Source organism: Phragmites australis, chromosome 15 (assembly GCF_958298935.1).
Source record: "Phragmites australis chromosome 15, lpPhrAust1.1, whole genome shotgun sequence".
Taxonomy (NCBI): domain Eukaryota; kingdom Viridiplantae; phylum Streptophyta; class Magnoliopsida; order Poales; family Poaceae; genus Phragmites; species Phragmites australis.
Genome location: NC_084935.1, coordinates 15,529,826 through 15,600,315, shown reverse-complemented (window position 1 = coordinate 15,600,315; position 70,490 = coordinate 15,529,826). Strand labels below are relative to the sequence as shown.

Genomic DNA, 70,490 nt, shown 5'->3' with positions numbered 1-70,490 from the left:
TCTTTCAATTTCTCATAAATAAACTATGATAGCTCCACCCTAATCAAACATGCTAGAATTATTCACACTTTCTTCTCTATGCATAACACAATTGACAATCAGTTCATACATGATATGGCCATCCCTCCAAACATTTCTTTAGATTTTTTTAACTCACATAATGTTTAAGGAGCTCAACAAGGATCCATAGAATACAAGATTTAATATGTTCTAGATGTAGCATGTCAGCTGGCCTCGATAGCTTGACAATTGTACAATTGCTCTGTGACAGTTTGTTACGCTCAGTAATACGCAATTTGATAGCTCACAATAAATATATTTATCAAAATCCTATCCTCTTACAATTAGATGTACCGTAGGTAACAAGGCTAATGAACTCATTAACCCAAACTGCAATTACCTATACATCACAAGATAGCCACCTGACAGTTCTGGCTTGTTGCTTTCGGCGTTCTTCTTGCCCTTCTCCTTCCTGGCCTCTCGGTCGTTCTAGAGCTTCTCGAGCTGCTGCTCGGCGGCGGTGGGCAGCAGGTGAGGGTGCATGAGCAGAATCTAAGAGACGAACTACCCTATCGCTGACTCTATCCAGAGCGACGTGATCAACGAGGATGACGGCAGCAACTCTAAGGGGGACCAGGACACCCTTACCACATTGCTTCACCTCCTAGAGGTGAGCTGCTGTCGACCGAGACCCTGATGTTAGCATCCGTCACAAGAACACACATAAGGAGACCAATCCATTTCCACGCTCAAACGAATTTAAACATCAACAACTGAATCTTTAGAAGAACTAAAATGGACAAATGGCGGGATAATCACACCAAGAACCAACATGCCAAACAATTGAAATAATTCAATCCTCAAATAGTTAAACTAGGATAAAAAAAACCAGGAAATAGATAAGCACCCTAAAAAGAAAGTAGAGGTAAGATCCAAACTCTTTTTCCTAACACAACCACACACTCCCCAGACCACAAGCTATAGCCACAAGAGACAACCAGAAGCCCCTCCCTACCTTGATGGAGCCAAACGTGATGTTGCGCCTTTGATCGAAGGGGAGTGAGCTCGCACCCAGGGCCATGCCTCCTTCCTTTGTCATAACTCATAGGACCACACAAGATCACGAAACAACCTACTCCATCTCGACACATAGAAAAATGAACAAAATAGCATAACATATCAACATGCCCTACAAATGTCAAATCTACAAGTCACAACATCCTATCAAGGGGTAATTGACCAAGAGAAACTTACAATTCGGTGAAGTTATATGTTGAACCCCCCGATCCCGAGAGCACGTGTGATCCAATTAAGATCTTATGTCCCCTCTTCACCACCCCTGACGCAGCTGATCCCAGACTGAGACTGGGGGCATCCGGGGAAGAGCAGGGTCACGGCTGCCACGATGGAGACGGGTGCAAGGAGGCAGCGACGGCACGGCCTCATGGCTTATCGTATGAAGGGGAGGTAGGTGGATGGCACCGGCCTTGCATGGAGGAGCCAGAGAAGTGGGGCAGGTGGAGGAAGAGGACGAGCGGGCAAACTGCAATTGAACGGGTACGAGCAGATCTGGGTGGCCTTGAGCCACTGAAGATCGACGACTGGAGGTGTGGATGGGGCGACGGACATGACGACCAATGATGTGGAGGCATTGATGTAGGTGTGGTCGTCTGGCGGTGCAGAGGAGTGAGTAGAGGCCATGTAAAGCGTGCGGCAGACGGAGGCTGTGGCGAGTAGCAGACGCTGGAGGATGTCGACAGTAGGGGGATAGGGGCGGTGGAGCTGCGAATTGTAGGGTGAGGGTGGATTAAAGGGTGGTGTAGGGGACGGAGAAGGCTGCGATGGGAGGGATCTTGGGGGTGAGGGGCGGAGTGGAGTAGAACATGAGTAGGAAGGCGAGGAGTGGAATACAGTTTCAGGCGAAACCAGGGGTGGAGCGAAACGCGCTGACGAGGGAAACCTGCAGGCGAGCGGAGGCGTGATTGGACGGACGATGCATGCGGGGCGGACGAAGGGTGGGAGCAGAACAAAGGTTGACGATACATGTATTAGAGATTTTTTTAAATAGGAGAGATAATTTTACTAAAATAAAAAAATAACCCGCACAAAAATGAACACCTACAACGGTAGAACCTTTGAGTCACCAACATCTGCGTCATCTCTGTTTGTTCATTCACCGTCGTCGCCGGACACCTCCTCCAGCGACCTCCCCTTTGGCTCCGGCAGCAAGCAGGTGAATAGTATCCCCAGCACATTGGACGCGCCGAGCACCAACAGCGAAGCGCGCACGCCAATGCCAGACGGGTACCCTGTCTCGGTTGCCTCGCTGCCGTCCGCCTTCTGTGCGGCGTACATGAACCCGAACGTCCCGACGATCGCGCCGACCTTCCCCGCCGCTGCCGATATCCCATGACATGTCGTGCGCAGGTGCGCGGGGAAGATCTCCGCCGGCACGATGAAGGTGGTGCTGTTGGGCCCGAAGTTTGTGAAGAAGAAGGTGAATGTGTACATGACCACCAGCCATATCCGCCGGCTGGGGCTTGTCAGGTTGTCGTACAATGCGGCGATGAAGAGCATGAACCCCGTCATCATGGCGAAGCCGAGGAACTGGATAGCCTTCCGACCAACGACGTCGATGAAGGCGATGGTGAACCAGTAGCCTGGCAGAGTGCCGCAGAGCGCTATGATGGCTTGCGCGCGGCTGACGCGGTAGGCCTCCTCGAGTGCGCTCATGGTGCGGGCCTTGGGAATCCACTTGACGTCGCTGAAGATCTCCTCCTGTAGGATGTTTTGGGAGTAGAAGACGACGTCGAGCACGAACCAGCACGCGACGGCGCCGAGAAGGTGGAGGCCGTGGCGGCGGGCGAAGCGGCGGGAGAACACGCCGTAGTCCCTGTCCTTGGTAGTGATGCTATCCTCCTTGTCCGGCTCGCAGGTGATATCGACCTTGAGCACCTTGGACATGTCATGCGCGGCCTTCTCGGCATCGCGAGCTACCAGCGCTGTGTAGCGCGCCGTCTCCGGCATCTTCATCCGCCAGTGGTAGGTGAAGACGGCCGGGATGGCACCGACCATGAGGATGATCCGCCACACGTAGTCGGCCTGTGGTGGGGTGGATGCGGCAGGGTCTTCCTCGTACGCCGGCGCGTTGAAGCGCGCCTGGAACGTCGCCGAGGCGACCAAGGTGACAATGCAGCCGGCAAGAACGCCGAAGCCTTCCATAGCGAACACGGCGGCGACGAAGCTCCCCCTCGTCCTCTTGTTGGAGTACTCCGACATGATCGTCGCAGAGAGTGGGTAGTCCCCGCCAATACCGATGCCGAGCCAGAACCGGAAAAAGCAGAGCGTGGCCATGACGCCATCGGCCGTGTTGCCGAAGGACAGGCCCGAGAGGAAGGAGCCCATGATCATGAGCATGATGGTCTTGCCGTAGAACTTCTTCCGGCCGACCTTGTCGCCGAGCCAGCCGAAGAGGAGCTGCCCAACGATCATGCCGCAAAACGTGACGCCGTTGATCGCCGCCTCGAGCCTGGGCGGGAGCCTCCCGGGCTCCACCCGCCCCGGGACGTGGTAGTAGATGCGGCCCAGGAGCTTGGTGACCAGGGCGATGCAGAAGAGGTCGTAGGCATCGGCGAAGAAGCCCATGCCGGCGATCACCACCGCGCGGACGTGGTACCGCTGCGTCTCCGCCACGTCCAGCGCGTGCAGCACCTGCAGCTTCTCCAGCGCCATCGCCGCCGCCTCACCACACGCGGACAGAACGTACGTCCCTGGCCGGTGCAAGGCAAGAACGTGCGTATATTTTTGCTATCCCAATTAACTAGTAGGAGCCAAGTGAGCACAAGCGAATCAACCAGGGCACGAGACGGCTCATATAAGCAGGCGCGTTCTTGGCGCGATGAATGGGACAACGGCAAGATACGAAGGGCCAGGGGCGTGATAGCTGTTCCATCGGCCGCCTCTGTAACTATAACCTTGTAGTATATAAGCAAATTTTATAGGATCAAAGACTTTTACGTGATTTTATTCATATCATTTGTTTTGTGATTTAATAACTGAATTGAAAGAAGAAAGAGTGTAAATACATGTCATCACAAATAAGAACGTCTTTCATAAGACTAGTTACTACAAAATTTACTTCCTTATAGCATGCATGGCCGGCCAAGAACTTGTAACAGACAGGGACGCTGACGGCTTGTGTTGTTACGCGGATGGAGACTCCGAGGCGCCGGTTTGATGGACGCACGGCGGTGGCAGACAGGATCCGGTGCGATGCAAAGAGCTGTGGAATGTCGTTTGTGACTAGAATATCCCAAAAAGCGCGGGTGAATAAACCTTTTTGGGGTGGTGTTGGTGGCCAGCAACTACTTACGGAGATATTAGAGAAATATGAAGCAGTAATCAGCATACACATTCAGCATAATGTTATGAATTTGTGTTAACAAGTGACTAGATTTGTACACTTTCAGTTGTTAGGCAACTGGGGAGCTAGTCACCTGTGCTTAGCTGAAAGACTTGCTCATGTGCCGTGTGGAACGCGGGGATTTTATAGGGTTTCGGCAAAAGTTATACTGATTCCTATAAAATTCTTAAGAATTCTTCGTGAAGTTCATGCCTTCTAAACGGTCCTCATTGAGTGCTCCGAACTATTAGTGAAAGCTACAATTGATACAAATTCCACATCAACATCATCAATTTTACCTTTTTAGGAGAAATGAAGTGCAATTTTTTTGGGGTGGGGGGGGGGGGTATCTCCAAAACAAACAAAACCTTGATAATCACGAAGTCTAAAATTCGACCCCCATTGCACCAAGATCAATCGATAAAGTTGCCATGGCAGGATTGAAATGTTCAAAATCATTTCATTGGCAATGGAAGAGGTTAATTACAATAATTTGACCTGTTCTGGTTTTCAGTTTCGACATGTCGGTTGATCGATTGGTTTCCCAAGCCCGAATTAATAATCAGTGCAATGGTAACAGAAAGCGAACTGTTGACAAATCGTTCCAGTTCAAGGCAGCTCGATCGCATAACAAGTAGAGACTTCAGAAACATCTTGTGAAAATCAATGCATATAAGTGTCATTGCAATCGAAAGCAAAGATTGATGATCTTCTATATTGGCTTACCTTTGAGGTCATTACCAACCTGAAAATTGAGGCAAAGCATATGGTGCAGCGAGCTAGAAATTACAAGATTGTTAGGGCTGATCTGTACAAGATGCAAGTTTGTGCAACGATGCTTCATTACATATCCCAGGCTGAAGGGAAAGATTTGCTTAAAGAGATACACAAAGGGCAGTGTGGCTCGCACATCAGCACTCGGGCGCTTGTCGAAAAAGCATTCAGACAAGGGTTCTATTGGCCGAAGGCCATTTCTGATGTAGAGACATTTGTGCAAAGCTGTGTGAAATGCCAATATATCGCTAAGGGCTCAAATAGGCCCTCGTCAGCAATACAACTCATCCCACCAGTTTGTCCCTTATCTCGCTAGGGGATTGACATCGTTGGACAGTTGTCGGCTGCTCTGGGAAACCTTCGCTACTTTATAGTGGCTATTGAATACTTCTCCTAATGGGTGGAGGCAATTTTGCTGGTGAAGATAACATCAAAATATGTACAAAAATTCTTGTGGCAAAACATCATCTGTTGCTTCGGTGTTCCTCATGAAGTAAAAATTGATAATGGACACAATTTGACACCGAAGGATTTAAACAATTTTGCGAAGACATGAGAATTGAAGTATGCTTTGCTTCAGTAAACCATCCTCAGTCGAATGGAGCTATGGAAGGAACGAACGGCATCATCTTGACTAATGTGGCAAGATGCCTACAAGGTTTGTCGAAGAGAAAGTGGGTCGAAAAGTTGCCAAAGGTCCTATGGTCCATTAGAACAACAACAACTAGGCTAACGGATTTCACGCCATTTCGCTTTCGTTTTGACGAATAGGCAATGACTCCAGATGAGCCTAAAAACAACTCATTCCAAGTAACAGCTAAGATAGCTCAAGGTGAAGAGCTTGTAGCTAAAGATGCACTAGAAGAAATCAAAACGCAAGCCATTGAAACTTTGGCAAAGTACCAAGAGGAAACAAAAAATAGAGGAACAAGAACATATCTCCAAAGAAGTTCGCTCTAGGGGACTTTGTGCTCCGAAGTTTGCCCAATTCTTCGACTATAGGAAAGCTACGGAGCAAGCGGGATGGGCCTTTATTGGTAAAGAGTTTGAAGAGGCCTGGGTTATACCACTTGGCTACTCTCGAAGGAGAAGAAATTCCGCATACTTGGAATGCTGACAGCCTTCGCAAGTATTACGTGTAATCAAAGATGTTAGGAGGGACCTTCGTAGTAATAGGCAAAGCCCTTGTAATAGATTTACTTTCATGCACTTTGAGTTTCAGCATTTCAATTCGTGTACAGGTGTTGTACTCTTTTCCTCACACGGGGAGCCCCTTGTCAGTGTGTGGGGTTTTTAACGAGGTAGTCACATTTTGACTATTGTTAATTACCAATGAAGTACTCGAGCTGGGGTTCCACAAACTGAATATGCGGCAAAACTATCTAACAGAATATCTAAGCAAAACCTGAGCCTAGACTACGACGACTACTGTATATATATAGATGAGACATGATGAGGTCGATCTAGGGTTGTACAGCAGTGGAAAAATGCGTACACAACCTGGACTTCAACCCCGATACGCTTACAAGGCTGTCTAAGTTGTGGGGTTTTGTGTCAATTCTTCTTTCAAGGGTTTGGGTCTTCGCCTTATATAGGCTCTAGCACTGTCTTGAATCTTATCGTAATCGATGAGGAGTCTTACATCTTGTCGACCAGGCAAGACAGCCGAATTCAGCTTGAATACTAGTCGTACTCGAGTCGGTTAACCCTATCGAGACCTTCCTAGCATGAGTTTTCGTGATCTCCGAGTATACCGAGTCCCGTAGATTTAGATCCGTAATATCCGGAGTCGTTAAAGATACGAACAAGATATCCTGTCCATATATGATGTACCCCTTATACGTATATGGGTTAGTTAGATATTCAGCAAGAATGATGTAGGTCAACAGTTCATCACAATAAATTCTTTTTTCTTCTTTTTGATTCATACCGTTTTCCTAAAAAAAATATTAGACCATAACAAAATATAATACTCGCAAAAGTTCACTAATGTAAGTACTCTATTATGCTTACATAAAATATAATCTCCTATTTGCATTTCTTATTAGTTGGTTTCAAACCATCCATCTCCTACAGTTCCTACGTTTCTCTATTGTCTGTTTTTCACCTTAGCCATCCAGCGTCAAAAAAAAAACCCTAAATCTAAACAGTGTCTTGCAGATGTAACGGCTCAGAATCCGGCCCAGCAAGCAGAAGCGACCGGCCCACAAAGTATACAACAGCGGTAATCGTTCGGCATATATATATATATATATATATATATATATATATATATATATATATATATATATATATATTTCGCGTCAGTAGAGATAGGGAACCTAAAACCCTGCCCTCCCGATGGCGGCGGGGAACGGCGGCGGCGGCGGCTCGCGGCGCGCGCTGCCGAACGTGCTGGTGACGGGGACGCCAGGGACGGGGAAGACGACGACGTGCTCCCTCCTCGCCGACGCCGCCGGCCTCCGCCACATCAACATCGGCGACCTCGTCAACGAGAAGGGCCTACACGACGGCTGGGACGAGGACCTCCAGTGCCACGTCATCAACGAGGACCTGGTAAGCATGGGCTCCGCCCGCGCACGCCCTCCTCCCGATCCTGATCCCTCTATCCATCGTGTCGTATGCATCTTGACCATGATTTCGTCGTTTGCACTGTCGATTAGATTACTGGCGTTTTGCACTGTTAATAAAAATCAACAGTAGGGCTCTACCCTGCTGTTTTTCCGTTAAAAAAAAAGATTACTGGCGTGACCTTGGTTTGGATTGAGAACATAGCTCTGATTTCTTGTCCTTGCAGACCTAAAATTGAAATTTATTTTGCAGGAGATATGCGCGGCGCAGTGTATTCTTTCGATGGCTTCCGTTTATAATTTTTATTTTCACCTTGTAATGGGTTGCCATGTTCGGGGGCCATGCCACGGGACAGATTGCATCTTTAGCTAGAGGCCGTTAAGGAAACATGGCATGGTTGATGGCGAGTTGACCGTTCACTGAAGGTGTGAAAAAAGAAAGAAAATTCCCATTTAACAATGCCTGCTTTTTTAATGTTATGGATCAACTGGCACAATATCAATACGATTCAACACCCATTCTCTGTACTACCACAACAAAGGGATTCACACGTTGATTGATGCATGTACTGGATTGATAGGTTGGTAGTTTGACATATCATAGGCTGACCCAGGTGGCAAGGTCTCTTACAGCATTGAACATTTGATCCATATGGTTAGGCTTGTTTAAGGACAACTGATTGCACTTGGCGCCAGGCAAGCACGGTCGCACAAGAACAACAAATTGCCATATATGCCAGCCTGAATTATTTTAGGGATTAAGATGATTAGTTTTGGTGTTTTTCGTTCTAGTCTTTTCTATCCTCCATCCCATCACAAAATATATGAGAAGTAATTGTCTCGGTCACCTAACAGCTTCAGTCATGCGCAGTTAATGTTTAAGCTGAACTTTATTAAAAAAAACTTGTTATGACTATTCTAGCGATGCTATTTCAATTTTATCTAACCAAATATATAAAAAAATAGTAATCAACGCTTGAGTAGTGCAAAGTCAAAATAATAGTTATTTCTTAAGTGAGGTATAACTACCTACAAAGGGATTAACTAATGAACTTACAGCAAATTGTTTTGTTTTTCGATGATGGTCGTTGTAGACCTAGGATGTCTGTCCATGCCTCGACTAATGCCAGTGTTGAGGAAGAAGAATTAATCCACTAGTGAAATGTTCCACACAAAATTGCCCCATTCTCCTTGTGGATGGTGCTCTTCTGTTGGACTAAATTTTCTTCCTTGAGATTAGCATCAGCTTGCTTTATGGACCTACACCCTAGGTCTATAATAATCATCACCCGAGACTGGAGTGATCTGTTGTAAGTTTTCTGGATAATTCCATCGAAAGTTGGTTATAATCTATAGCTAGTAACTATCACACAACAAAAATAATTAGTCGGCTTAGTTCTACATATTACCCACTACCCTAGATATGATCTAGTTATAGGTGTTTAATAATATCAAATACTTCTATTGAAAATTCTAACAATACAATCTTCATTTTACATAACTATGCATTTTAAAAGTTGTTACTAGTTTAAGTTTGTATAGTGAAAGTCAAAGGTGAATGTTAACCAATGAATTTGCAACAAAGTGCTCTATTATTTGATGATGATTGTTGTAGACCTGGGATGTCTGTCCATGGCTCAATTGATGCTAGTGTTGAGGAAGAAGACACAATCAAATAGTTCAACATTTCCACATAAAACTTTTTTTGTGACTAGCATCACTTTGCTTTGTGGACCTACATCCTAGCTCTACAACAATCATCACCTGAGATTGGAGTCATCTATTGTGAGTTCTCTAGATAATTTCATCTATAGGTAGTTGTAATCTATAGCTAGTAACTATTATGTGAGATGGATGATTAGCTTACTTGTTCTTCAAAATTACCACACTACAGTAGATAGTAAATAGTTATAAATGTGTAATATTATTAGAGTACTTTATTGAAAGTTCCAACAATACCATCTTCATTTGCATAACTAAATTAAGTTTGAACACTAATAGTCAAAAGTGATAGTTATGAATTGGATTAACTTACGAATTTGCAGCAAAGCGCTTTTTTCATCGATGATGGTCGTTGTAGACCTAGGATGTCTTTCCATAGCCCGACTAACGCCAGTGTTGAGGAAGGATATAAAATCAGTATTCCTTGCTGATGGTGCTCTTTTGTTGAACTGAATTTTCTTCCTTGAGACTAGCATCGGTTTAGTTTGTGGACCTACAGCCTAGCTCTACAGCTAGCAATCATCACCTGCGAATGGAACACTTTGCTGTATGTTCTTGATGATTCCATCTATAGGTAGTTCTAATGTGTGGTACTGCTTTTAACACAGCTCATTCGTCTACTTTGTTATATACATTGCATGCTGCTATGGGTACAAATCATAGTTCATATGTTGCTCTAGATATATTTCTTTATATATTCATGTGTGCTTCTTGTGCGGTTGTCGTTTATTGCCACATTACGGTTAGGGATGTCAGATGGTATGATTATGGAGATGCTTTCATGTGCCACATTATCATTATGATGATGTTTATGTTATGTGCCATATTGCTGCATATTTTGCACACTGTTTAGTTGCGTACTGGTATATGCATCAAATGCTTGCACTGTAATTTATCAAGTTAATGGAGTATTATATTGCATTGAATTGCTTTTGTTAATGGGTTGGTGTCTTGTCCAAAGTATTTTTCAGTGTAAGCTCCCGTGAACTACAATTGAAACATTTCGAAGATATTTTGGAAGAAAATATATGGTGTTTGTCGTGTTCTGTAGCATACATAATTTTGTAAACTCTTTCTGTATTGAGAAAGTAAAAATACAAATGAAGCAAAATATTGAACATTAATAGTTCTGTTACGTCTGCTGAATCTCTTTTGTCTGCTGAATCTCTTTTCTTGCTTATCCGTTTACAAAGATTTGGATCATGAAACTTGACCTAAACATAGAATAAGTCAAATATTATGTCTGTTTCTTTTCTGAAAGTTTTACAGAATAGTCTTCTTGATGTACAGTTTACCCCCTTTCTGTGGTAGTGTTCGCAGCATTACAAAATAAGCTAGCTTAGTAACTCGTGCAACGATTTAGATATATCGATTTTTTTTCAATTACCCCTACCCTTCTCTGGTAAAGTAGATACCTTCGATATTCGTGGCGTTTGGCTTGATTGATTGTATGTAAACAACCAGGTTTTTGTTTGGTGTCTGCATTTGTGGATCCAGTTATTTTAAACAGGCAAACTTCATTGGTGCCTGCGTACTGGTCCCCACATCCCTATTTGCGAGTTGATGAAGTTCACTGAGAGACTGTCACTATATCTTATTTCTGCTCCTGGAGAGAATTGCACTTAATGGTTGCTATACTTGTGATTGCAGGTCTGTGACGAGCTTGAGGACATGATGGAAGATGGTGGTATACTAGTAGATTATCATGGATGTGATTTCTTTCCGGAACGTTGGTTTGACCTAGTAGTTGTGCTCCAGACTGACAACTCAATTCTGCATGATCGCTTGACGACCAGGTAATCAAAAGTGGATTCTCACAATAAACCATCCTTTCAGACAGTATACGCCATGCATACTATTTCTGTTATATTTTGTTCGCAGAGGTTATATGGGTGCCAAGCTTACGAACAACATAGAGTGTGAGATCTTCCAAGTGCTCCTGGAGGAGGCAATGGAGAGCTACAAAGAGGACATAGTGATGCCCTTGCGAAGCGACAATGTGGAGGATATTAGTAGAAACGTGGGTACTTTGACAGAGTGGATAAACAACTGGAGACCATCCCAATGATAGTTGACCTGTTAAACTTGTAGGGTGTCATGTGGGGATATTGCCGACTCCCCGAAAAAATTGTTCTTATTTCCTTAGATTGTATGCTCTGTGTATTGATTTAGATTATATGTGGTCGAGATGTGACTTCTTTAGAAAAGTGTATGGGCGTCCTCGATCTTGGTAATACGATTTTGTTTGTGAGAAGGTTTGTATGGTGGGGGCATGGTGAGTTTGAAATCTGCTTTTAAGTAATACTATTGTTGCACGTAGCATACCAGAAGGCGTAGTTGTAGGAGCAAATTCCTCGAAAAAGCATATACTTGACCGAAGTACTGAACCATCGCAAAACTACAGATTTGACAAAATTTTAATTGTAAACTACATACTTTTTTTTCCCGAATGAATTGTAAACTATATACTTTGCGATATATTTTGCTAAAGTTGTCGTTCTCTCTCCTGAAACTTTTTTAATACATTTTTAATCCATAGTTTTGCAGTAGTTTGTTGTTTTGTAAAATCCACTCCTTTAATTTCTTTTAGTTGCCTAAAATGTTCATGGGTTATCTAATAGAATATTCAAAAGCCAAATGCTGAACCCATTCCGAATTTCCGATAGATGCACACGTGAAAAAGAGAGGCTTTACAGTCTTGACAGACTATTGCAGTAGAAAAGTATCTAACAGCAGAGACAGAGATCAAGATAGTAAGAAGCATGAAACTCTTGTATTTATTGATCATAGTGTTTGTATATTTATACATGGTGAAAAGACATGATAAAAGGACATGTCTATCTCTTCTCAATAGACACAACTCTTGGTAATTGATCACATGATTATATTAAAAGTGTATATTTATAACACTCCTCTTGATCAATTATCTTGAATATAAATTTCTTGTTAGAACTCCTCCAAAAATCCTGTTGAAAAAATATAAGGAGAAAATAATATATTGATATGCCATTAAAATTCCTTTAAAACTCAATGAACAAATATAAGGAGAAAAAAATATTGCATATATTAGTTATTGGCTTATTGTAAGCTCATATGAGAAATCTAAATAGAAAAAACTAATTTTGGTGAGTTTAGAGAACAATAATTATAATCTATGGGTTATATTAAAACCTTCGAAACCTCTTGATATAATAGGAGGAATACTAGTGATATGCTGTTAAAACTCCTTTAAAACCCAATGAAAAAATAAGAAGAAAATGGTACAGCATATATTGATTATTGTCCTTTTGTAAACTCATATGAGAAAACCTTTAAAAGAAAAAACCCATAAATGAGTTTAGAGAACAATAGATATGTCTTTGATACCTCTTTTAAAAACCTCGAAAGGAAAGATAAGGGATATGACATATGATCTCGTGTAGATATTATCTCATTAAAACCTTATATAATAAACCGTATAGGAAAACTCATAAAGGAAAAGAGTGCAATATATGAACAGGTTATTTTTTAGGATAACCCCCCCCCCCCTGAACTTTGAAAATCTCGCAATCGTCGCATACCAATTCCGTGAACACATTTTTGAAATGTAGAAGTTGGTAAGGACTTAGTGAATAAATTAGCGAGATTATGACATGACTTAGTTTGCAAGATTTCTATCTTCCCATTATGAGGATAGAACAATTTAGGAGCAGTATATTTGGTTATACTACTCTTTATGTAACCTGTTTGCATTTGAGCAAATGCGTGTAGAATTATCTTTATAGATAACTATTGATGATTTAATGGAATCAATACCATACAATAGTTGTATGTAGTTTATCATTCTGCAAGATCATACACATATGTGTGATGTGTCAGAATGATAGGTGGAAGTAGCCTCTGAAATCTGTTTTGATGCCTCCAATGAGAAGGCTATATCACCATAAAATCATTCTATAATCTGGCGTTATGGGGACCTGTTATATAGCCAGTGCCTGGATATCCACTATAGTCATATCTTAATTTTCTGATAGAAAAATCTAGATCTTTGGTGCCATAAAGATATCTTTGGATATCATCTTTGACTCCCACCTAATTATGTTGTTGGAGTTGCGCTATTTAAGCTGACAAGTTATCTGCAAATGCAATATCAGATCTATTGCGATTTGCAAGATACATGAGCGCTTTGATGGCGCTAAGATATAGAACTTTAGGTTCAATATTTTTTTATTGTCAACCCAATGTATGAATGGATCTTGATTCATATTTAGGGATTGAATGACCCTAAGTATTTTGATGGATATGATTGTCCAATATCATTTGGATATTTGTAGGTTGATGGATAAATATTTCTGAAGGAATATGCTCAAGTTGTAGACTTAAGCAAAATTTAGTTTTAACCAAATCATTCATCTCAATTTCCGTCATAAGATGATACATACTTTGTCATGTGTGGTTTGGATATGATACAAAATCCAATTGAGATTTCATTATGAACACATATGCAATCGTTGGAGTAGCCCTTCTGTGGAAGGAACTCATTTAGTCAGTTATACAACAATTAACTTAATTGTTTGAAGTCATGGAGTGACTTTAAGTTGTATACAATATATATTGTGATTTGTATTTAGATTCATAATGCGAAGTCCATTATGGACCTATATGTCCGAATCTATCCAATTCATTTTATTCTGCCAATAATATTGAATATGAGAACATAATTTTTACACATACCATGGGGTATGTAATATCGTAATGATGTCGGGCCTCTGCGTGAACCCTTGTGCTACTAGTCTCGCTATTTCACGACCTTATGGAATAAAAATCCATTTTGCTTCCGTAGGGAAGATATTGGAGGTGTAGATATTACTTCTGTGAATACCTCTCTTTTTGTAAGTGAGAGCAATTCTACCGCAATTGCTTTCTTCTGTTTGGTCCAGTTCGAGTGCTTTAGGCACCCTGCCATGGTCATGGACTTTGGCCTGGATCCAATTGAAGATCTTTTGCAATTTTCGAGGAGAAACATTTGTTGATAATTTGCAGTCTTTGGTATTGATTGATTCTGTTGAATCAATATAGTTTGTGAAAATATTATCCCATTTAACTCCATGTATTTCCTAAAATAATGGAGTTAGGGTGTTCCCATGACCTAACGCCTGAATTTATGTACACATTTGTGCTGGACATTTTGGATGTTGAACATCCATAGGCTTTTGGATAGTGAATATCCATAAGGTGTCAATCAACTTGATGTTAATTTGTATTTACTGTCGTGGAGGAGAGATTCCTCTGTTTCTGCAGTAGCTTGCAAAAAGTGTTATCCTTTTGTGACCGTACTTCTTCCCCTCTTATTTTGATTTGGGAGTTGAGTAGTTTTGTTTGGTACCTCCACTCTTTCCGGCACATTTTTAGCAGGAATGTAGGATTTGGTGACACCTTTGTGATGAGTAAACACATCTGGTAGATTATTTGCAATACGTTGTAAATACAAAATATTTTGAATAAGGATTCAGATCTCAAGTACGTGGATATGAGGACTGAATATAAATGTGTGTGACATTCTCTTATGATTTATGGCATTCTTTGTGGTAGAAATCTCCCCCTAATGCCGGGAATTATCCTCAAAATTTTATGAGCATATAGGCAATGAATATGCCCCATGTGAGGGACTAAAGATATTATATGATTGCCAGATAATTATACCTTATATGGATCCTCAATGCCATTTGATGTATGCTGTACGGTGGTAATATCGGTATGTGTATAACGTAACCAATTTGCAGATGAAAAATACTTGGTTGGGGCTAAATTTCTACATACTAACTACAACGGAGGGAGCCGTATTACTGCAGTTGGATGAATGTGGATTAATGATGCGGTGTGTAAAGCCGCATGTCACCAACAAGATGTTGGTAAATTACAATTATATGGTTGGTCATGCAAATGAATTGATTCTCTTGATGAGATATTCAGCTAAACCATTATGAATATGCACACATGATATTTAATACAGTAGTTCCCAAAAACCATACAATAATTGAATGCACGTTAAGAAACGGTATTATCCATGTAAATGGATTTGATCCTGCGTCCAAGATTATTTGCTTTAATTTTGATAATTTGAGCAATTAGTTTGGCATAAGTGTGATGCCTTATGTATAAAGGACACATATGGGACTATTTTGTAGATGCATCAATCAGCACTATATAGTACCTAGATGGTCCATAAAATTACTGAAATAGAGCCACATGTATGTTCTTGAATGCATTCAAGAAATTGGGTAGCGCATTGTGAATTTTAAGGTAAGAAGGCTTTAAAATTAATATTCCCCATGACACATGTGGTGTACACTAATATGAAAATTTTGAGAATATTATGACCAATAGAATTGTTAATAATTTTTCTCATCATCTTTAAGGTAGAGTGACCAAGGCAATAATGCCAAAGTCTTGATTTGATCAAGATAGAAAAATTATTTTGTACGCAATATATGGTACGGGTTGAATCGAGATACTATAGAGCATCAACGATTATGACTTATGTACCCATAGAGAGAGTAATTATGGCATAACTAGAGCCAACAATCACTACATCGTGTCCAGCGATTGTCAAAATATTTTCTTGTCTCTTGGTAAAAGTTTGAAAGTATTTTGGTTTCCCTAAGTATAGAATTTGTGGTGTAACTATCCACATGTCACATTTCCTCCATCAGATTGACTCCCGTAGAATTTTATATATAAAATTGAAAAATTTGATATGAAATTCTTATCAGATATATAGAATACATATAAACTTTATTGTAGTATTATAGTGCTGATACAATATTGTATTAAAATATTTAATGGGACGTATATAACATAGTATCTAAGAATTTGAGAGACTAGATAAGGTCTCCAAACATATCATGCGAAGCAAATTCGACGAACATGTTTTCTGTGCTCATGGTATCTTCTGGTTGCAGAAGAGTCTGGTTGTTACTTGATTCTTGTAGAACTTATTGTAAACAACTAGCCTCCTTGGTGGAGTCAGTTTGAAGATTGAAGTGTGCTTCAAATCTTTGTTCTTGAGTAGGTCGGATATGTCTCACAGATTGTAATTACAGATCAACTTAATGTCTCAAGGTGTAGCATTTTTATTTGCGACAAACATTAGATTTGTCAAGTTTGAAAATACCTTGACCCTGATCCGGTGTATATGGCTTCAACTTTTTGTTGCGTTTGCATTTACCATTGAAGTTCATTGGAGGTGTTTTAATGGAGCCATCGAACTTATTGCTATTCTGAACATTATGATGTATTTCAGGTAAAGGAACAACGTCTATAGGGTGTTAATGATGATTCCTTAGAAGGAGTTCATCATACTTTTTGACCTAAAGTAATACATATATTGAGTCAGAATAAACTTGGTATTTTCTTGCACGATATTGTTGCTGTAAGATCCTGTCTGCGGGAAGTAAAGTAGATAAAGTTTTCTCTATCTTTCCCGTATTTGTAGGTTCTTTTTCGTTAAATGCAATTTTGAGCAGATTTTATGAAAAACATGATTATAATTTCCGACGAACTTAAAGTCTTGGAGTCGGACATGTGTTCATTCATGACTTGCATCGGGTAGAATGACTGCCTTTTGCTGTTCATATCTGCTTTTAAGAGCTAGCCACAAAGTGCTCAATTTTTTTTTATCAGATACTCAAATTTAAGATCCAGATGGATATGATGCCTTATATATAATGCACCATATTTAACATGATCTTGTAGCGATGGTTCTCCCTCTTAGGGAGGTAGTAGTGCCGCTATTATTCCGCGGGACACAAGACTAATCTTGATGTCTATTGTCCATATTGGATAATTGTGACCGTGAAGCATGAGTTCATCAAACTCTTGGTCGGTCATTATATCCTATATGGATGTGATCATAGATTTGATTAATTTATTATAGGTAAATTAAAAATCATCATAGTAATATTGTAATAATAATGCAAAAGTGGTAAAGTCAAGTTGAGACTTGAATTATATAGTGTAGACCTCAAATTATGTAGCTAACACATTGAAGATAATCATCAAATATGGTGTAGATCTTGCAGTAGTAGGAGGCATAATCTAACATTTGTCAGTAGATGCCTATGTTCTTATTACCTTGTATTACGCAAATCTTGTGTAACACTTTAAAATTAATCACCAAAATGGTGTAGACCTTTATTTAATTCATATTCAAATTGGGTATGCATGTTGAGGATAGTCACTATGTGCTAAACATAGTGTAGATCCCATAGTAGTACTTAGGTACTATCTTGTGTATAGCCAATATGAGATATGAATTAAGGTAATCATCTGAAAAAGTGTAGACATTTGTTCCAAATTTGACATTAGGTACGCACTTTAAGGATAGTCACCATGCGTTAGACATAGTGTAGATCTCGTAGTAGTATTAGAGTACTACCTAATGTATGGCCAATATCCAAAGGTTTGGAACATTGTGTTATATCAAGTGGAAGAGGTAATCACTTATTTTGTATTAATAATGCAAGAAAATAAATATTAATTGCAAAATTATAAACTTAATTGCATGTTATAGGGATTGTATGAAGCAAACGCATTGAACATGACACAAATTCTAGAAAAATAGGGTTTGGAATGCATATTTACATGATGTAAATATAATACAGTGCAATACATTTAACACCAGAGGGTTTAAATATCAAAATACAATGCACAATATATTTTATGACGCAATTTCACAAAAATATGGGACCTTTTCTGTAAAATAGCAATTGGCCTCTTGATTGCCGACCGAATGGGCCAAAGCAATCTGGGCTGAGGCCCATCAGGCCTTTCGAACCATTCGGCCCATTCGGGCTCCCTCTTCCCCGCACACGTATAAGAGAGGAGGAAGCCACCGACGGTTAACCCTAACCGCCCCAGTGTCGCCGCCACCACCAGAGCTAGGCCGGAGCCGAGCCGACCAGGATGGAAGCAGGGCCGCCAAGAGCCGATGCTGCCATTGGGCAGGCCGATGCATCGAGTGCCAGTGGCCATTGCTCGTCGTCGATTGGTAGGCCACTGTTGGGAGGGCGCCGCCTTGGTAACGGTGTGGGGCCGCCTTCACCAGAGAGCCGGCGAGCCGAAAGAGATACGACCGATTGGGCGGCAAGATCGGGCATCGCATGAGGCCATCGATGGAGCGGCCTGTCTCCACTGGCGGAGTAGGCGCCGTCTTCACCGCTAGGGGGGTCCGCGTACGCCGTTTGACTTGTCGGAGCCATGCGAGAGCACCGTCAACCGTCTCTTGGTGAAGATGGAGCAACTGTTGAGGACCGACATGAAGCCGACATGGATCTGATGCTCTGAGTAGTCGAATTCATCGCCGTTGTCAGTGGCGAAGGCGAAGGAGGATGGCCCGAGGTGGAGGTCTTGTTGGAGGAGCACTCGTGGTGGTCGCGGAAGTGTCCTCGGAGGTCCCCATTTTGCCGGTGGGGTCGTCGATCATGGGGTGCTCCAGCCCCACCCTCTCTCGCGTGCGCACGAAGAAGCTCGAAGGACCTCTGCCTCATTCATGCACACGCACGGGTGCTCTTAGGTGCCAACGGAGGGGATGCCTTCAGCCGCTGCTGGATCTCGGAGGAGACAGTGTGGGGCAGCCCATCTGAAGAGTGCATGACGGCATTCGTGGTGAAGGTGTTAGTGTGGTTGTGAAATACCACGCCTTGGTCGGTGAGGACCAGATAGAGGAAGAACGAGACACCATTCTTCTCCGGCGCCATTATCAAGGTATGATGGACATCTTGGATCAGAAGATGCCTTGATGCTTACCATGTGTTGATGCCTGTGATCGGAGGTCTTCGTGCCTCTTGAATTATGTGTAGAGGTCGTCGAGTCACTGGAGATCTTTCGCAGTGTGTCCGTGTGTCAAGGCCTTATAGCTTATGTTCTTGATTGCTTCTGGCCGATCAGTGGTCGTTCTCGCGTGCGTCCGTCTGTGCAGAGGCCTTAGTGCCTTTGTATTGATGTTGTTTCGACGATGGAGAACAGTGTGCATCGTGCGCTTTCATGGCCGTGAAGACGAAGACGTGTGTCGATGAGTCTCCCATGGTGTTCATCCTTCTAGGAGAGGCCTTCGTGCCACTTTGTTAGCTAGATTGTTGAGGCCAATTAGCGTAGTCGTGATGTTGGGCACTGTTCATCCCTCCGTGCTTCTTGCTGTGCTCTTCGGAGGTGAGGCCGATTAGCGATTTTGGAGAGCAAAATGACTGATAACGTATTGCAGTAGAAAAGTATCGAATAGTAGAGACAAAGAGATCAAGGTAGCGTTTGGTTCATGGAACGGGGTGGGACGAAGCGGATCTATTCTGTTTTTAGCTGTTTGGTTAGAATTCAGTGGGATGAGATGGTTTTGAATCAGGGAATATTCTTCAAAATTTCAGGATGAAGTCGTTCTAAAAAAGCCGAACGCAGCCATTCCACTTCGATTGTGACGCTGACGGTGGGCCCGAGTACTAAAATAGACTCATTCCATCCCACCTACCAAACAAGCATTTGATTCCGGACCATCCCATCCCATCCATAAATACATAATAAAATCATCCCATCCCACCTTACTCTACAACCAAACACTACCCAAGATATAAAGAAGAATTAAACTCTTGTATTCATTGATCATGTTGTTTACATATTTATACATGGTAAAAAGATATGATAAGAGAACATGTCTATTAGAATTATATCTCTTCTCAATAGACACAACTCTTAGCAATTGATCATATGATTATATGTAAAAGTGTTTATCATAAGACCGTCTCCAACAGAGGTCGTTTCCACGCCGCAAACTACTGTAGCGTCAGTTTTACGGAGCGAAGTCGGCCGCAAGAGACTCCAACAGACGCGGTATCGACTGCAACAGGGATGCGGGGTGACGCGCGGTGTCGGCAAAGATACGGAGCGATGCGATGTCCTCAACCCTGTGCGCGAGCGGAGTGGAGAAGTGGCGGTTGCTCCCGTGGAGCGGCGGAAGTGGAGCTGGCGAGCCCGTGCAGCGGCGAGTCGGGCGGCTTCGAACTCCAGCGGAAGCGAGGACCATCCGGGTACCCCGGAGACTCCGCATCGTCCCCCGCGGTGGACAACTGGTGCAACGCAGATCCGACGACGGCGCTTTAATCTTCCCCACCGTCCGTGTGCTCGGCGGCAGTACCCGGAGCGAGGTCGTCAGCAAGGTTGTGGTACGTACTCCGGTCTCAGATCCATGGATGGGTGTGGCCGACGGCCGGAGCGTGGGTTGCTCGGCGGCGGGACTGATTAAGGGATTGGTTGCTATGTGAGCTGGTCACCGGCCGGATTGCATATTTAGTGATTTGCATCATAGATCCATGTAGTTTGTAGTGTATGCCCAAATGTCTGTTCCGGCCTCAAGAACCAGAGATTGAGATTTCGATTTGATAGGAATCGGCCTTATTAATTTGGTAGATCTACCATTATCAGTGCATGATGCTTGTTGAATATGCAATCTTTGAGCTAAAATATAGTTCTTCTGAGTGCAGCTTGTATCAGTGCATGATGCTTGTTGAATATGCAATCGGTGGGTTGTCAAATGGATTGTCAATTAGTGTGGAGTTGGGGTTCGAAGGGATGTGATGAACTAGTTGACAGAATTGTGCCAATGTGATTGTATGAGCTTATAGTCCATCTGAGTGCAGCTTGTAGGTCTGCAAAACATGCAAAAAACTATGACTGAATGCTGTTACTTTGCCCTAGGTGCATAGAGTTTGATAACAGGAATGTAGGCATGAACTTTGCTGAGGCCTGTAGGTACTGAACAATCTACTATCGAATTGAATGTATGTGTATATGAACAATGTGTTTCATTGCAGCAAATGTTCAGATAGTTGGCATGGCTATGGTCTTTGTATGCCTATATTTTCAGGTGATGCATCTCTATCCAACAGAGTGTAGGATTCTTTTGTGGCACGGTTGTTTTGATAGGATTGTTGTATGCCACTTCGACTGAATCAATGAACCTAGATGTCCATGATCAATGTATTCAAATCGTGCTGCAGTGTTTGTTCAGTTTGTAGGAATTGCAATTGACCTTTGTATGGTTGTAATTGAGCTATGGTCTTTGTATGGTTGGTAGGATTGCTTGTTGGCAAAGGTTAGGTCCATAGGAAAGTTGTGGTCCTAGGAGGGAAAATGTGCCAGTTGTTGTAATGTAGATGTGTGTACACGGTTTGGTTCCTCTACATGATAGGAAGCTGTAATGCATTGGAAGATCAATATATTTGCCACATTGTGTTAGGTCATGAACTGGATGCCCTTAATTCTGTATATGTAGAGGAAGCAACATGGTTCCTTCTTCCTAGGATGATAAACTGTCGTGTTTACCTGGTACCTATAGTGGGAGCTCGGGTTTTTGCAAATAAAGCCGGCAATTTAGTTGCTCATCAACCTGTACTGATCTTTGACAACGACATGTACATAACATATCCTTGGTTTCTAGTGAATATTAGTTTCTCAGTTTAGGCATCCCTGTCGTTGGTTGTAGATGGACACTGCTTCGCTTGCCGCTCTTGTCTCAAAAATGCAGGACCATGTCCAACAAATGGCAGCCGAGTTGAAGAACGTGGTGAAGGACAATTTGAGTACGGAGAACACCCCCGCTGATGTCGACCTGAATCGAGCTCTGCTTCAGGTAGACAACATTGCGGGGGACTTGGAGCAGCTCGTCTTCCAAGTTGAAGATGCGTTGCGGACCGGAGGCGAGGGAAAATAAGTCTTGCAGGGCTGTAATGTAGAAGATGAAGGGTCCGGTTCACAGGACGTTGACGACGATGACGTTGTTCTTGTGGATTGGAGCCCCGATGACCTGTTGTGCAGAGATTCAGTGGAGTCCATGTCCGTAGAATCCGATAGATCTTGGTGTCTTCAGTGAAGTGCATCATGTATTCTATTGTAAGGTATGTGGTAAAGCTTTGTGGAGTGTAGTGGCCGAACTAGTTGGTGGTTTGTACTCTGATAATCGAATCTACTGTTGGTTAACTTTGAATGGGTACTGTCTTTGTCAACTAATGGGCCGGGTTCTTGTATTTCATCGCGTTTGTCACGCATTGCAGGGACACTATGGAGTACGCCCTATTTCTTCGTGGTGACGAAGATGAGATTCCTTGGGATGATGTTATGTCGCCTACCCAGGACGACATCTTCGGGACCCAGCCTCCTTTGGCACAAGAGCAGCAACTGGAAGGACAGGGAGATTTACCAGCTGTAGGTGGTCATGGAAGCAGTTACACCATCCAGGAGGACCTTCATCTTGTGAAGGCGTGGCTAAACGTGAGTATGGATCCCGTGGTGGGGAGCAACCAAAGTATGGGGGCTTTCTGGTAGAGGATCGAGACATTTTTCGACGAGCACAAGGACTTCCATAGCACACGCAACAAGAAGTCTCTACAGGGAAGGTGGACCTTCATCAACGGCATGGTGCAGCGGTTCTGCGGCCACTATGCTAAGGCCCTCCGTAATAGGAGGAGTGGGATGACGGAGCCAGACACGGTAAGCAACATTAATGTGCTTCGTGTACCTGCAGTGAATGCGTCGAATAACTACGGACTTGTTCCCTTTTCAGATTGTGGCGGGATGTCAGATGTTCCAATCAGTGGAAAAGAAGGAGTTCATATTACTGCCTTGCTAGGTGGAGTTACGTCATCATCCGAAATGGCAATTAGAGGCGTCTCACAAGAAGCAGAAGACGGCGTTAGTGGCAAGCCCGGCATCTACGCAGCACGGGGAGTCTTCTCCCGGCGTCAACGAAGGGGACGAGCCTACTGCCACTCCTACCAGTGCTAGCACACGGCAGAAGCGGCCAGCAGGCTGCAACAAGGCCAAGGAGCTCGCTCGCGGTTTGTCTTCGTCGAACTCGACCTCAACACCCGTGATAGAGATGTTTGACAGACAAATTGCAATGAAGGAGAAACTTGAGAAGGAACGAGCTGAGCGATTTGCAGAGATGCTTCGAATTGAGCAGCAGAGGTTACGCCTTGAGGAGGATCGTGTGCAGCTGGAAAAGGTCAAGGAGGAGAGGGAAAAGATCAAGGAGGAGAGGGAAATAATGAACATGGACATTTCGCAGATGGATGAGGACCAACAAGCATATTACAAGAGCCTGCGCCAAAGCATTATTGCTGCTCGCCGTGCTGCATCTACCCCTTGAGGCTTGCCGGCCAATATCAAGACATGTTTCATTAAGTACTTTAATATGCAGGTTCCTGTATTCGTTGAGTTCATAAAATTTTCAGCTATGTGATACATTTTCTTCATTTCCATAGTACCTTTGAACTTCAAGTAATTGAACTGCAGTCATGGTTCATACATTTTCTTCATTTCCATAGTACCTTTGAACTTCAAGTAATTGAACTGCAGTCATGTTTCATACATTTTCTTTGGTTCCACCGCATACAGGTGAGTATTGTCAATGTTGTCCTGCTGTATAAAGTACACCTTTGTATGGTTTCTACAACTATCAGCATTTCTCTTGCCATTTCGTTCTGCATCTGTTTCTGGAACTGGGTGAAGATGCAGCCTTGTGTTCGGCATGCTGTGCAGGGCTGATGCGCCTGCATGCTGTCTGGATGAGGCCTTGGATGGTTGCCTGTATGATGCCCTGGATGCTTGCCTGGATGATGCCTTGGATGGTTGCCTGGATGTTACCTTGGATGCCTCGATGATGCTGCAATGACTTGGTGTGCAGGGCTGCTTGCCTGGATGGTTGCCTGTATGATGTTGTTTCACATGGTGGGCAGATGCGTCTAGATGTTGCCATTTCAATTTGATACATGCCATTAGGAATTCAAATAGAACATTTTCATTAGGACCACCGATTGTGGATTTTTAATACAACTGATAGAAATTTAGCAACAAGCATCTACGGAAGTACGAAATGTGAAAAGATAACTATGTCCAAACATAATACATTTATTTCGTCAAAGTACTCGAGGTGTGGCCTACTCTCCTCTGTAGAGCTGCCAAAGATGCTCAACTATGTCGTCCCGGAGTTGATGATGAGCCGGTTGGCTTCTAATTCGCCCATACCTTTGCATAAATGCTTCAAGTGGGGGGGGGGGGTTGGTTCGTGGGACGGCACCGCGTCCTCGCCCAAACCCTCGTACACATATTTGACTTCCCCTTCCGGTCTCTCATCTTTGATTATCATGTTGTGCATGATAATGCAGGCCGTCATTATGTCATTCAGGGTCTCCTGATCCCAGAACCTCGCAGCTCCACGGACTATGGGAAATCGAGACTGCAATACTCCAAATGCCTGTTCAACATCCTTTCGTGCAGCCGCCTGCTGCACCACGAAGTGTTGCCGCTTCCTGCCAACTGGAGCTTGTATGGGCTTCACAAACGTCGCCCACTCCGGATAGATGCCGTCTGCAAGATAGTACCCCATTGTGTAATAGTGTCCATTAATGGAGTAGTGTACCTTGGGTGCTACACCGGCAGCAAGGTTGTCGAGGAGATGTGACCGGTGGAGCACATTGATGTCGTTCAATGAACCTGGCATTCCGAAGAAGGCATGCTAAATCCATAGGTCCTACGACGCCACAACCTCTAGAATGATAGTCGGTGCATTGACATGGCCCCTGAAAGAACCGGACCACGCCGTGGGACAGTTCTTCCACCTCCAATATATGCAATCAATGCTTCCAAGCATCCCGGGGAACCCTCGACGCTGGTTCATATCCAGCAATCGAGCAGTGTCCTCCTCGTTCGGAGCACGGAGGTACTCGTCACCGAACACTTCGACAATAGCACGCACGAACCGCCTCATGCTCTTAATGATGGTGCTCTCCCCTAGCCAGAGGCACTCGTCCAGAGAATCTGCACGAGCATCGTACGTACGTACCACTTTGAAACGGATACCCCAATGTACAATGTTACCTGCGATGAAAAATGTAGTCGAGGTACACTGAGGAGTCTGCAAAGTAGTCGTTGTACAACCGATTGTGGCCCTCCATCCGATTCCTGTGTATGCGCCGGTGCCTGGGGACGGACCTGCCCCACGGCCCTCTGCGAGAAGCTTCGACGTCCGCATGCCATGCGGTAAGAGTCGCTAGGACCAAATCATCTTCCTTATCGGAAGAATTATTGGAGAAACATAGCTCTCTCAGATACTGCTTCCAGGCTGCACGAGGCTCCATTTTGTGGCTTGCAAATGAGAGGTCCTCTTCATCCTATATATAGTGCCTGCTCGAACCTTCCAAGGGAAGACACTGCTTAGCCTTCCCCTACAAGCCACTACTTCGGAGGCTTCACCCGCAAGCTGGTTTCTTCCTTGCTTTGGAAGCTTCCTTCTAGTGCAAGATACCACAATTGAATGTCAGCGTAGGGCTATTTTACAGGTCTAAAATAGTAAACACCGAAAAAATACCGACCACATTTACATGTACAACTTGACTAATTAAATTATTTCGTAGCAATAACGTTAGACCGTAGTAGAACCAGTGAAACGTGAAGCTGCGACGGCGGTTATGTCGGTTGGACGTAAAATATTATAATATAGGAAAGAGAATATAGATAATGAAATAAGGAGATTCTGTTAGAGATAAAGAGAATAAAAGATGCTGTAATAGTGATAAATAATGCTGTAATAGTATTTTAGAAGATAAAATTTTAAACACTGTTGGAGATATCCTAACAAAATATCATAGCGCACCTCGGCCCCGGAGTCCTGAACAGTGCAATCCGCCCTCCTCGCGGGTCATCGTCCGGCCTGCTAGGAAGGAAGCGGCTGTCGGGAGGAGAGAGGAGAGCAGGAGCAGCACCGGCGGACGGAATGGCGGCGCCGCCGAAGGCGTGGAAGGCGGAGTACGCCAAGTCCGGGCGGTCCTCGTGCAAGTCATGCAGATCCCCCATCGCCAAGGACCAGCTCCGCCTCGGCAAGATGGTCCAGGCCACCCAGTTCGACGGATTCATGCCCGTCCGTAACTTCTCTCCATGCTCCCCACCCTCTCCGCCGCCAATCTTTCTTTGATCGATTGATGAATCTTTTTTTTAATCGATTGATGAGGGGTTCGGGTCATTGGGAGGGTAGGGTTTTGGTGGGGCTTGGCGTTGTTGATAGTTTTTGCTGGTTGGTTCTTAGACTCTAGAGGTGCTTGTAATGCGGGCTAGTTGTATTGATAGTGCCGGATTTGGGGCCATTCGGTGTGTAAAATCTGCGGGGTCTGATGTGTGATAGGGATTTATGTTTATTTGTGATTCCTTGTTCATGGTGGTAATTTCGCGTGATTTTGGTGCGTTGGACCAAACTTAATTCCTTTTGGAATGTGGTGCTCGTGGTGCATTGGGTTGATATTGTATCCATTTATCTGATTAACTTTCGCATTGAGAAATGTTTGATTATTTTGGGGAAAATTAGGTGACCGTTAGATATTTTCTGGGCTGGATGCCACCTTCATATGTTCATGTTCTTTAACACGAATAGTTCACTTGGTATTATGTTCTCCCTGCTGTTTAGAGTTATATAATTAAGTGTGCAGTGCACTATCTATCTCTTGTTGATGTTTTGATAAACCAGATTTTTTTCTTCTTTCCAGAGCAGTAAGTCCAAAGTGTAATAGATTTTGCTTTTGGTGACGGTAGAGTTATATGATGCTTCTATCAACTATCTTCAAAGAAATATTATTATATTCCTGTTTCCCCTTTTCCAGATGTGGAACCATGCTAGTTGCATCTTCAGTAAGAAGAACCAGATAAAATCGTAAGTCATTTCATTGTCTAGTCGTCCTCGATTTAAGGATTTGGTCTTTAAAATTATTCAATTTCCTTTTATCTTATGAGCATAGGCCATTGAAATTTTGACCTTGATTCGTAATGTGCAATCAGTGTTGATGATGTTGAAGGAATAGATGCGCTTAGATGGGATGACCAGGAGAGGATAAGAAACTATGTTGGAAGTGCCTCAGCTGCTACAAGTTCCACAGCTGCTGTTCCCGATAAATGTACTATTGTGGTTGCTCAATCTGCTCGTGCTTCATGCAGACAATGCAGTGAAAAGATTACAAAAGGAACGGTCCGTAAATATTGATTAAGTAACTTTTGTATCTTCAGTTTTTTGAAGTATCATTGTTATCAAGCAATATGCATGCTGTGATCACGCCATGAATTCTATATTTATTGCTGGATTTGTTTTTGTGTCCAAAATATGATAATGAAAAGAATCCTCCTTTCAATGATTAGCAGTCTTAAGGTAGGGTTTAGACTTGCTAGCGGTTATAAAGGCAGGAATTTCACCTTCTTGATTTTTGAACTTAATGCAATTGCATACAGTTGGCATCCCTATAAATTGAACCGATTTCCATTTTATTAAACTTACAACTGTGTGATATGTGGCTTTGCAACACACGAACATGATACACTGTTTTCTGTACCCTAATCTCGTACTACCCGCATCACATTGCTGATAGAACTGAAGTTTTTGTTATTCTGTTGTGCTGGAATCAGAAATAACTGTAAATGTCTGTCAGTATCCTACATCAGGCTATGTGAATTGTTGCTAAGGTGGCCTATGAAAGTAGTGAAATAGAATGCGAAAAAGTAGGAACAGGTAGCTAAGTTAATTATTGTTGATTTTTTCTTCTTATTTGTGTGGCTTTCCTAGTTGTGCGCTCTAATGAATGATGCTCAATCCTGTGATACATTCTGGACAGAAAAGTATTGAATGGTCTAGAATTGAATATTTGATATGTAATCATACAGTAATACTTAATACTGTGTAGCAACTTATGCTGTAAAACACCTTTGCCTTGACTCTAAATTTTTATACTCAATTTTTATTAGTAACAGTTTTATATGTATGACTAGGTTCGTGTTTCAGCTAAGCTTGAGGGTCAAGGTTCCAAGGGTCTACCATGGTACCATGTCAACTGTTTCTTCGAGATATCCCCAACTGCAACTGTTGAGAAATTCTCAGGCTGGGAGACTTTGTCTGACGAGGATAAAGGAATTGTTCTTGATCTTGTTAACAAAGATGTTGGCAAAAAAGGTAACAAATCATGGAAATCAGACACCCCCGCCCCGCTTTCTTTTACGTCCCTTAGTAATCTGACTTGGTTTATTTGGTCATCAAGAACAAACTAAGGGTTCCAAGCGCAAGAAAGGCGAAAACGATGTGCATGACTGCAAAGCACCCAAGTTAATTGGAAGTATATCAGAAGGCACAATGAGAAACAAGGGAAAACTTGTTGACCCATGTGATTCCAATGCTGTTTCTGCTGATCTCCAACAAAAGCTTAAAGAGCAAAGTGACACGCTTTGGAAGTTAAAGGACGAGCTTAAAAAGCATGTATCAACTGCTGAGCTAAGAGATATGCTTGAAGCTAATGAGCAAGATTCATCTGGACCAGAGAGGCAGCTATTGGATTGTTGGTAATGTTGCATTTTGTTTCTTCCTTTTCCCATATAGAATCTGTTTCTTTGGCTTATATTAATAAAAGCTAAAGATTAATTGACATATAATGTTGATTCTGTTATTTCAATAGCATATTGCTCTTTGTGGACCTTTATTTACTTCAAGTCTTTGATATGCACATGAAATCAGACAGTACTTTCAAGTCTGTTCTGGAGAGCTTTTCATCGTCCAAATGTTGGCTTCTCAATGGAGCTCGGGGACTGGGGCTTTAGCTTCAGTACACAAGAGGCTCTAGCTTACCTTGGAAGCCACTTTATCTGCGCCATTTCCTAGAGAGTTTAGCATTCGTTCTAGCTTTGATTTGCAGTTGAAGCTCCCTGGAACGCTCTGTATGGTTTTTATGCCCTGTGTGCCCCATGAATTGTCTAAAACCAAGACAAATGACTTATCTACATGCCTACATGTGTGCATTTGTTCGTTGTCAGTTCTAACCTCAGCTTGTTATGTGCAATTGGATTAAAGGCAGTTATTACTTGTTTGATTCAGTAGTATATGCATGGATTTATAGAATGTGTTGTGGATTACATAGACCTGCCTGGGGCATTGCTCTATTGTATTTGTTGCACGGAATTCAGATGCTCTACTCTGTATAACTTTTCGTATGTGTACCTAACTTTGATGCTTTCTTTTGTATCCTGGCAGTGCTGATGGAATGCTATTTGGAGCGTTGGGTCCTTGTCCAGTCTGTTCTAACTGCCTGCACTATTATAATGGTCAATATCAGTGCAGTGGTGATGTATCAGAGTGGTCCAAGTGTACATACTCTACAACAGAACCTGTACGCATTAAAAAAAAGTGGCAAATTCCTGATGGAACAAAGAATGATTATCTATTGAAGGTATGCCTAGTAAAAGATAGCTTTATCTTAATGCTTCTTTTCTGCAGTTAATGGTTGACAAATAGGTATACCTTGCAGTGGTTCAAGTCTCAAAAGGTAAAAAAAACTGAGAGAGTTCTTCCCCCAATCTCACCTGAGAAATCTGGAAGTAAAGCAACTCAGCGAACCTGGTTACTCTCTTCTGAAGGATTGGATAAATTAAGATTTTCTATAGTAGGACAATCTAAAGAAGTGGTAGTAAGTAATCTCCATTAACTTATTTTTGTTGCAGTTGTTATCCTTTAGGATCTTTGGTTATTTTCTGTGTTGATTTCTTTTTTCTTTTATCCAATTTAAAAGTATTGATAGGTTTGTGTATATTCATTGCATTATATTTTGATGTGAGAGCTAAAATGTACTCGACTGATCTTTGGCATTGCAAAGCTCAAATCTTATGTTTTTTTTTTCTCTCGAACCAATAGGAGACCTGCCTGTCATTATATTAAGGAGGAACCAAAGTACATCGCTAAAACATGATGCACACCCAAAAAAAGGAAAGAAAAATGCGAAAATGGGGAACTCAATTGATTCACTAAGTTCATGAACAACTTCAACTTTCAAAAGTTAGAACAATCCATGGAATATGCATGATGACTTTGTTTAGAGTGCAAAATGAGCAAATGGAGGAAGGGGGCTAAATATTCTTATCAATATAGTCACTTTTCTTCATGTCAAGTTCCTTCCCTCTGTCAGATGGTGAGGTCGAATTGACTTATGTGATCTGGCTCTGTATGCAAATATTTAGAGTGATTGAAACTGTTTTTTTTTATTCTTCTAAATTTGATATGGTTCTGGTTTCTCTGTTGCAGGATGAATGGATTCAGAAGCTCAAACTTGCTGGTGCCAATTTCCAAGCCAGGGTTACCAAAGGTTTATTTCTATTCCCTTTTCTGTCTGGAACTAACTTTTCTTGTAGCTCAGGCATAAAACTTCTTTTCTTGTTTGATTTGTATGACATTGGAGCCTAATAGATTGCTTTATGAAATAGATATGGGTGACTTAGTTAGGTCATTGTTACTTAGAATAAAGGAAAAATTGCAAATCCCCTAGAAGGCACTTCAGGTTACCATATACCCCCCTACAAGTTTATTAGTTGCATTTACCACACCACTACTCTGACCCTAGTGCAACGTCCTCCCTGAGGGTGCTTAGGCGATGCCATGTTAACAAATTTTCCGTGATATGTCTTTGGATGCTCCAAGTAGGTTGGCAGTGTTTTTAAAAAATGAGGGGGCTTTATGCTTATAGGGAATACTTGCATTGCAGATATCAATTGTTTAGTTTCATGCGGTGAGCTTGACAATGAGAATGCTGAAGTCAGGAAAGCAAGGTCTCTCACATTGTTTACTTTGTTCATCTTCTTTCAATTATTAATTTTATGTATTCTTATATCCATTTGTTGGGGTTTGAATCCTTTGATTGTTTGCAGGAGGCTGAAGATACCGATTGTGAGGGAAGGTTACATTGGAGAATGCGTTAGAAAAAATAGAATGCTTCCATTTGATTTATATAAAGTAGAGAACACCTTAGAGTCCTCAAAAGGTGGCATTGTCACTGTTAAAGTTAAGGGCCGAAGTGCTGTTCATGAGTCCTCTGGTTTGCAAGATACAGCTCATATTCTTGAAGATGGAAAAAGCATTTACAATACAACCCTAAACATGTCTGACCTGGCACGAGGTGTGAACAGGTAGGAGATTCGATCACAGTATTTTCTTCTGAGATTTAGAACTTGTATTTTTTGTTGGGGTAGTTTCATAAAGTACCTACTATTGAGTGCGATTTTAGTTAATCCTCCAGGAAGCTTCTTTCTATCATTTACCCGCAACAAGTTCTCCATTTGCATAATCCCCTTCATGTCCTTGTTACTTTCTGTTACATTTAATGGATTTGGGCTCCATATGCCTTCATCGTAACTTTTCTGTCAGTTTTAGTGGATTTGGCCTGACTTTTAGTTTAGCAGAACAGGAATGTAACTGCAAAGTTATTATCCTGTGTCGATGGTCCTACCTTTACTAATAGAGAGGTCATTAGTGTCAAATTGGTAATCAGGTTGTCTTGATATAGGTTTACCTTTGTTGGAACTTGGAAGCCAGCCACCTTTTACCAGCATTTGCTCTATTCTATGTGGGCCTTGAACATGCATGTAGACGCAGCATGGGGGACACACCACTGAGGCTCTAACAGTTGCTTTCCAGTACCACTGAATGATATGCTTTAACTGAGTCTTGTTTTTATAGTACTGTATTTTCTATAGAAGTTTGATCGGATATTTAGATTCCCTGCTTACTAGTTAATACCCCCCCCCCCCCCCCCAAAAAAAATCATTGTAATTTCGAATATGTTCATGACCACATAAAAATTTTTGGTTTCCAAATTTCACCCTGATCATCTAAATTGTCTGTTTGTACATCCTCCAAGCAGCACCTTACCCCCTGCGGCCAATCCGACCTAGATTTCAACCCTATGTGGTGGCAGTTTCATGTCAGCTTTCTTCCCCTTCCTCTCCTCTCTGCACAAACCCTAGCATGGCTGGTTTGTGTTTTCTGGCCACTGCACACCCCACTGCCTGTACAAACTCTGCTGCCAGGTAATCCCAGCGCAAGCCGCTCAAATTCATGTGAGCCACCAAGCTAACTCAGCCTCTAGGCCATCCTAATTGTGCTTGTGGGTACCAATCCAAAAAAGGAAAGAACAATGCTATGGTTCTCCTTGTCCATGTTCATGAGGTCTTACAGCCCCTGATTCTTATTGACAGTACAACTAGTTTTGGTTATATCATTGTTTTGCCTCTAATTGAAAAAATTATGGAAACAATAGGAGTGCAAAAGGACTTATGCTACCATAATTGGTTTTGTAGATATTGGTGGACATGTAGGGCATAACACGGTTAGTTTATTTTTAAGGAGCCATAATGCTCAAGTAGTTCACAATCTTTGTCAATTCATTAGTCTTACTAGTTACTACCTTTAGCTTAGTTTGCTTTCTTTCTCAATCCATTAGTCTTACTACTTACTCCCTCCGTTGGTACATATATGGCATTTTGAACATCGACACGGTCTGCAATACTTCAATATGCAACTTTGACCGCTTCCTTTTATTTGAAAATAAAAACTTGACTAGGGGGAAAGACGTCCACCCTAGCATTAATATGTAGAAGGTGAGAATTGAACTCTGGTTGGCTGGTGACAACCACCTCCACTTTTTATATGAAAATGATAATAAAAAGTTATGAATTACTATGAAAATATTTTTCATGGCAAATCCAATGGTGTCTCAATTGTTAAAATTCAGGAATGGAAGAGAGCTCTCGTTTTGTACGCTCCGTCGCCCCTTCGAAACCACACCCATCCTCCATAGCCCTGCCGCCCCACCCCACCGGCGTGGCCCTCGGGGACCCGCCATCCACCCCGGTAGCAGCTACTCCAGCCACGTCCACGAACTCTGGTGCTCAATCCCCACACCACCCCTTTTAGCCTGTGTTTGGATGCGCCCTCACTCTCTGAGAAGGAGCTTCCAGACTGTCTACTCTTTAGCCCACAGTCTGTCTCGTCCACGAACTCTGGTGCTCTGTCGTCCCGAGCCCCGTCCTATCTAGAGGTTGCGAAGGCTGCCACCCCTTCGTTGGAGCGCTGTGGCCAACTGTCGAAGGTACTCTTGGATGCTGCTCGCCAGGCCGATCTCCGGCGGATCCTGACCTGGGCGTCTTCTCTGTCACGCCCCCAGGTCGTCGACAAGCCCTTGTCGCTCCGTGGCCAAACTTCATGTTGCTCGGGGGCGGATGCGAATGGGTGGCAACTGGTCGCTAAGAAGAAGCGTTGGGTTCGAATGTTGCACCCTCAGCCACCACCGCCTCCAAGACCGGTATCGTTGGACTTGGTCGGAAGGTGCTTCAACTACCTCGCCGCTAACCACGTGGTAGCTGTCTGCCGGAATTCGTCGAGGTATTTAAGGTGCCACCATGAAGGCCATCAAGCTTGCCATTGCAAGTGGCCTCGAGCCACGCCCATGTTGCTGCCAGGACCTCACATCTCTCATGCCGCGCACCCTCCTCCGCCCTCGGAGCGTGGCCGTCACGACCATCACCATGCCTCGGTTCTACAGGCGGTGGGCCGCTCTCCTGTGCGATCGACCACTTTCGCCACGCCGGCATCCTCGTCAGTGCCCTCCTTAACGCCGTCTACTACCTCAAGCTACATGTCGGGATTTCTCTCCCGCCATCTGTGCGGCCGAATTGCCACCCTCGACGCCACCACTCCCTGGACCTCCACACCCGGTCAGGGCTGAGAGTTGGGTCATCACGTATGCTTCATCCCTAGATCCGAGGCTCTGATCCGAGAGGAGGCCGCCCTCTCTAACGCGCTGGTGGCGCTTGTTGGCACAAGACCTCCGGTGACCACTAACCAGATCCGGACACTCTTGGTGACCTCTTTCGATGTTGATGGTGCCGCGTTCTCTGTTCACCGCGGATGCCTGGAGGATTTCCTGTTGGTCTTCCGTGACCGTGTGTCTCGTGATCGGGTTCTCCATTGTGCCATGCCGCCCGGCTCACCGTTCCGGCTGAACTTCAGGCTGTGAACTCGCCAATCGTCTGCGGCCTTAGAGTCGCTGCTGTTCCGAGTTCTGATCGACCTCAAGGGGATCCCGGCTCATGCATGGCGTCTTTCCACTGCAGACCACATCTTAGGTTCTACCTGCTCCAACCTCCTGTCGACACCGGACTCTCGCCAAGGAAGATTTTGGTCGCTTCTTTGTGGTCGCGTGGTGCATTGATCCAGGCCTAATCCCAGCGGAGGTTACCTTGGTCGTGCTCGAGCCGACGGAGGAATATATTGAAAGCGATCTCTTTCTTCGTCCAGAGGAGATCATCCACTCCAAGAACCTTTGCCTCTGCTACAAGGTCCAAATTCACATCAGGGACATCTAGGACTGGACACGACATTTAGACTACTTTGATGATGGCACGCCGCCGGACACCTGGGATAGCGACGGCGATGAGTACCTTGGCTTTGAGCCTCACTGCCGATCCAGGCCATGGCCGAAGCGCACGAGGTTCAATGTCCCTTCGGTGAGCGGGAATGTTTGCGGTGGTACTGATGGGGGCCCCAACGCCTAGGATGGGGCACCTCGTTCTCGAGTCGCCGCCGTGAGTGCCACTGTGCATTAGGTCGTTGTTCCGTTGACGTCGGCTCCTGGCCGGATGACTTGCTCGTTGGTGACGAACTTGGTCTGGTCCCAGCAAGTCTCGCTCAGGTTTGGTTGCGTGAACGTTGGAGGAGCTGCGTCCCGGCATGGGCACGCTTTGACGTCTGGAATAGCAGAAAGCAAAGGCGCCTTGACTGGTTCACGGGGTGAGCCAGTCCAAAGCTCTGCTCCTTCTGACCTGGACCTCATAGTTCATCGAATACTGGTGTCGAATTCCTTTGACCCAATGACAGTGGAGTGTACTTCACGCCCTCTTTGTTTGCATGGTGTGCCCCCCCCCCCCCATGGAGTTGTTGAATGAGCTAGGTTGCTCGAATGTCCCTTCGATGCGGCGCTGGGACCCGATGCTTGTTGAATCTGGATGCTTGCTTCCTGGCGCCACCCTGATGCGCCTGGCCATGGTGTGTCGCGCGGGCGGCGAGGGAATCATGGACCTCCAGGCAAGGGAGCCCTTCCTCGTGGTCACTTAGCCATTTCCTCCCTCTGCCACCCCGGTAAAGACGAATTGGGTCGTGCGCGCCTCCCCCATTCTTGCGTTAGGCATGGGGATCCCACACGACGGGTAGGAGAGACCAGTTTCGAATGCCTCTGTTGGTCTGAAGGCCCATGACGCTTCCCTCCCTATCCCGCCATCTGGGCCAGACCCTATTGCTCTCGCCCAGGGATCAGTTGAGGACATAATCCAGTGCCCGCCAAAGAGGGTCCATCAGGTCGAGTCTCATTTGATTTCAGCTAGCGTGGTCGCCCAGAGCCAAGACATTGTTGTATCGCCCTACACGTAACTACCACCACAAGCTGTGCTCGTTGGTCTATCGTCGACGTCGCTCGAGGACGGTTCTCGTGTCTACACCATCGTCACCTGCGCCTGCAACGTGGTCGCCTTCGGGATCTCCAGTCGCTGATTTCTTTGCTCAGTTGACCAGACCTACATCATCCGTGCTCATAGCGCCACCTCCTCCCAAGCGTCGGCCGAGGTGTTCGACGGCATCGGTGGTGTCATGCCGACGGAGTAAACGGATTGCGGAGTCAGGACGCACTGCCCAGGACAACTCGGTTCGCCGGGCACAGGAGGTCCTCATGAAAAAGCTTGGCATCATTTCTAAGGGTGATCCCATTGGCACCGAGGCGCAGGATGAATATGCGAGTCTCTTTAGCAAGCCTCTCTCCTGGCCCCATTTGGCTGCGCTGGTGGCTTTGTTTGGATGGGTGGTGCCGGAGGACGGAGAGGCGAGATCTGCGGATTTTATTGCGGTCCTGTACCGACTGCTTGGCTTTGTATGCTTTGATTGGTCGTCTTTACGTAGGCGGTTCTAATGGATGTTGCAAATGTTCTAATTTGGAATGTGTGGGGTCTCAACAAACAATCATGTTGGGATTCAATTTGGGAGGTCGTGGCCGCATCGAGTCCGGATATTGTCTGCCTTCAGGAAACGAAGGTGGCTGACATGTCTAACAAAGATTCTTCTCACCACACTTGGTTCGGTGTTCGACCGTCAGGTGGTGTTGTCAGCTAATGGTTCACGCGGAGGGATCCTTGTGGCTTGGAAGAACAATGTCTATTCCGCCACCTCGCGTGTGGACTGCTTTTCTGTATCGGTTGTGTTCAAGTGCGGCGATGGTCGGCAGTGGTGGCTCACAAGTGTCTATGGGCCGCAACTCGACAAGGAGCTCCTGTTCCTTCAGGAGCTGAGGGTCATGCGTGCCGCCTGCGAGGGCCCTTGGGTGGTGGCTGGAGACTAGAATTTGATTTACAGGTCGGCTGGCAAAAACAACGCAAACGTTGACAGAGCTATGATGGGTCGTTTTCGCCGACTCCTTGATGATTTGGAGTTGCACGAGATCGCTCTTTTGGGTAGATGTTTCACTTGGTCCAACAAGCGTTCCTCGCCAACTCTTGTCCACCTTGACCGTGTGTTCTGCACACCCAATTGGGAGCACCTTTTTTCGGCATGCCTGCTCCAAAGCTTTGCCTCCGGGGTGTCGGATCACTGCCCATCGGTATTGGGCCTCAGAGAGAATGTTAAGGGGAAACCACGTTTCCACTTTGAATGCTTTTGGCCACGGCTCGATGGGTTTCATGAGGCTGTGACTCAGGCGTGGTCTGCTCGGGTCGATGAATCTTGTTTGTTCCAACGCCTTGCCTCCAAATTCTGTTGTCTTAGTTGGAGCCTGCAAGCTTTGAGCCAACGGAGAGTCGGCAACGTTTCCATGCAACTCCATTTGGCGTGAGAAGTTCTCCACCAGCTAGACATTGCGCAAGATAGCAGGGCGCTGTCTCAACTGGAGGGCTGACTGCGCCGAAGCCTGAAAAGGCATTGCCTTGCACTGGCCTCCTTAAAGCACACCATCGCGCGTTCAAGGTTGCGGCTTACTCAGCTACAGGAGGGCGATGCGAATACGGCGTTCTTCCACTTGCACGCTAGATTTCACAAACGGAAGAATTTTGTGCCTAGTCTGAAGGTTGGGGATCAAATCTTGACTTCGCAGAGTGACAAGGAGGGTGCCATGTGGTCCTTCTTCAATGATCTGCTGGGCTCGCCTCACAACTGGCATCTCTCCTTGAACCTTCAGTACTTCCTCCATTCAAATTTTGATCTGAGCGATTTGGATCAGCCGTTCTCTGACAGTGAAGTTTGGGAGATTGTCAAGCGACTGCCGCCGGACAAGGCGTCAGGCCCCGACGACTTCACCGGGAGATTCTATAAAGCTTGTTGGCCCGTGATTAAAGATGTCATGGAGACGCTGCACGCTTTTCACGGCGGCGATGGAAGGAAGCTGCACCTTCTCAACTCCGCGCTGCTGATCTTAATCCCCAAGTCGCCGGATGCGGTGCAAGTCTGCGACTTCCGATCGATAAGTTTGATTCATAGCTTTGCCAAGTTGATTACCAAGCTTAGGTCAGCCGCCTTGCGCCGAAGCTTCCTTCAATGGTGGCGGTGGACCAAAGCGCCTTCGTTAGAGGTTGATGTATCCACGTTAACTTCCTCCTGGTGCAATAGATGGCTAGATTCTTCCATAATCAGAGGAAGCCTCGTGTTTTGCTGAAGCTCAACATCACCAAATGTTTTGACTCTGTGTCTTGGCCCTTCCTCCTCGAAGTGCTGGTTCACTTGGGCTTTGGTCCTAAGTGGAGGAACATGATGTGCTCTTTGTTGGCATCCTCGTCTTCTCTTGTCTTGCTCAATGGCTGGCCTGGCGAGGTGATTGAACACCGTCGAGGACTCTGGCAGGGTGATCCGTTGTCGCCGATGCTCTTCACTCTTATCATGGATGTGCTGAATGCGATGTTCCTCAAAGCCAGTCAAGAAAGGCTGCTGCTGCCGCTGGCGAGCAAGGATGTTGGTCACCGCATATCCATGTATGCCGATGATGTGGTGTTGTTCATCCACCCCACAACACATGACCTGTCCATTACCAAATCCATCCTGGAATACTATGGTGCAGCGTCCTTACTGAACACGAACATGTGCAAGAGTTTTGTGCTGCCGATTCAGTGCACGGAGAGCAATATAGAGTTGGTGCAGTTGGAGCTGCCTTGCATGATAACCTGTAAATATTTGGGTTTGCCACTGTCGATTCACAAGCTCCGCAAATTGGACCTGCAACCGCTGGTTGATAAAATTGATGATTTGCTTCCGGGCTGGAAGGCAAGTTTGATGAATACAGCAGGTAGGGCTGTCCTGGTTTGCGCCGTGCTCACGGTCGTCCCCATATATACTCTCATGGCATTGGAGGTGCCGAAGTGGGTGCTCAAGGCTATCGACAAATGGCAAAGAGCGTTCCTTTGAAAAGGAAGGCAGCGTGTGCATGCGGGCATTGTTCTGTCGCCTGGTCACGGGTTTGCAGACCTTTGGAGCTCGGGGGTCTCGGCATTCATAATCTCGAGTTGCTTGGATGGTCTCTTCGGATGAGATGGATGTGGTTGCAAAAAACACAACCAGATCAACATGGAAGTCGTTTGCCATCACACCCCATTCCTTTGCAGTGTCTGTGATTTCCGTGGTTGGGGATGGTAAGTCAACCCTCTTTTGGTCGGATAGATGGTTACAAGGTCGCTCCCTGGTGGATTTGGCGCCAAATTTGCTTAAATTTGTGCCAAAGAGGGCCATTGCCAAACGTTCAATCTTTGTGGCCTTGGGGGAAGGTGCTTGGATCAGTGATATCAGCAGCGACCTATCCTTCCCGGCGCTGGAGGAGTACCTGCAAATTTGGGACTTGCTGCAAGATATGACACGGGTTGATGATCGCCCTGATGAGCATCTCTGGAAACCTTCGACCTTAGGCAAGTATTCGACCCGGTCGGCGTATCGCCAATTCTTTGTAGGTGCCATCGAGTTCAAACCCTATAGGAGAATATGGAAGTCCTGGGCACCACCGTGAGCCAAATTCTTCATCTGGCTGGTCACGATTAATCGTTGTTGGACGGCAGACCGGCTTGCGCGTCGTGGACTCCAGCATCCACAGAGTTGCCCCCTATGCAATCAAGAAGGTGAAACTATACAACATCTTCTCCTAGGATGTGTCTTTGCTAGGGAAGTTTGGTTCAAGGCCCTACAAAGTGCTGGACTTCAGGACTTGGCGCCAGGAGCTCTTGTGACCGACTTCCAGTGGCGGCTGATATATCGCAGGACTCCCAAGGAACTCCGTAAGGGTTTCAATTCCTTGGTGATTCTAGTGGCTTGGTTCATTTGGCAGCTCCGCAACCGTTGTGTCTTTGATGGGGCTAGACCTGTGGTGAGATCTCTGCTGCGAGACATCAACGAGGAAGCTAGGCTATGGTGCGTGGGGGGAGCAGCTGGTCTGAGGACCTTGATGCAGTGAGTCCCAGGTCGGGGTGGCATCTATTAGACCAAGGCGGAATGTAACTAAAAACTAACCCGATCGTCGGTACGGCTTTGTACTCGGTCATCTTTTTATCTTAATATAATGACACGCAGTTCTTCTGCGTGTTCGAGAAAAAAACAAATCCAATGGTATTATGCACATAGGACCAATCCAAATAGATCTTAAATCAATGGCCAAAGTTAGCTTTGACTGTGCACTTTCTAGGACGCCATTCATTTATGAACGGAAGGGGTACTACTTTTAATTCATGGATGTATTATGTCTACTGCCAGTATGCATCTGCTCAAGTTAGTCTTGTTCCCTGTCAGACTGCCACCCAGAATTTGAAACTGGCATAATTTTCTATTCCCTTCCCTGTCAGAGATAAAAAGTAATACAATAGTGAAATGAAAAGAAATCTGAGTTGGCTGCTGTAATTTTACTACTTGCTACATTATTCGTTATGTTATTCCATGCTATGATGTTATTTTGCCCCCTTTCTTACCAATTCTTTTTTCCCCCTCTGTGAAGCTACTACATACTACAGGTCATTGAAGAAGATGATGGGTCTGAATGCTATGTGTTTCGAAAGTGGGGACGGGTTGGAAGTGAACAAATTGGAGGCAAAAAGCTGGAGGAGATGTCAAAAACTGATGCAATCCACGAATTCAAAAGATTATTTCTTGAGAAGACTGGAAATCCATGGGAAGCTTGGGAACAAAAAACATATTTCCAGAAGCAGCCTGGGAGATTTTATCCACTTGATATTGTATGTTGTGAAAAATGTGTTACCTGCATGGTTTTATCTTTTTTTGAGGATTCTAACTGATTTACTAAATACATTGCAGGATTATGGTGTTAAGCAAAGACCAAAAGGGAAAGATATCGGTGAAATGAAAAGTTCTCTTGCTCCTCAGTTGCTGGAACTCATGAAGATGCTTTTCAACGTGGAGGCATATAGGTGCATTCTTGCTTCTTTTTTCAATGTTGTGTCCGCTTACTTTTTTGCTCCTTTTCTAATGCTGAAGTCAACCTTTTTCCAGAGCTGCTATGATGGAATTCGAAATTAATATGTCGGAAATGCCTCTTGGGAAGCTAAGCAAGGAAAATATTCAGCAAGGTGTGCTAATATTGCTCCTCATGGAACTCACTTATTTGACCTATCTTTTAAACTTATCATGAGATGAACATGCTTACCTGCACTACGTGCAGGATTCGAAGCATTAACTGAGATACAGAATTTATTGAAGAACACTGGTGATCAAGAGCTGGCTGTCAGAGAAAGCTTAATTATTGCTTCGAGCAATCGTTTTTTCACTCTTATTCCTTCTATTCATCCTCATATCATACGGGATGAGGATGATTTGATGATGAAAGTATGTGCTCATTACCTTATGTTTTATTCCTGTAAATTGGAAGAAGTGTCCTATGCCTACGCTTATGTTTCTTAATTCGTGCTAACTTCTTCATGCATGGTAGATCATTTTTGCTATAATTTCTCTGTGAAAAATGCCCTCTATAATGCTGCAATTAAGAGTTCATTGCTACGTGATATGCATCGATGTTTCAGAACTTGTAATGATGGCTGCAACATTAGACATGTTACTTAAAGCTTGAACAGAGTCAAGAAAATAGATTAGGTTCTGCAGTACATCATATGCAATAGAACCACAAATAGAATTACTTATTTTTGTGAAAGAAAACATATGTTCACATTGTATTTTGCGAATCCTCAATGTCTCTTACATTTTGCTCAATTTTTTCTTTCTGGTCTGCTCTTGCAAGGATTTTTAAAAAGTTCTAGTAGAGTAAGGACACTAGTCATTTCTTTTATTCTTCACATAATGCTTCTTCTGTGCCATTTGACACAGTTCCTTAGTCTGTTTGTGATTATTCTCTGTCCATTCTGTAATGTTCTTGATTCTCAAGTTCCTCCTGATGTAGTTATTTTCCCAGAATATGATCAAAGAGTTTTCTCAGGGCTAACATGCTGGTAACTTATGTACAGGTGAAAATGCTTGAAGCTCTGCAGGATATTGAAATTGCTTCCAGACTAGTTGGCTTCGATAGTGATAATGATGAGTCTCTTGATGATAAGTACATGAAACTTCACTGCAACATCACCCCGCTGGCTCATGATAGTGAAGATTACAAGCTAGTTGAGAGGTATCTCCAAAACACACATGCTCCTACTCACAAGGTATGGTGCTATTTCTGTTCTCTAAACAGTAAACTTTTTTATTTTCTCTTTATACTTGGGGTCCTCTGCCAAACTTTTTGATATGTTTTTTTTTTAATTTTGAAGGACTGGTCACTGGAACTAGAGGATGTCTTTTCACTTGATCGAGATGGAGAACTTAATAAGTATTCAAGATATAAAAATAATCTGCATAACAAGATGCTATTATGGCATGGTAAGCAATAGCTTTGAATTAAGAAAATTTCATTTCGTTATAGCTTCAATGTGCAACCATTGCCATGGTTTACGTGTATTAGTTATTGGTGACCAGATAGTTTATAGGCAGTTGATTGGTTCTAAATGCTTATGTCCTTTCTAATTCTTTTGAGTGGACTGCTATATCTTAATATTTACAAATTTACAGGTGCATTTTCTTTGATAGCATAGAAGGTCTCTTGAACATTTCTGCAGATTTTGCCCTTCCTACCATCTCATGACTATAAAACTCAATTTGTAGGTTCAAGGTTGACAAATTTTGTAGGAATTCTTAGTCAAGGGCTAAGAATCGCACCTCCCGAGGCTCCTGTTACAGGCTATATGGTTTGCTCCTTATTCACTTTATATATGTGTTTACTGTAGCATCAGCTAAAAGATTGGTTGAATTTAATTGTGTGATGCTACTTTGACAGTTTGGCAAAGGCCTCTACTTTGCAGATTTAGTAAGCAAGAGTGCACAATATTGTTATGTGGATAGAAAAGATCCAGTCGGTTTGATGCTTCTTTCTGAGGTTGCTTTAGGAGACATGTATGAACTAAAGAAAGCCACGGTGAGATTCATAGTATCTTGGTAAAAGGGATTGCTTATATTAGCTTTTGTCCTTGCATTTCATGAGCCGAAAGTAATCTGCATGCTTTGATCTGCCATGTCAGCATTTTTGCTCAGACACGATCCTAATTAATGAACTACCATAGATACGTCAAGACTCCAATTCCCTAAATTTTTTCTGAACATGTTACTGTATTTGCATCACTGGTCAACAGTTTTAACAAAAAGGTCCAAGAGTTAGAAGTTTGGTCCGTTCTGTGACCCAATTCACAACATACCACTGTGGTACATGCTTCCCTAAATTTGTTCTGAACATGTTACTGTATTTGCATCACTGGTCAACAGTTTTAACAAAAAGGTCCAAGACTTACAAGTTTGGTCTGTTCTGTGATCCAATTCACAACATACCACTGTGGTACATGCTTCCCTAAATTTGTTCTGAACATGTTACTGTATTTGCATCACTGGTCAACAGTTTTAACAAAAAAGGTCCAAGAGTTAGAAGTTTGGTCCGTTCTGTGATCCAATTCTTCCACTGGTACATGCTGCAGAGTGCCAAAGCTTTACTTTTATTCGTACCTTCTGTAATTTATGGTACCAGTGCCTTCACCAGTGTAGGGTCATTCCTAGGGGGCTAGTAAGCACATACATGATACCATTATCTTCATACGCTCGATAGGACCTCATGACAAAATTGCTCAAGCCTGTGCATGCTCATAACGGTCAAGGATAATTGTAAACCAGCGGAATTTTCTTGTTCCCATGATTCCATCATGACATGCTACTACCATGTAATTGTTGCATGCAGACCTACACTCGTAACTTGATGAGGATGTGTCCTGTGCATCATGGTCTTTCATTACTTATAATTCTAGTGTCATCATTTGTGTTTTTCATGTTTATTCTGGCTTATCACGTACATGTTTCTGCAGTCCATGGACAAACCTCCAAGAGGGAAGCATTCAACCAAGGGCTTAGGCAAAACTGTGCCGCAGGAGTCGGAGTTTGTGAAATGGAGAGACGATGTTGTTGTCCCTTGCGGCAAGCCAGTGCCAGCATCAATCAGGAACTCTGAACTTCTATACAATGAGTATATTGTCTACAATACATCGCAGGTACAGACACATTTTTTTGCCTTACTCCTTTGCTCTTGCGGTTCATTGGACACTGCTGCTGATCTTTCATGAAACCTTCCCTCTGGCAGGTGAAGATGCAGTTCTTGTTGAAGGTGAGGTTCCATCACAAGAGGTGACTGGAAGACTAAAGGAGTAGAGTTAGTTGAAGCGTCTCTTTTGGTAGTAGTCGTCTTCCATGTGTATATGCAGTCCTATCATCCTGTAGTTTAGGTAGGTTATGGGGCGCTCGCCATTGATCCATTTTGGGAATGTTGCCTGGGCATCGGTGCGAGTAGCACGAACAATCCTTCCGGGCGTTAGTCTTCGGTAGATGACTGATAGTTGCTTAACTCTTGGGGTAATGTGACACTGTTGCGACGCCACCTGCTTTATCTTCGCTCGTGTCGATCGTGTTCTGTTGCATGAGTGCCAAGCGTATAGGGTATAAAGCAGGGCAATGGAAGCTATCCCGATCTGTATGTTCGTCATATACCTGAAGGTTGCCACTTGCCAGAGATTCTGATGTTGTAGCCAATGCAACTATGCAAGGGCAGAGACGATACAAGCTCTGTTTGAAACAAACCCGAGCAATTCAATGCCCATGCTGAAGTGTGCTGGGAGGTAACTTCTTTCCCTACTCGTGTATGTCATTTGGTTTTGTGTAGGTCTTCAAGTCCACTCAGCGGTGGCTGTATCCTTCTTATCCGCGTTAATAGGATGCATGGAGTCCTGGCACCTGAGACCAGCGTTGGAAGATCTCTGGCATGCTAGCCTGAATTCTGCCTGAGATTCTGGGACAACCGTAAAAAGAAATGTTCTATGGGACCGGACCATGAACCATAGAGGCCCTAATTTAGATTTCCTGCCTGGTAAACTTAAATTTTACTCTCTTCTGCCAACCGGGAGACGAAAAAATTGTGCAACCAGATCGATTATCCAACAGTGTTTCTTACAATGACTTGCAGGAGAATGATAGTGATACCAACTTGAGACAATTTTACCACCCACGTGCAGTATAAGCAACATCGCGTTTTGGAGGAGATAAAGTTCGTGCTGTTCTTCAATTTCGTCGCTTCAAAAGTGTACTTTCGGCCTTGGCCTTGTAACAAGGTTGCGCACGAGCTTGCACGCTTTGGCGTGGGCTTGGGTTTGACACATCCCCAGCTTGTGTGGCAGACTTGGTGGCTGTAGATTTCCATATCAAAAAAGAAAAAAAGAAAAATGGAGCTCGGGTGTCTCTTATCTGGTGCCTGGAATGGCTAGAGTGGAGGCAGGGATATCGATAAGTTTGTCATTACAAAATGTTCACTGCACTTTTGAAGCAAGTGGCTACATAAAAGTACAAAACTATCTGGCCTATGTTATTACCTCCACAGCTAACCAGCGTCAACTCGTAGGTTTCTGAAATTTGCCATGCACCCATACGCGCTGCATCTTCTTTCCGTTCTTTCTATTCACTGAATTGATACAACAGTATTCCAGCTCCAGCTGCACAGTGATAAGCAAATGCAAGTCATCGCTTAATGATTTGCAAAGTCAAACTGAAAACGAGGTAAACTACATTGGCAACAGATATAGGAACCCAATGAAATGAACAAGTATGATAATTGACCAGACGAAACAGGATATAATTATAGCAGCCTGTTGATGATTTTGGTAGAAATACTGAACCACAGAAGGCTGAACTACAATACAACACTACTGCATATTATAACTGATAAGTAATGAATGACTCTTATGTAAAATTACAATGCATTAGATCCGTACAAAACATCTGCTTTTGAACAAGCATTAGAAATAAATCGATTAAGTCATAAATATTCAATTCAATAGCTCTGGCTCCCTTGCATCAAGGGGAATATCGATGGGCAAGATGGAAGTGGCAAAAGTTTGGAAAGTAACATCTAACACCAAAAACGTTTTGAAGCAACTGAGAGTTACCTCTATTAACCCAGCAGTATGAACAAGTTCTCTCACAGTGTCCAATGAGAAGAAGTATGAAAAGGTACCATCTGATCGTACATATTCCCGAAACCCTACTCTTTGATGAGGTAAAAACCGGAGCATCGTCATGTCATAAAGACCTATTATCAAAATGAGCTGTCAGAAAGCAGTTGCTCTTAAGCATTGTGAAATTATACCATTGTATGTCTGAGTCATTACCGTAATCCCTAAACAGAATAAGGCCACCTGGTTTCAGAACAGAGACACATTGCTCTATAGTAGTTGGCATTATGTCGAAGGGTATGGCTGACAATGTGAATATCTGCAAATGAAAAGAATAAAAACTATAATATCTATTAATTGGCACAAACATGAGTACAAATAGTGAAGGCGTTGCCCTTCAAAGTACATTAAGAATTATAAAATTTGCAATACAAGTTTACAAATACAGATACAGGTACACCATGATGACAAATTAAAAAGGAAGCAAATAGAATGATACAACCAACCAACTAGCACCATGATGCAATGAACCTACCATGGTAATAAAATCCATGCCACCAACACAACATTGATTCTCTCTCAGGAAGACTAGGTGCTCTTTTCGTATTTTATGATGGCTTGGATCTGAAAGCAAAAATGTTATGAAGAGTTCAGAACTAGGCAATGTGAAAAGAAAACTCAAATAAAGGAATATTTGAAACAAAACGAATAACCAAGTAAAAGTTCAGCAGCCTTTCCAAGTGAACTTTGACAGGCTTTGCAGAATAACCAATCTGGAAAAGTTTCTTTAGAAACATCCATTAAAAAGGGGTGGAACCTATCCTTGATATCAATTCCTTTTGTACTGGATATAATCTCATTTGCCTTCTCAAGAGTGTCTTTACTACAGTCACAAGCAAAGACAGTGACGCTTTCACTAGACCTGAAGAAACCATACATTATGATCGTGTCACCATTAGGAATTCAGTTTCAGATAATACAGTTCAGATAAAGGATGATAGAACAGACAAATAGTACCACATATTCAGGACAAAAAAAAAAGGACAGAAAAATGCTATATATTCAGGATCATGTATGTTGCATGAAACCCCAGCAACATTGCAACAACAGTGCACTGGAAAGAACATTTTTGAAGTATCACAAGCTATATCAGTTTGCAAAACTTGAAACTAAGTTCACGATTAGAAAGCTCCATCCATAGTCTTCTATGAATTAGGTGATTCAATGAGTGTTCACAATCGAAGCTAGACGGCTGAGAAAAATAATAGTTGAGGATATTACCGTAGAATGGAAACAGCAGTGCTTCCATTCCCACACCCCACTTCTAAAATCTTGGCACAAACTTTGCTGTTAAGCAGTTCAGGAAATTCCTTAAGCAAATACCTCCTTTCCTGTAAAAGTAAGATAAGAATATGAACTTGATATGAATCACAACCTCTAATGGCACGAACGGTTCAGTTTTTCATAATCAAAGTTTTACTACATTAGTTTCGCATGTATCTTCACCTACTAATCAGTCAGGCATACCATTTTCAGAATCTAATTTACTGATGAATAGTGGCAGAAAATGAAAGATGTTGGAGGAAAAAATCATGGCGTCATCAAAATGCATGCACATTTGAATAATCATAAGGTCAGCCAGGTGTAGACTGCAACCCTATTTCTGAACCTGACTACTTATAGTGCGTACAGTGGTGTTGTATTCGCGCTGGGATCCTCTGATTTCATAGGGAAGTGAAGTCATGGTGACTTCACTCTACCATGAGCCGTTGGATCCCAGTTAGATGGATAGGATTTGATGCTACAGTACTTCATGAACACCACCCCAACTGCAAGCACTGTGGCACCCCCCGCAAAACACTGTTCCTCTCTGCCTTCACAGGTAGCATCAGTTTGGTGACAAAGGCACTATTTCCTAATATTTCTATGATGGCATGGCAATGCTGCATAACCTTCGTGCTGAACAGAAAATAAAACATTGCTATCTGACAAACATCCATTTCAATTAGTTTAAGTTTGAGTAAATTTCGCAATACTTTGACAAAAGCATCGTAAAACTACATATTTAAGCAATAGTGTCACAAAACTACAGATTTAGTGCCGATTTTATCGCAAAACTACATATACTTTGGTAAAATTATCAGAAAACTACAGATTTAAGCAACAATTTCACAAAACTACAGATTTAGCGTCGATTTTATCACAAAACTACAGATTCTAGAGAAGCTGCTCCTAGCCCCATTATCATGACGACCGGACCCCGCTTACAGTCTCACAGCAGCTGCTAGCTCATGAAACGGACCGTCTGGGAGTTTATGTGACTGCAAGCGGGGTCAATTCGTCAGGTTAACAGGTCTGCGATAGAATTTATAGTTTTACGATAAAATTGCCGCTAAATTTGTACTTTTGTGAAACTATTGCTTAAATCTGTAATTTTGCGATTTGCGAAAATTTTGCCGAAGTATATATCGTTTCATGAGCTCCTGGACAGTCCATTTCATGAGCTGGTAGCTGCTGTGTGACTGCAAGTGGGACTCGATCGTCATGGTAACAGGACTGGGAATAGCTCCTCTAGAATCTGTAGCTTTATGATAAAATTGAAGCTAAATCTGTAATTTTGTGAAATTGTTGTTTAAAACTGTAGTTTTGCGATAATATTGCCAAAGATATGTAGTTTTGTGATAAAATTGGTACTAAATTTATAGTTTTATAAAACTATTAATTAAATCTGGAGTTTTATGATAATTTTATCAAAGTATCTATAGTTTTGCGAAATTTACTCTTGAAGTTTAGAAATATAGCACCAAGAGGGAGTTCTGGGAAGACCTGGAGGACATGGTTAGGAGTGTACCTATTGGCGAGAAGCTCTTCATAGGAGGAGACCTCAATGGCCACGTGGGTACATCTAACACAGGTTTCGAGGGGGTGCATGGGGGCTTTGGTTATGGAAGCAGGAATCAAGAAGGAGAGGATATCTTAAGCTTTGCTCTAGCCTACGACATGATCGTAGCTAACACCCTCTTTAAAAAAAGGGAATCCCATCTAGTGACCTTTAGTAGTGGCCAACACTCTAGCCAGATCGATTTCGTCCTCTCGAGAAGAGAAGACAGGCGTGCTTGCCTAGATTGTAAGGTGATATCTGGAGAGAGTGTTGTCCCTCAACATAAGCTTTTGGTGGCTGACTTCCGCTTCCGGATACGTGTCCAGCGGGATAAGCGCGCTAAAGTCGCTAGAACGAAGTGGTGGAAGCTCAGGGGGGAAGCGGCTCAAGCTTTCAAGGAGAGGGTAATTAAGGAGGGCTCTTGGGAGGAAGAGGTGATGCAAACAGTATGTGGATAAAGATGGCGACTTGCATTCGGAAGGTGGCTTCCGAGGAGTTTGGGGTGACGAGGAGAAGTAGAAGCGAAGCGAAAGATACCTGGTGGTGGAACGAGGATGTCTAGAAGGCTATCAAGGAGAAGAAAGAATGTTTCAAACGCCTACACTTGGACAGGAGTGTTGACAACGTAGAGAAGTACAAGGTGACGAAGAAGACCGCAAAGCGAGCAGTGAGTGAAGCAAGAGGTCGGGCGTATGAGGACCTCTACCAGCGGTTAAACACGAAGGAAGAGGAAATGGGCATCTATAAGATGGCCAAGATCCGTGAGAGGAAGACGAGGGATGTCAACCAAGTCAAATGCATCAAGGATGGGACAAATTGACTTCTGGTGAAGGAAGATGAGATTAAGAATAGATGGCGAGAGTACTTCGACCAGCTGTTCAATGGAGGAGGTGAGAGCTCTTCCATTGAGCTGGACGACTCCTTTGATGACGCCAACAGGCGTTTTGTACGAAGGATTCAGGAGTTTGAGGTCAAGGAGGCTTTAAAAAGGATGAAAGGAGGCAAGGCAATGGGCCCTGATGGTATCCCTATTGAGGTGTGGAGATGCCTTGGAGACATAGCAATTGTATGGCTAACTAAGCTTTTCAACCTCATTTTTTGGGCAAACAAGATGCCCGAAGAATGGAGGCGGAGTATATTAGTACCAATCTTCAAGAATAAGGGGGATATTCAAAGTTGTACTAATTACCGTGGGATTAAGCTGATGAGCCATACGATGAAGCTATGGGAGAGTCATTGAACACCGCTTACGAAGAATGACAAGCGTGACCAAAAATCAGTTTGGTTTCATGCCTGGGAGGTCGACCATGGAAGCTATCTTCTTGGTATGACAACTTATGGAGAGATACAGGGAGCAAAAGAAGGACTTGCATATGGTGTTCATTGACTTAGAGAAGGCCTACGATAAGATACCACGGAATGTTATGTGGTGGGCCTTGGAGAAGCACAAAGTCCCAACAAAGTATATTACCCTTATCAAGGATATGTACGATAATGTTGTGACAAGTGTTCGGACAAGCGATGGTGACACCAATGATTTTCCAATTAGAATAGGACTGCACCAAGGGTCAGCTTTGAGCCCTTATCTTTTTGCTTTGGTGATGGATGAGGTCACAAGGGATATACAAGGTGATATCCCATGGTGTATGCTCTTTGCAGATGATGTGGTGCTAGTCGACGATAGTTGGACGGGGGTAAATGGAAAGTTGGAGCTGTGGAGATAGACCTTGGAGTCGAAGGGTTTTAGGCTTAGTAGAACTAAAACTGAGTACATGAGGTGCGATTTTAGTACTACTAGGCACGAGGAGGATGAGGTTTGCCTTGACAGGCAGGTGATACCTCAGAAGGATACCTTTCGATATTTGGGGTCGATGCTGCAGAAGGATGGTGAAATCGATGAAGATGTGAGCCATCGAATCAAAGCCGGATGGATGAAGTGGCGCCAAGCTTCCGGCGTCCTCTACGACAAGAGAGTACCACATAAGTTAAAAGGTAGGTTCTATAGGTCGGCAATTAGACCTGCGATGTTGTATGGCGCAGAATGTTGGCCAACTAAAAGGCAACATGTCTAACGGTTGAGTGTAGCGGAGATGCGCATGCTGAGATGGATGTGTGGCCACACAAGAAAGGATCGGGTTCGGAATGATGACATACGTGATAGAGTTGATGTAGCACCAAATTGAAGAAAAGCTTGTCCAACATCGTTTGAGATGGTTTGGGCATATACAACGCAGGCCCTCAGAAACGCCTGTACATAGCGGAAGAATAAAACGTGCGGATAATATCAAGAGAGGCCGAGGTAGACCAAACTTGACATGGGAGGAGTCTATAAAGAGGGATCTGAAAGACTGGAATATCACCAAAGAACTAGCCATGAACAGGGGTGCGTGGAAGTTAGCTATCCACGTGCCAGAACTACGACTAGACTTGCAAGATCTTATGGGTTTCATCTCTAACTTACCCCAACTTGTTTGGGACTGAAAGGCTTTGTTGTTGTTGTTTGTTGTTGTTGTTGAAGTTTAGAAATATAGTATTCTGTTTGAGACTTTTTTGAGAATGGAACCGAACATCAAAAACTGCTATCCAGCAGAGGTTCCGTTCAATTGGTTTGTTCCGCAGTCCACATTGCATCCTGCACTCTTTCCTTTCATCAACGAACACATATATGTAACATGCTTAAGATACTGAATCTATAAAACAATCCTCTTCCATCCAAATATTGTTGGTACTGCTAATTAGTTCATCACGTGCAAAACACCAAGGCACAACTCTGGAGACTGAAGTCTTTACACCGATGAAGAACTGCAATCTTGCACAAACCAGGTGAAATGGAACATTTTGACTGATGTTTCCTAATTCTTACTGCTCTTGATTGAATAAGCAAATGCGTGGTACTAAAAGGAAAGGAGAAATGACCGGAGGGCAGAGAGGAACCTTGAAGAACTTGCCGGAGGCGTGGTGGCGGTGGAAGCTTCTCCAGGCCTCCGAGGAGGACGGCGGCAGCGGCGAGGTGGTGGCTGTCGTGGCATGGCCGGGAAAAGGGGAGAGGTGGTAGGAGAAGGCAGGGTCGGCTTCCACCTTCGCCTTGAGGTCCTCCCATTCGAAGTCGTGCGAATGGTACTCCGCCTCCGCTTCGTGCTTGCTGGCGTTCTCCAGTTCGCCTCCTCCTTGCACCTCCATGGCGACTGTGCCTTGCTTTGTTGCCGAACTGCCTCCTGTTCTCCTCTTCAGTGTACGCTAACCAAGATCTCCTGTTGTAGCCGCTCCGATCACAGCCTCCTCGCCGAGAGAGCCCAAATCGCCGGGATAAGGAGGTGCGCCGCCGCTATCGGGAGGGGGAAAGGGCCGAGAAGGGTCAATGCACACCGCAGCAGGGCAGGGATGAAAACGGAAGGAACCGTCGGAAAACCGAAACCGTTTTTACTTACAACGAAAATAAAAACAGAAAAACTGAAAAAAAACTCCAACCAATCCAAACAAAAATATATTAGTATCGCATAAAATTTAGTCATTAAAATCGAAAAGATCAAATCTCAAAACCACGAGTCTATAATTTCAAACATTGAAATAAAAATAACAGTAGCATAGATCCATATATGAACTTGATAAATGATATAAACACGAGGACATGATAGTTCCACGTGCAAACACACTCACTCAAAAGATAAATTTAAAGACTCCAAATCTACACATAAGTATATGGCATACCAAAGTCACCAATAAGCAATAGTTTAAGTGTTTAACAAGTACATGACTTCATATCCACATTCAGAGTACATGACATATCAAAATGGCTAATATGCAATAGTTTAAGTGTTTGACCATAGAGACAATTAGACTCCAAGATATTTCTTCTTCCATCATTTTCGGCTTACAGCTCCTCCAAATCCTTTATCTCATTAGGATCACTTTTAGTTTCAACTATTTGCTCCTTCTTCTCTAAAATTTTGTATTTTATGGTAAGGAGATAATCAGATAATGCACATAATTATCATTTGTTTGGTAACAAAAAAGTATCATTTCATTTGTACTAGTATTGTACAAAGTCAAGGAAAATAATTTCTTCTCAACAAACTATCTATAAGTTCATTGAAGGTCTCTGCTAGCTTTTCATCAGTATGCTATCCTTCTACATGGAAGAAATTGATAATTCTCTTCTGAATACGCTAGTCATCATCTATCCAATGAAGGATGAGACGCATGTATGATTTTTGTTTTGGCATGATGTCCACATGTCCATCTTTCTCAAATCTAAGGACCGATTTGTGGAGTGATCTTTTCGTGTAAATAGTACAACAACAAGTCTGGTATGGGATGAGCCTAGCCAATTAATTTTCATACTCTTAGCATTGTGTAGACCATCCGGTTGTGTGGAATGCAAGGGTGCACTTTTAGGGTGTTCCATTGGTACAAGATGGGGCTTCTGAAGTAGAGGATGTATTCCTACAACGGTGAAACCTTATGAGTAGACACATGTTGAGAGTGACATTGTAAAGGTTTTGTAGTGGATTCCTAGCGCACACATCGTAAGTGTGTAAGAGTTTTTCATTGGCTAATGGATGCTCAGCAAAACAGGATGAAACATCTTGTGGTTAATCAGCCATACTCGTGATCAAGAGTGGTAAGAAAAACCTCACATGATTAGAACTTAATGTTTTGGTTGTTTTGGTCAATCTTGGTGATGGGAACCTTGGATGAGATTAGTTATTTTCCCTTAAACTGATCTCGACAGAAGTTGTATCAGAGCCATATCGACCTAGAATACAACCTTAGATACCACGGTTATCCCTAAAAAGAGGAAATCTTAAAAGTAAAAGCTATGCTCAAAGACTTCTCAATTTTCTCTTTCTAAACAATTTATTTATCCCACCTTATGCTTAAACCTACAAATGAAATCGGATCTCAACGAAGTTAATCACTCAATTTGTTTGTGCCAAGGGATCTTACCAAGATTGCTTTTGTCCGTTCTCACTGACATGGAATACCAAAAGAAACCAATGTATGAGGGATCAAGTCAAGCCAATGGTATGGAGTGGACTATCATCGTCTTCGTCTATGGACGCCGTGCACATTGAGCGATTCACGCTTCATGTGGGCCCACCAAAATCTTTGCTTGAGGTCTTGGTACTCCCAGGGTGAATGGATAACAAAGAATCGTGAGCTTCATCCAAACTTTTCTTTCTTAGCTCAGGAACCTTAGGAACTACTAGATGTCTTCTGAACCACAAGTACCTTGATCATCCATGGAAAAGCATCTAGCTTGCCTTTCTCAATCCTTTCATGGATTTTCTTTATGCCAGCATCTTCTTTTTTTGATTCCTTAATTCAGTCGAGAAGGGTGGATTTGATCTCCAGATTTGCAAGAAATCCCTTCAAGATTATCTCGAGTCCAAGTCTTCAAAAATCATCACACTGTGCAGCAGTTCCGAGCTTGACCAAAAGAAAATTGCATTGAGCCTTTCGGATCAAGGAATCGACAATGGTGTTTGCTTTGCCGGGATGATAATAAACCTCCAATTCATAGTCCTTGATCAATTCAAGCCATCTCCTTTGCCTCATGTTGAGGTCGGCTTGAGTGAAGATATATTTGAGACTCTTGTGATCGGCTTAGATATTGCAAAGATTTCCAAGGAGGTAGTGGCACCAGATTTATTAGAATATGCACAATGACTGCAAGCTCTAATGTAACATCCTAATTTTTCATATTTTGCAATAGTTTAAATTTTTGCTAGAATTAAAATAGGAGTTGTAATTTTGTTCAAATAGAAGAAATTAATTTCTAAATTAAATTTGCCATAGGTTATATTCATGTTTGATGCATTCGTGCTATCATAGTTACAATAGGTTTTTATGTGTGGAAAATGTTTACAAAAGTTCGCTAGAAGGCGCTCGTTTAAACCTCTTTTGAATTTGGTTCAAAATGTAAAAAGAAAAGGAATTTCAAAAATATCAAAAGCTTTTCAGGCCGATTCTCCTTCTCCGGCCCACTCTCCTCCCTCCCCCTCTCCCTTCCTCACTCTCCCCACATGGGTCGCCTCTCCCTCTCCAAGTTTTAGTATTGTTTGGTGTACTGTTCTTAGTAGTTTCCCTTGTGTGCTTTTTCAGTTTGTTAATTAGGAGGTGATCAGTTCATGACTCTGCAAGATCAAGTTTTCAAAGACTTCGAACAACCTTAAGCTGAAGGCAAGTATCCATGAATATCTTGCTACTGTTTTAGGATTCATATGTAGTTAGTAATCCTTTATTGCATGCTTTTCTAATTTGGAATCCCATGATAAGGTTTACTAGCTCTTGTATGATTATCCTTGTCATCGTTTGTTGGAGCAAGAGTTCATCTTGCCTCAGCAAGTACGACGAGAGTTTCTTCTAAGGAGGAGACTCAAGCTTAGAGACGAAGTTTAAGAAGAAGAAACACCACGAATGTATTAATGGTAGAAAAATGGATCACTCTGGGAGAAGTATCATAGCGTGACTTGGTTTGTTTTCACCTTTGTGTCCTTTTTGTTGTCTTGCTCGTTTTTTGTCCTCCTTGCCCAGAGGACCATGGTCCTCTATTTATAGGGTCATGCATAGCTTGGTGTACAAGTTATCATAATATACAAATATATGGGATATGATCGAATTACTGGACCTTATCCTGGATAATTACTTTATACCCGATCGGTGGAGATAAATATCCACCGTGGTAACTATCGTGGTGCCTGCCCCCTAGAGTGCGGTGAGCTGGTTGCCGATTGCGGTATGATGCCGCACTGTCAGAGGTGTCAGGGTAGCCTCTATCACGCCGGAGTGTCAGAGCGGTGTCCCTTAGCCTAGGCTTTTAATGCCGGTCACTTCCTTGCTAAGGCCTACTGACTCACCTTGCCGCCTTTGGGAAGATAGCGCGAGTAGCCCGAGGTGGGGTTCTTAGGAGACATGGAACCGAGAGGTGAAGGTTTTGGGAAGCAGGACTCCAGAGGGCCAGGGCTTCGGGAGGCCGAAGCTTTGGGGGACCGAGGCTTCGAGAGGTCGGATTTTTGGGAGGCTTCGGGAGATCGAGCTGGCTGAGCCAAGGGAAGGCTTCACACGTACGAAGGGGTACCATGAAGGGATATGATGACTTCCGAGATCAAGCCTTTAACAGTGGGTCTGGAGATCAAGGCTCCGGAGGGACCTAGATGGTAATCTTCAACCATTATCCTTAGGCTGGTCTATTTTCTCCCTAATATCGTTGATGAATCATTGGTAATGAAGGGTAGATATACTAGTGCTGTCATAGTTGGGTAAATATTAATTTTGACTAATAATTATGCAATAAGAATCGAGTATGGTAATTTTGTAGCAACATGGTATAGGGATCCCAACATAATGTTTGTATGATGATGGTGCGGGAATGCACGTATGCGGGTAATGCACACTTGGTTTGTGGTTGTTCTTGTGTGGGATCCTAAGGACCAGTTCTTGAAACATATAACCCGACTAAACCGCATAACCATGAGGCTTATATGGGTACGGCCTAGCCAAATAATTAGCCACCCCTCCAATTGTGTGGGCACCAATAGACGGTCGAGTGGAACAAGAGGGGGATTCTGCAGCGATGGAATCGTCTATTAGCGGTGAAACCTCAGTGAGTGTCTACAGATCAGTGGGTGCTTTGTAAAGGCCTTGTAGTGAGACCTTGGCTCCACACCCTGGAAGTGTAAAGCAACACGAGAATCATGACTCATGTGGAAAGCTGTGCAAAATCTACAGAGTATAAAAACTGATCGATCAGCCGTGCTTACGGTCAAGAGCGGCTTGGATTTCTTCTTGATTAACTGGGATCAGGGTTTTGGTATAGTTGGTTGGGTATCCGGGTAATGAAATTACCTAGTGAGTCTTGGTAGTTGGATGGAATTTGATGAGTTCCTTATTATTTAGTGTCTTATGGTGCATGGGAATTCCTAGATAGCTAAAAGGGTAAGTTCCCATCGCAGATCCAAAGATTTGCGAGTATTGGTTTTCAAATTCCTTCACTTCTCCATAGCAAAACAATTCACTTCTATGGAAATTGATCCTCAAACTAGATAGTTGCTCAAATGCACACAGCAGGAGCTTCATATTCATAGCTTGTTCTGGATCATGGTCTGTCGGAGAGTGAACTCCTGTCGCAGGGATCCCGAGAGACCCCTCTTTAGAGATTCGGCCGGGGGGATGATCCTGGAAAAGCTTGTGTGGGAAATAAGCGGGAACGGAAATAAATGCGATGGCTAGTGGGTACGCCGGGTTTTAGACAGGTTTGGGCCGCACGGAGGCGTAACACCCTACTCCTATATGAGCGCTATATTTATCCTTGAAGGGGATTCTTCAAGGAGGTATCTGGTTCTAAGGGGAGAACTGTTTACAAAGAGCTTGAGGCTCTTATGTTCCAGCTTAACTTGAGCTGGTTCGAGTGTCTGTCGATCTATCTTTGGCCTGGCTCGCCGGAGATTGTTGGTTATCTGGTCTCTTGGTTGTCTTGTGGTCGGGGGCTGTTTCTCCCTCTTTTAGTGTTCTCCATCCTTTCCTTTTATAGGCGCGCCGACCTCAACATATCCTGAATGGGAAAGAGGGGACGCGAATGCCAAGGTGCCACGGAGAAAAGGCGTAATCATTTCATCTTGGCGAAGTGACAGGGGCGGTGGAGAAATGCGGCGCGCATTCGACCACCAGCCGCTGCGGAAGCCTCGGGGTGCCATAAAAGGGGCCCACCGGGCAGCCTCAGAGGTGCCCGGTGCGCCCACCCTGTCTTGTTCTTCTGCCAGGGCAGGGTGGCAGGCCGAGCGCTTCGATTCTGGCAACGTTATCCCGAGGCACCTGGATGAAACGGGACGGGACCCGTGCATTTAATGGACCCACGCCCCCCTGCCAGTGCATGGCAGGGTCTGACACTGGGGCGTGGGCAGCTGAGAATGTCAGGATGTCAGGATGTCAGACCGCGCGTGCCTATTAAATGCGGCATTGGGCCTTTGACTGGATGACACCCTGACGACGGGACCCTTCGGGTCGTTGAATGATCTTGCGCGAACCTTCGGGGAACCGAGTCCTCGGGGGCTACCACGTGCAGCCCCGAGCACTCTCTCCCGAGCACTCGAGTGAGACCTTCGGGGAATCGAGTCCTCGGGGGCTGCCACGTGCAGCCCCGAGCACTCTCTCCCGAGCACTCGAGTGAGACCTTCGGGGAACCGAGTCCTCGGGGGCTGCCACGTGCAGCCCCGAGCACTCTCTCCCGAGCACTTCGTTCTTAGTATTTGGGCCCTGCAGATCATCGGGGAACTAGGATGCTCGGGAACCAGAGGCGGCGGCCCCGAGCACCTTCTCCCGGGACTTAGCTTTTTCTTACCTTGCAGGGTGGTGACATGTGGTGGATGGCCGGCCTGGCCTCGGGACTTAGGGACCCCTGGTTCTGAATACACCGACATGGTCCATAAACAATATTGTATCATCTGCATATTGAAGAATCGATAAACCCTCATCAACCAAATGTGGAACTACCCCTTTAATTTGTCCATCTTCCTTAGCTCTTGCAATTAAAATGGCCAACATATCAACTATGATATTAAAAAGAAATGGTGAAAGAGGATCGCCTTGTCTTAATCCTTTCCTACTCTGAAAAAATCTACCTATATCATCAATCACCCTTACACCTACACTACCTCTGTAAACAAATTGTTCTATCCAACTGCACCATTTTTCTGAAAAGCCTTTCATTCGTGGTGCTTGTTGCAAAAAAGACCATTTAACCTTGTCATATGTCTTTTCAATGTCTAACTTTAAGATGACCTCATTCATTTTCTTCCTATGCATTTCATGAATAGTTTCATGAGTATTACTACTCCTTCCATTATATTCCTTCATAGCATGAAAGCGGTTTGTGTTGATCTTATTATATCATCAGCAACACTCTTTAAACAGTTTACCCCTACTTTCGTGAAAATCTTGAAACTCACATTTAGTAAACATATTGGACGGAACTGTTGTATTTTTTATGCATCCTTTTGTTTTGGTAGCAATGTTATAATTCCAAAATTAAGGCTGTAAAGAGCCAATCTCCCATTGTGAAACTCCGTAAACAAGGCCATTAAATCACCTTTCATAACTTCCAAAAAACCTGGTAAAACTCAGCTAAGAATCCATCAGGTCCCGACGCCTTATTATGCTTCATTTGGAGGATCGCCTCTTTGACCTCATTTTTAGGGAACATTTCTATCAATCTCTCATTATCAGTATTGGATACATGAGGAATGTCATCCCTCAAAGTCTCATCCAAAGCAAAATTCTGATTATCTGGAGGAGAAAAAAGTCCTTTGTAATATTGGGTAATATATGCTTTAAGCTGTTCCTCACCTGTAATGATTTGATCACCATATTCGAGCTGAAAAATTCTTGATGTCCTATATTTTCCATTAGCTACCAATTGAAAATACTTAGTATTACAATTCCCTTTAACAACTTTGTCGTTTTGGAACATTAGTACCATTTAATCTCTTCTTCACTTAAGAGATGGACCAGTCCTTGTTTTAGGACCTTGGAAGGTAAAGGAATTATACAATCGATACCACCTGTTAATATTAGCAAAAATGGTACCTCTCACTAGCTCTTTAAGGACCTAAAAGAAGACTATTGGCAAGGATGGAGCAATGTATCACCAGACTGAAATTAGTGAACACTGGCAGCAGCAGACACTCAACTCGCCGGCCGGGAAAGAATTATGGTCGGCGCAAGATTCCTGCTGTAACAATGCTTCCAATACTCTTTCTAGGATGTTTGAATTTCAGTGGAAGGTTGCGTTGTTAATGACATACCATTAGTGAAATTACACTTTACTAAAATACCACTAAGTATGTTAATGACACATAGAACCAGACCTCACTTATCATTGGCATAGCTCGATAGCATTTTAGCAAACTAGGATTTCACTAATAGTATTTTGGCAATTTGCCCTATATCTTTTAGACTTACAGTTCGGTTGGTAGAGGGTACCAGCTAGCACCACACCCGCTTTGCTTTAACCCGGATTCCACCTTCTCGAGTGAATGCCTCACCTCCTGACATTTTTTTTTTTTAAATGATAGTGCAAAACACAACTATATTTCCAAGCATAGTCCCTAGAGCATAGTTTCTACTACCCGTATCCAAAAAATGCAGAATCCGGTCAGTCAGATCGATATGACTAGCTACTGGTTTTCCCGGTGCGGTTATCAGTCAAACCCTTTTAAACGCAATTTGAATTTCTAGACAAAGATTGACATAATTTGGTACATATTAGACTGAATTGTTCATAATCTCAGCGAAATCTCAAAATTTTCCAAATCTAAACACAATTTGAGCAAATTCAAATGAACTGAAACTGCACCAACCAGCACAATTATTTTACCGAACCTTACTGCCACCAGGTGAAATTAATTTCAGTCCATTTGTGGTGGAATAGCCAATACAACTGTAGTCATGTATCGTCATTAGAATTATGCAGTGAAAATAGCAATATTATTACTATAGTTAGGCAATAAAACGAGCAGGTGAGGTTCGGTAAAATATTATTACTATATTTAGGCAATAAAACGGAGGTGAGGTAGTGAAAATAGCAATATTATTACTATAGTTAAGCAATAAAACGGAGGTGAGGAAATTCTAGGGCAGTGGCATAATAGCCTGGGAGACTACCTCCTGGAATCCATCCAATTGAGGCCAAAAAGAAGCAAAAAGGAACCTGCCTATAGAACTTCCTCACCTCCGTTTTAATCTATTATGCCACTGCCCTAGAACTTCCTCCTTGTGCTTGAAGGCGGTGGATAAGATCCGACGTAATTTCCTTTGGAGGGGCAGGAAGGAGACCAAGGGAGGACATTGTTTGATCGCTTGGCCCAAGGTTAGTCGCCCAAAGGAGTTAGGAGGGCTGGGTATCCTGGATTTTCAGAGATTTGGTTGGACTCTCAGAGTGCGATGGTTGTGGCTTGGTAAAACTGAACCGAGTAAGCCATGGGCTTCTTTCCCAGTCATAATCCACGGGAATGCCTAAGCTCTTTTTGCATCTGCCGTAAACACAGAAGTTGGTAATGGGCAGAATACTAAATTCTGGACTGATCGATGGCTGAATGGGTGCTCCATTGAGCTACTGGCCCCTCATCTATTTGCTACTGTACCAAAAAGGAGGGCTAAAAAGCGAACTGTACATGAAGCGCTAACAGATAATAAGTGGGTGCAGGATATCCAGGGACATCATACTGTTGCAGTTCTATCGGAATTTTTGAGGATTTGGGACCTGGTGCAGGAAGTACTGCTCCAACCAGGGGTTGATGATGTTCACATTTGGAAGTTTGAAGCTTCCGGTGAATTCTCTACCAAGTCTGCATATGAGGCTTTGTTCCTGGGTGCAGTTCAGTTTGAACCAAGCAAACTCATTTGGAGAACTTGGGCTCCGAGGAAGTGCAAGTTTTTCCTCTGGTTAGTGGCGCATAACCGATGTTGGACTGCTGATAGACTCGCTAGGCGTGGTCTTCCCCATCCAGAGCAATGCCCCTTTTGTGACCAGGAGGATGAAACAATTCAGCACATCCTGTGCTCATGTGTTTTCTCCCGGCAATTCTGGCAAGAGCTGCTGTGCCACTTTACTGTCCTAGATGTTGCACCACGAGCAGACTCAGGGAGTTTTTTTGACTGGTGGCAACAAACAAGTATCACATTCACCAAAGAAACTAGGCGCGGCTTTAATTCGTTGGTCGTGTTGGGGGCTTGGATCCTTTGAAAAATAAGGAATGATATAGTGTTCAATGGTGCCTCGCTTAGAATAGACAGGGCGCTTCTCCTTGCTAAGGAGGAAGCAGCCTTCTGGATGATGGCAGGCGCCAAAGGTCTGAGTGCCTTGGTCGCTACTCGACCTGGGAGTTAGTAGGTTCTGTCTTTACAGGTTGGTCGTCCAAATTTCAGAACGGGCGCTTTTGTAATTTTTTCCTTTTAGAGTGTGTGTGGTGTGTGTTTTGTTTGGCCATTTCGGTCTTTGTCTTCTTCTTAATGCAAAGATACGCAGTTCTCCTGCGTATTCAAGAAAAAAAAAAACGAGCTATTCCACTAGTTGATGAAAGATGTAAATCCTTCAAGGAGTCAGGTCTCGCGCAAAATGGACTGGAAGAAACCCGTACAAACATAAAAATTGAGCGCACGGACATAATTTTACCTACTCATCCCAATGTTTATCGCTGAGTTTTTTTTTTAAGGATTGCATCTCATTTTTCTTTATTCCAAATAGCTTCGCAACAAAAGAATATAACCAGAAACAGAACATGCCATACCCTTCAAAATTTTCTATAGTGCAAAAGGCTCACATGTTGATTGTTCTCCTTACACTACCATCGCGACCTCGATCTATTTGCTGACATCTCGATCTGTCATTTTGTCCTTTTTGACTCGCTGAATCTAGAGATTGGCACAAATCCTAAAATTGCTTGGAATTCTTTCCAAACTAAAGGGATACATTTTTGTATCTAAAATGGACAGAACAGTTTCAACGATTGAAAACCGTCCTATTGAAGCTCTCGTCGGCTTTTTTTTATCTTTGTGCATAGCGATCAACCAGCACCTTGGCTGCCTCTGGGGCGTAGAATTTTGCCTGCATGGAAGGATAAGTCGTACATTACATTTGAAAGCTCGAAGACATTTGATTTTATCATCTTATAGGCTGTTTGGACGAGCTAGAATGGTTTGGGCTTTTTAGGATTTAGGGATTTGGATTCGAATCCCCTCTATCCAAACAGGCCTTTCATGTCATAGGGATTTAGATAACCGAACATGTTGCCACGTCAGACCAAAAACGAAAACGGTACCTGTATAAACATTCTTTCTGCATCACCTGCTTTACCATTTTCCTTCAATATGATTCCCTGCCAGATAGATAAGGACAAAATGGTTAAATTAGCTCGGTTCATAAACTGCTACAAATATACAGTCTATGTTTGCCCTTACTTCGTAACAGCACATAATCAGTTAAGATGAAAGTACTGCAAAGCTGAAGTAGGCAAAGCCAAGAGCTGACTCATGATTTGTATTAGATACACAGTCAGTTTGCTAAAAATGGGTATATCTAATGTCAAATATATTGGAATAATTAAGATCATATCTGGCCTTCAAACTTTATATTGTGCTAACTTCACTAAAACTTTTAGGTAATGCACAAAATAAGCATCTTATAATACCTTCGCCAAATAACCACGGAAGTCTTCAGGATGTTCAGTGATTAGCCTATCATAGACGGAAACAGCATCACTAATATGGTTCCAATCAGAATAAGCCTTCCCTAATAGCAGGTCGACCTGTCATAGCATTTGAAAAGAACATAAGTGTCAGTTCTCCTTTTATGTCTCACTGTAAGCAAACAATGTAGCATTTATTGCTGCTAAGTAGTTGCCCTTCTCGCTTATGGCGGCTGACATTTCAACCTTGACTTACAACTTCTATGTAATGTGCTATGGGATACCCTACAATTATTTAAGACACTTTTATGGAACTATATATCAGTACAGAGATCTTGCAATTTCACCAAACTAGTCGTGAAAATCAAGCTACACAAAATTGTGCGTTGAAGAAAGATCCAGCTTCATTGAGTTTCTATGTACCAACTTCCTATTTCTGCCGCACTGGCAGGGATAGAAGTCTATGAAACTATAGATTCTTTAAAACTTAGAAGTCAGGTTATGAATGAAAAGACAAACTGAAGAAACAATGCTAATCAAACTTATTAGACCTTGGAGGTGCTGTTGGTGTTGGATTCCTTAGTTGCAAGTTTTAAATCCTTGAGTTATACATCAATAAGAAAATACAAACTGCAACATGTTAATTAGATGTGACATAATAGACATGGCTCAGCCATCGCCACAATTATGCAAGTTAAATAACTATATCACTAATTTTCAATATTGTTTTTCTAGGACCTTCATAAATACATATACTGTTATCAAAGAACAAATATTTTGGCAAAAAGACTAGTGGTATCAGCACATCCTATGATACCACAATGTACTTACTTGGATAGGGTCAATATCTTGAGGCTTCTGGGCACCATTCCCATTTGCAGCCTCCAAATCAGTAAGTTGTGTCTGACTCTTCTCATTCAACTTTTGATGGCATGACAGAATTACGTCAACTGCCTTCAAGAATTTGGAAATGTATTAATCATAAAAAATGGCATATATGCTTTTCTTTCAATGAAGTCCTTTTTGTTTTTCTTTAGATTAGTGAATCTTTTTTGACGTGGCCAAAACTAGAGTTGAACTATGATCATTCAGTAGAGACATTTTTCCCATCAGCTAGCAAAATGCGAAGAAAATTATAGCTTGAATGCTTTAATTTGAGCATTACTATCTCAAAACATCTTAATATGTTCGCAAGTTGCCTTCTAACTAGTGTAGATCCACTCAGAACTCAGAGATGATATTGATGAAGGCATGTCTTCTTCCTAATTTATTCGGAGCTGTCATCCTAATTTATATAGGGATAGTTTGTGGGTGTTGTGATGTGCTGCGTTTCTTTGCAAAATTTATTTATTTATAAGAGTACTTACCAATTACTAATTATTGTTTTTCTTGACAAAGCCCCAAAAACATGTATGCTACTAAAAACTATATCCAAATTAGTGATGGAAATGGGTACCCGTTACCCGCTACCCGACAGGTAATTACTCCATTAGGGGCCAAATATAGGGTATTTTTCGTACCCATCGGTTTGTTAGCGGGTAAAAATCTCACCTGTCGGGTGGAGTGGGTTCTGGTACGTTCTCGTAGTACCTGAACCCGTTTACCCATGGGTCTAGGTCCCCTACTAGGCCATCAGCCCACCTCCATCCGGCACTCAGCACGTCACCCCCGGCCCCTGCTCCCGCTCAGGCGCTCGGCACGTCGCCCAGTGCCCCAGTCTAGCCCTCGCAGGCTCGTCACCTCAGCCCGCCGCCCATGCCCGTGGATCTTTTCTTGGATTTTTGGTGGGGATTATTCATTGGAGGAATAGAGCATTCAATCGTGGATCAATAGATAATGTCAATTCAGCAAGTAGTTTCAGTTCATTCTTTGTTGTAGGAGTATGAGTAGTTCTTATCTACTGTTATTTTTGAGAAAGCTTTTGGGAGCACAGTTGAAAGATGTGTTTCTTGGAGAATTCAAGTTATTTAGCAAGTAGTTTGAGTTCATTCTTTGAATTGGGGCAATGTGGATGTGTTCTGCTTCCGCTTGGTGTTATTCATGTGTTATTTGTGTTGCCATAAGTTGGAGTTCTAGACAAATTAGTTGGAATGCTTAATCCTTTGAGCTAGCGCAGGCATAAATTGGTAGTGTATGCTACTCAATCAGAGCTTCTAGCTCTGAATTATATCTGGTCGTTTCTGAAAATAAGGATTAACATTAAACTTCCGCTTATGTGATGTCTGATAGTTTCCCTACTTCATTTTTTCGAATAAATGTGCACCAGAATTATGTAAGATTGTAAGATCTGTTGAAGAGTGGAGGTGGACTCTTTTGGGAAAAGAGTTGTCGCTGTTTTCTATTATTCTGTTAAAAGAGTGGAGGTGGACTTTTTTGTTTGTTTTCCTGATCAAATGCAAAGCAATTACCACTTCCAATGTCACTTATGAATTTTTGTATCTTTGTTTCCTTTTCTGATAGCTTCCAGCTCTTTGCTGAAGCGGGAACCCGTCAGTAACCCACTCGGGTATGGGTATGGGTAAAAATTGTACCCATGGATGGGTATGGGTATTTTAGTGGTTGCGTTTGTTTGAGACAGGTACTTCAAGACAAGTACGGGTATGGGGTGCTATTACCCGACAGGTCTAGACCCATTGCTATCCCTAATCCAAATGGTTAAAAATAAATGTTTTTGTAAAACTTCCGTGATGCTGAACAGAGCTTTACAGACCTGATCTGGCTTCTTAGCAGCAAGTAATGAATTTGTCAGTCCACGGAGAACTTCAAAATCAATATTGTCTGATGACTGTTTCACAAATATTAGTATGAGAACACCTAAAAAAAGTGATAGTAGTGGAAATGCAGTATTACAATGGTTACAACACATAGAATCCATAAAATTGAAGTGCACACAGATTTCCTTACAGATAAAGCATTTTTGTATGACGAAGAACTCCCCTCATAATCCTTGAGCTCAAACTTTACTTCACCTAGCAAACGGTATGCTTCTGCTTTACCAGGGATTACCTACACCAAGTAAAATGCATATTTTTACTAGGTAATAATTTCATAAGCTGGACAAAACATCTAATGATAATACAAGAGTGGCAAAAATTTGCACACCTTGACTAGCTTCTCAAGGAAAGTTGATGCCTTCTCATACTCACCTAGTTCAACCAATGATACAGCTGCACCCTGTGAGGTTATATTAAAACAGAATATGTTCACAATTAAACAAAAACAGCAGTAGTTACATAAAATAAATATTTCAAGAAAATTGAAATATTTAAATGCCTTTTGATTCTCAGAATTCCCGTTGACATTAATCTCAAGCAGAAAAACTAATACAAGTGCACAAGAGTGTTTTAAATATCACTCAAGCCACTTGTGCGCATAGATAGCTTTTAATGGGAATTCTAGAATCTTGACGCCAGCTATTTAGATAGTTGTTATAGCCCGTGAGGTTGGGCTACTAGGAGATAAGCAGGGAACCAAATATGGTTTCCAACACATATCAAGCCTGAAACTAGCAAATGTTTCCCAACAAAATGTCATGCTCCTCCTATTTCTTTCCCTCTCATTGCCCTTTAATTTGCATCTATCCCTCAGCCTTGCCCTTCCAAAGCATCAATGTAATTGCATTCATGCATACAGTTCTAAAATTAAGGCAAAAAGGAAGCTAGAGGTGGTTTTTGAAGGTTTTCTATGATAAAGTTGTGAACAATGAAATGGATATGTTTCTTGTATTTAAGGTGGTGAATTTTCACTCATGAACTGATGAGAGCGCTTTGCAGCAGAAAGGCACCCTCACAAGCAACATGCACAATTAGCATCATGCTATCGTGTTGCAACGGTCAAGGCACCATGCTCCCAGGTCCCAACCATGACCCTGCTACAGCAGACCTTGTGAGCTGAGGAAATCCCCTGATCCTTCAATTGCATTAGGAATTAGACGATCCTCCAAGCCCATCATTGGCATAAAGTAACAGTTCTTAACAGAGAGAATTTCCCCTGGACAACTCACGACATAATTGTGTTCTGTTCACATCCAATCAACCATACAGATTTGTAACTACTAGCTAAAATCATCCTAATGGCTACCACAGCTATGTATCTATTAGGGGCCATGGATACATTTTGAAGGAAGTTTCATTTCCATGATATATGAAAATAACCTTTGTTCTTGAACAAGATTACATAATATAAAGGTGATGGATTGTCCTGTCTCCCAATGAAGGAAGTTTACGTCAAAAGACTGTTTCAAGTTGCATCTGAAACAATACTCCAAACACATTTTTTCCCATTTACCCCGCATTCACTTAGCACCTGAACATTGAGCATTTACAGACTTCATAACTACGAAACTTTTATGTACAAACCAGCAGATGAAAACTTTTATTAATTTGATATGTGAACAAAAGGTACCAAGTCTGAGCAGAATTTTTTTGGGTGACATACAATTTAACCTACATATGATAGAAGTAAGAAGGAAATAACAGTTACACCTCAAGAGCGGTAGGATCATTAGGTGACTTGCTCAGTGTTGCTTCAAAACCTTCCAGTACACTCTAATAAAAATGATAATATATTAGCATAACATCAATTAATCAAATTAAAAATGCAAATGAAGATGATTTATTGGTCCTTCACTTCTAAAGCAATCATATCATCAGAGATACAATACAACCCAGCGGTATTACACATTCAGCAACTGTGATGTATGACTTAGCATGATGGTTATTTCCTGCAATTCCTTAGTACTTAATGGGTGGCTATGCTGAATATAAAATAGCCCTAGAGTTATGCTCTGCTTCCTTGATACTAAAGCCACATGTCATTTAGAATTTAAATGTTTCTTAGCTGAATAATAATATAGTTCAGTTAAACAGATGATAGAAAAATAAAACTACTCCCCTATTGGAAACATAATCTATTCATGGCTACTACCTTAGTGTTATTTATTTCTTATTTCACATTCGAGTGCGTAATGCAATATACAATATTTATCAAACTTTTTCTAAAACTTCAGTTTTTCTTTATTTGGTGAGAAACAGCATCAGTATTTTTGAGCCATACAATCCTCAAAGCAAAAGCTTTTATAAACTATTTGTGGTCAAACCCACAGTTGCATTTTATTCATTGTAACTTTACATCAATTAATTAGTAAAAGAATCTACAACACTTATGTGGTGAATAATAATGGTTGGAGTAAATTTCATAGACCACCAATATTTCAGGCAAACTATCACAAACCCATCAACTTTTGTGCCCATTTCACAGACCCACTAATAGTTAGGGCAGTCGTCTCACAAACCCACCACTTTTGTTGTCCTCCTGTTTCCCATTCACCTGGCCCCACATGTCATGCCAACATCTTTGGCGCGACTCAGTCATGCCACATGCCACGCGTGACCACATACGTTAGTCACGCCACATGCATTGGCGTGACCACGTTGGTGAGTTGCTGACATGTGGGGCTGAGTAAACGGGAAATGGGTGGAGAACAAAAGTGGGGGGTTTGTGAGACGACTGCCCCAAGTATTGGTGGGTCTGTGAAATAGGCACAAAAGTTGGTGGGTTTGTGATAGTTTGCCCCAAGTATTGGTGAGTGTGAAATTTACTCTAATGGTTACCTTAAATTTTGCTTCTTCCTCTGCAGAAAGCTTTTGCTTAACCACTGTGCTTTCCTTGCTAGGGCTAACACTGTGACAAAGGAAGTAGAGGAGTAAAAAAATAATCACAAGAAGCACAAGGAAATAATTATTTACAGGTTTATCTATTCCATTTCTACAATCATCACTGTTTGCCTTAGCAGTGGAGACCCTTTCCCTTTTCATCCTAAAGCAAACCTTCTAGTTTTTAAATTTGAAAACAAAATTGAACTTTTAACAGTAGGGCAACAAACGGTCTACTTGAGATTAGAAGTTTCTGTTTATATTTTCAAATTTTCAATTAAGGAAATTTAATATTTTCAACTCAAATTTTGAGAACTTTTGACTGAACTTCAAGGCCTCCCAGGTTCTTGTTCCTATTTCCCTGCCAACCATACCTCACCTTTCCGTAAGGTACCAAGACATGCAACAAGGACAGTAAAAACTTAGCTGGATCGATTCAACTTTTCAAGACAGTTATAGTATACATTGCACCATCTTGGCAGGCAAAAAGAAAAAAATCACTACAGAGAAGAGATGGCTTGAAGTGCATAAGAACATTACCCCACCATGTAAGAAAATTAATAAAAAAAAAATGCAAAGAGTATTTATACGAATGGTAAAGGGAGAATGGACTATCTGTGGTCCATTTGTGTTGTACATGTAGGTTCACCTTCCATAAGGAAGGAAATCCCCAAAAGTGAATACTAGTCCAAAGACAACAACTGCAACTCCAATTCCAACCTGCAGAGAGAATTGAATTCTGATAAGCATACGATTTTAACACTAACTATTACTGAAAACACAGAAAGTCAATAAAATAAATACTGACTCTTGTACCGAAGCCAATTGTACTTTTATCTGACTCAATTGGAGCATCGTAATCAATAGCCTGATAGTCTTTGTTCTCTTCAGCTTTTTTTTTCTCAAGTGCAGACCTATAGAGAACATAGTAGAACAAAAGCAACCAAGTTAAGAACATCAATAAATACTGAACTGGGATATGGTTAATGATACAGTATACCAAACAACACACTTGCCTTTAGTATGAGTAGGAGTGTAACTATTGTCATGAGCTGACAACTATGGTGCAAATTTATGAAATATTATTCAGATCATATTGACTTGCACATGCCTTTGTGACAGAATATAATAATTTATCCAGCAAATATTAACTAGACATAATCGTGAGAATTCTATTATGATATATGTTGCATTTCGAAAATGTACAGGAAAGTTGTAGTAGGCTACTAGCTACTATTAAATCAACAAATCAATCACGTATTGAGAGAATTTCAGGTGCAGTCAATAATGTTTCAGTTGTGATAATTTAGTCCAGCAAGTCTCACTTTAATCAGGGTGGTCCCAAACTGGTCTCGTTTTTCAATCATATTAGATGGCAAAAAAAGTTACATCATATTGAAGTAGGTACAGGAGCATATTGAAGTGGCATTATTTTTTAGGAAATTGAAATTGCAATCTAACATAACACAATTTAAGATTAAAGTTAAACAAAAATTGATGTGACCTCAGGATGGCTACCATGCTGAGGATGGCCAGATGGCAAGGCTTCAAGAGGAATAGTGTGTACAAGGGAGAGAAAGACATAAATTGGATGAGAGAACTAGAGAGTTTTAGAGATAGCAAAAAGAGCGATAGAGACTTCTTCCTTGCTTGATTAAAGAAGATGCAATGCTTGTCCTTTTACGGGGATCACTAGACTTGACCCTTAAAATAAACTTATCTAAAATCAAGGAAAATTGTCCCTGGTAATAGGAAACTAATAATCCTAACAATCTAATCTTTTAGAAGACAAATTTCTGCTGCGAGGCTGTGGCTCTTTCTTTTTGTACTTTTTCTTAGGGGCCAACATCCACAACAGAGTGAACCAAGAATAAGACTATTAGGGTGACTGATGTGACCATG

At 42.8% G+C, this 70,490-nt stretch overlaps 6 protein-coding genes across 7 annotated transcripts in view; 2 read left to right on the top strand and 4 right to left on the bottom strand.

Annotated features, from left to right (window-relative positions):
* Positions 1–2,169: 2,169 nt before the first annotated feature.
* LOC133892962 (probable inorganic phosphate transporter 1-4) lies at positions 2,170–3,732 on the bottom strand. The gene has a single exon (XM_062333948.1). The coding sequence runs from the start codon at positions 3,730–3,732 to the stop codon at positions 2,170–2,172; it is 1,563 nt and encodes a 520-aa protein (XP_062189932.1).
* Positions 3,733–7,486: 3,754 nt separating this feature from the next.
* LOC133892789 (adenylate kinase isoenzyme 6 homolog) lies at positions 7,487–11,722 on the top strand. The gene is made up of 3 exons (XM_062333738.1): positions 7,487–7,732; positions 11,119–11,264; positions 11,350–11,722. Exons 1-3 carry the CDS (start codon positions 7,517–7,519, stop codon positions 11,534–11,536), a joined length of 549 nt encoding a protein of 182 aa, XP_062189722.1. The 5' UTR covers positions 7,487–7,516; the 3' UTR covers positions 11,537–11,722.
* Positions 11,723–24,463: 12,741 nt separating this feature from the next.
* On the bottom strand, positions 24,464–25,258 carry LOC133892159 (uncharacterized). The gene is made up of 2 exons (XM_062332880.1): positions 25,081–25,258; positions 24,464–24,984 (listed from the first exon to the last, which is right to left on the bottom strand). Exons 1-2 carry the CDS (start codon positions 25,256–25,258, stop codon positions 24,464–24,466), a joined length of 699 nt encoding a protein of 232 aa, XP_062188864.1.
* Positions 25,259–26,133: 875 nt separating this feature from the next.
* Positions 26,134–44,413, top strand: LOC133893392 (poly [ADP-ribose] polymerase 1). Its single transcript, XM_062334399.1, has 20 exons — positions 26,134–26,407; positions 27,141–27,190; positions 27,316–27,502; positions 28,294–28,474; positions 28,560–28,857; positions 29,543–29,738; positions 29,817–29,975; positions 30,587–30,647; positions 31,044–31,107; positions 31,207–31,464; positions 40,335–40,572; positions 40,652–40,764; positions 40,847–40,923; positions 41,016–41,179; positions 41,812–42,003; positions 42,109–42,217; positions 42,500–42,582; positions 42,672–42,809; positions 43,741–43,923; positions 44,013–44,413. The coding sequence occupies exons 1-20, from the start codon at positions 26,264–26,266 to the stop codon at positions 44,058–44,060; spliced, it is 2,943 nt and encodes a 980-aa protein (XP_062190383.1). The 5' UTR covers positions 26,134–26,263; the 3' UTR covers positions 44,061–44,413.
* Positions 44,414–45,136: 723 nt separating this feature from the next.
* LOC133893393 (uncharacterized) lies at positions 45,137–52,161 on the bottom strand. 2 transcript variants are annotated; one of them, XM_062334401.1, is made up of 7 exons: positions 51,686–52,161; positions 47,152–47,261; positions 46,584–46,792; positions 46,406–46,494; positions 46,087–46,189; positions 45,865–46,007; positions 45,137–45,411 (listed from the first exon to the last, which is right to left on the bottom strand). In XM_062334401.1, exons 1-7 carry the CDS (start codon positions 51,929–51,931, stop codon positions 45,310–45,312), a joined length of 1,002 nt encoding a protein of 333 aa, XP_062190385.1. In that variant the 5' UTR covers positions 51,932–52,161; the 3' UTR covers positions 45,137–45,309. The 2 variants fall into 2 exon arrangements, with proteins under 2 accessions (XP_062190385.1, XP_062190386.1); XM_062334402.1 differs by having other exon boundaries at positions 46,406–46,495; positions 46,609–46,792; positions 51,686–52,160.
* Positions 52,162–62,012: 9,851 nt separating this feature from the next.
* LOC133893346 (uncharacterized) overlaps positions 62,013–70,490 on the bottom strand; it is a 13,968-nt gene continuing 5,490 nt past the window's right edge. Inside the window, exons 6-16 of the mRNA XM_062334347.1 lie at positions 69,397–69,502; positions 69,238–69,308; positions 68,547–68,616; positions 67,419–67,481; positions 66,037–66,108; positions 65,839–65,940; positions 65,645–65,719; positions 63,766–63,888; positions 62,938–63,054; positions 62,569–62,625; positions 62,013–62,354 (exon numbers count right to left, since the gene is read on the bottom strand). Coding sequence (XP_062190331.1) covers positions 62,295–62,354; positions 62,569–62,625; positions 62,938–63,054; positions 63,766–63,888; positions 65,645–65,719; positions 65,839–65,940; positions 66,037–66,108; positions 67,419–67,481; positions 68,547–68,616; positions 69,238–69,308; positions 69,397–69,502 — 916 coding nt within the window. The 3' untranslated portion in view covers positions 62,013–62,294. The remainder of the gene's footprint in view (positions 62,355–62,568; positions 62,626–62,937; positions 63,055–63,765; positions 63,889–65,644; positions 65,720–65,838; positions 65,941–66,036; positions 66,109–67,418; positions 67,482–68,546; positions 68,617–69,237; positions 69,309–69,396; positions 69,503–70,490) is intronic.

Bases quoted from the DNA above. Each gene is read 5' to 3' on its own strand.
- LOC133893393 (XM_062334401.1), bottom strand. From the start codon at position 51,931: ATGGAGGTGCAAGGAGGAGGCGAACTGGAGAACGCCAGCAAGCACGAA. The intron at 46,495-46,583 runs GTTATTCGTTTT...TTTTGCTTTCAG, and splicing joins GGCTGCTGAACTTTTACTTG to ATCCAAGCCATCATAAAATA. The intron at 46,008-46,086 runs GTAATGACTCAG...TTTTGATAATAG, and splicing joins TATTCTGTTTAGGGATTACG to GTCTTTATGACATGACGATG.
- LOC133892159 (XM_062332880.1), bottom strand. From the start codon at position 25,258: ATGAGGCGGTTCGTGCGTGCTATTGTCGAAGTGTTCGGTGACGAGTAC. The intron at 24,985-25,080 runs GTTCTTTCAGGG...TCGGAATGCCAG, and splicing joins CTGTCCCACGGCGTGGTCCG to GTTCATTGAACGACATCAAT.
- LOC133892789 (XM_062333738.1), top strand. From the start codon at position 7,517: ATGGCGGCGGGGAACGGCGGCGGCGGCGGCTCGCGGCGCGCGCTGCCG. The intron at 7,733-11,118 runs GTAAGCATGGGC...TTGTGATTGCAG, and splicing joins ACGTCATCAACGAGGACCTG to GTCTGTGACGAGCTTGAGGA. The intron at 11,265-11,349 runs GTAATCAAAAGT...TTTTGTTCGCAG, and splicing joins CATGATCGCTTGACGACCAG to AGGTTATATGGGTGCCAAGC.
- LOC133893392 (XM_062334399.1), top strand. From the start codon at position 26,264: ATGGCGGCGCCGCCGAAGGCGTGGAAGGCGGAGTACGCCAAGTCCGGG. The intron at 27,191-27,315 runs GTAAGTCATTTC...ATGTGCAATCAG, and splicing joins AAGAAGAACCAGATAAAATC to TGTTGATGATGTTGAAGGAA. The intron at 40,573-40,651 runs GTATGTTGTGAA...AATACATTGCAG, and splicing joins GATTTTATCCACTTGATATT to GATTATGGTGTTAAGCAAAG.
- LOC133892962 (XM_062333948.1), bottom strand. From the start codon at position 3,732: ATGGCGCTGGAGAAGCTGCAGGTGCTGCACGCGCTGGACGTGGCGGAG.